General features: G+C 37.4%; 4 protein-coding genes, 1 long non-coding RNA gene and 1 pseudogene across 6 annotated transcripts; 4 read left to right on the top strand and 2 right to left on the bottom strand.

Annotated features, from left to right (window-relative positions):
- Positions 1-9,699: 9,699 nt before the first annotated feature.
- On the bottom strand, positions 9,700-12,297 carry LOC149407241 (uncharacterized). 2 transcript variants are annotated; one of them, XR_016296535.1, is made up of 4 exons: positions 12,011-12,297; positions 11,782-11,915; positions 10,852-10,964; positions 9,700-10,329 (listed from the first exon to the last, which is right to left on the bottom strand). It is a non-coding gene; the product is annotated as an uncharacterized LOC149407241 (long non-coding RNA). The 2 variants fall into 2 exon arrangements; XR_016296536.1 differs by having other exon boundaries at positions 10,884-10,964.
- A 3,610-nt stretch (positions 12,298-15,907) lies between these two features.
- LOC149407240 (WAT1-related protein At5g07050-like) lies at positions 15,908-20,314 on the top strand. The gene is made up of 8 exons (XM_089619467.1): positions 15,908-15,944; positions 16,014-16,131; positions 16,221-16,283; positions 16,386-16,502; positions 18,652-18,895; positions 19,293-19,451; positions 19,668-19,819; positions 19,932-20,314. Exons 1-8 carry the CDS (start codon positions 15,908-15,910, stop codon positions 20,071-20,073), a joined length of 1,032 nt encoding a protein of 343 aa, XP_089475593.1. The 3' UTR covers positions 20,074-20,314.
- An 8,446-nt stretch (positions 20,315-28,760) lies between these two features.
- On the bottom strand, positions 28,761-32,198 carry LOC149407239 (uncharacterized). The gene has a single exon (XM_089619447.1). It carries the CDS (start codon positions 32,196-32,198, stop codon positions 28,761-28,763), a length of 3,438 nt encoding a protein of 1,145 aa, XP_089475573.1.
- Positions 32,199-38,863: 6,665 nt separating this feature from the next.
- On the top strand, positions 38,864-46,752 carry LOC149407237 (WAT1-related protein At5g07050-like). Its single transcript, XM_089619436.1, has 7 exons — positions 38,864-38,955; positions 39,055-39,117; positions 39,216-39,332; positions 41,168-41,411; positions 45,118-45,276; positions 46,365-46,516; positions 46,606-46,752. Exons 1-7 carry the CDS (start codon positions 38,864-38,866, stop codon positions 46,745-46,747), a joined length of 969 nt encoding a protein of 322 aa, XP_089475562.1. The 3' UTR covers positions 46,748-46,752.
- On the top strand, positions 42,994-44,084 carry LOC149407238 (glutathione S-transferase U22 pseudogene; annotated as a pseudogene).
- A 5,049-nt stretch (positions 46,753-51,801) lies between the features above and the next one.
- Positions 51,802-57,168, top strand: LOC149407236 (WAT1-related protein At5g07050-like). Its single transcript, XM_089619426.1, has 7 exons — positions 51,802-52,025; positions 52,116-52,178; positions 52,283-52,399; positions 55,531-55,774; positions 55,864-56,022; positions 56,580-56,731; positions 56,970-57,168. Exons 1-7 carry the CDS (start codon positions 51,802-51,804, stop codon positions 57,136-57,138), a joined length of 1,128 nt encoding a protein of 375 aa, XP_089475552.1. The 3' UTR covers positions 57,139-57,168.
- Positions 57,169-72,089: the final 14,921 nt, after the last annotated feature.

Raw genomic sequence — 72,089 nt, 5'->3', positions numbered from 1 at the left:
CACGTATAGTACCAACATTATGATGCACGGTTAAAAGTGTTTCAGAAAAAAGGGTATCAAGCTTTAGTTTGTACAAACCATCACAAAGAATACTAGAACCCAAGAAAAGATTTTTTTTGAATAAACTGAAACATCCATTCCCAAAATTAAAAAAAGTACCCGGCTTTATCGAGTTTAGATATGGAAACCAAATTGCGAGAAACAGAAGGAACATAAAAGGTTTGGAAAAGGTCTAAATGATGCCCAGTGTCTAAGATTAAACGATAGGTTCCAATGGCTTCAACTTGAACTTTGGCTCTGTTTCCCATGAGAATGAATTTTTCATTTTAGATCGTAAGAAATCCCCTTTCTTTCGAACCATGCCTTACATTTCAGGCAATCTTTCTGCCAGTGTCCAGTCTTTTTACAGAACTGACACACAACATTGCTTTGTTCCTTCTTGTGGATTTGGGCAGATGACTCATTAAGCTTTGATAGTCCTTGCTTGCCATTTCCAGTCTTCCATGGTTTCTTTCTAACTCCTTTATGACCAACGAGATTGGCAGAATGATTTCCCGGTTTCTTAAGCCTCGCTTCCTCTTGAATGAGCATACATTCTAATTCATGCACATTCCATTTACCCTTCCGAGTGTTGTAATGCACGTAAAATGTGCCATACTCGGGAGGTAAGGAATTGAGGATGAACGTTACGAGAAAATTTTCATTCACTTACATTCTCATGGTCTTCAGTCTTGCTGCAATGTTCTTCATTTCGACAACATGCTCATGTATGGTACGAGAACCATCAAACTTCATGGTGGTTAACTTACCCATTAGTGCCCGAGCCCGTGACTTATTAGCCGAGTCGGACTGAGAGCTTTCTTCCACAAACTTCATAAATTCTGTAGCATTTTTCAGTTTTCTTAAATGTGGACTTGATGTTGTCTTCTATAGTCATTCGCATAAACATTAGGCTTAGTCTGTTAGATCTTTCCCAAGCTTTATGGAATGATCTTTAGTCAGCGCTGCTAGCATCAATTAGAGCAGCAGGTTTCTCACTTAAGAGTGCCGAATCAAGATCCAGAACACCGAGGTGAAACTGAACTTGTTCAGACCATTTAGAGAAATTAAGACCATTGAACTTAATAACAGACGTGGCTTGCAACTGAAGAGAAACAGGAAAAGAGGCTGCAAAAATAAATAATATATGCTCAAACATTAATGCTTTGAGTAATAAACCTAATCTATAATACAGATTCAAAACACATAAAATAAACATAAGGTACATATTGAAGTCACCTTTGGGCAGAACAACAATATATACAATAAGGTATACATAAATGATGCTAAAAAATAAAATTTTCACATAATAGGTTATTGACATACTTGAATTAGATATATTTGCAATCTTTGGATATACTAAACATACCTAACCAAGCATATCAATTGACCACGATAATATTCATAAATTATCAAACGAATAATCAACCTTTGGGCGATCCGAAAATATTTTATAACCATGAACTTCAATTTACTCATGACAAGAATCATAAAATACCATAATGTCATTTAACTTAAAAGCATCACATAAACATGAGTAATTGAATTTATTTTAATTTGATATCTAAACTTTATAATTCGGCCACTTTGGTGACTAACAAATTAATCATACTATAGATATCGAAATAAAATAGTTTCATAAAACATTATCCTATAACTATTATCCTACAAATTGGCAATACAAAACTTTATAAAACCATCGCTTTGGTGATCTGATTAAGTTAAATACAATTCTTAACTTCCAAAAAAAGGTTGTAGGCTTTATATGCATACACGATCAGAATTAGATTTTAAATTAAACAAATATTCTAATGATCATGAAGGAAATATTCTGGTTGCAATATCAAGAAGATACTGACATTAATAAACTTCAATTTACCAAATTTGTGCATTTGACATAATAAGTAAATCAACAGAATATTAATGTCGTCACTACAAGAAATATGACATTTAGCTACGAAACTATTAGCGACGATTTAATCGTCGCTAATATATCGTCGCTAATAATGCCTTTAGCGACGACTTTATCGTCGCTAATGAGTTGGTGCGAAAAATCTTAAACTTTGGCGGTAAAGATAATTAGCGACGATAATATCGTCGCTAATTCTTGAGTCTCGTCACTAAGTTCGCGGGAATGTATTTAGCGACGATTAAATTGTCGCTAAAGGATTTGGAATTTCTTTAGCGACGATTATATCGTCGCTAATAATTTCGAACAAATTTTAAATTTTAACGAATTTTAAAGAGGGAAAAGTCCCTCTAATTTATTTAAACCGAAATGATTTAGCGACGAAATGAAATCATTTAGCGACGAAGAAATCGTCGCTAAATGCCTGGTTAACCTAAGTTCATTTAGCGACGAAATGAAATCATTTAGCGACGAAAAAATCGTCGGTAAATGTCTTTAAATACCAGATCGCAACCCAGCTTCCCCATTTCTCTTTCTTTAACCTAAATCGATATTCTCTCTCTTTTTCTCTCTCCCGCCGTCGCCGTGCCCTCCTCAGCCGTGTGCCGCCGACGCCGACCTCGTCCTACCCGGTAAGTCTCTCTCTCTCCTCACTTCTCCCTCTCTCCTCACATCTCTCTCCTTACCTCTCTCTCTCCCGTTGCAGCTCCTCCGCCGTGCCGCCACTTCTCCGCCACTCCGCCGCCGACGCCGTAGCCGCTTCCCCGACGACGCCGTCTGCTTCCCCTCTTCCCCGCGAACCCGCGCGCTCCGTCACATACATCGGTAAGTTGTTTTTTTTATAACTTTTTATATATATATATATATATATATATATATATATATTAGTTATTTATAGAATTAATATATTAGTTATTTGTATATATATAACTTTATTTATATATTAGTTATAAATATAAATGAATTAATTAGTTAGAAATGTTAATGAATTAATTAGTTATATTTACATAATTTATATTTATAGAATTATATATTTGTTATAAATTTTATAAATTATAAATGAATTAATTAGTTATAAATTAATTATATATTTGTTATAAATTTTATAAATATTTAAATTAGTTTTGTTTACACAAATATTTAAATTAGTTATAAATTTTAATATTAGGTATAAATATTTAAATTAGTTATAAATATTTATATTAGGTAAAATTATGTAAAAACATGTAAAAACAATTAGTTAGTTTATGTAAATTATGTAAAAACATGTAAAAACAATTAGTTAGTTGATATAGATTATGAATTTTAATAATCGAACCACTGAGGTTGGATTTATTGTTAGTTTTAGGATGTTTCTATGCAGGTTTTAAAGTTAAAGGCTTGATGCCGGGTTGTTAAGTTTATAGGGGAGGTTCTGCCGAAATTTCGGTAGGATCGATCGTGAAATTATAAAATAAAATCCGAAAACTACTAAATTTTGAAATGTTCAATCTATAGGTAAAATGAGTTATCCAAATAGGAATTGGATAATCGAGGACCAACGTTTAAGCGTTGAGTTTGCGGCTGGCATGACAGAGTTCATGGCAATGGCCCGACAACACGTAAATGTCGAAGGACGAGTTAAGTGTCCATGCAAAAAATTCCTGATATAGATAATCATCTCTTTATCAGAGGATTTAAGAGAAATTACACGAGGTGGAACTTTCACGGGGAGGAAGAAGATGGCGTAATGCAGTATCAGACGGATTACAGAGGAGGAGGCGGGATGTTTGATGCTGTACACGATATCTTAGATCACAACGACGTAGACGGTGACGATGACAGTATTGACCCGAATGCAGAATACCAGAGTGGACAGTTCGATGACCTTTTCAGCGACCTGAACACAGAATTATGGCCGGGTTGTACGGAGTATTCGTCACTCTCATTTGTTGTCACGTTGATGCATTTGAAAGTGATGAACAAGTGGACGAATAAGTCGTTTGATCAGCTACTAAAAGTACTGAAAAAGTCTCATCCGATCGGCAACACGATTCCAGAGTCACACTATGAAGCAAAGGCGAAATTGCGTCGATTTGGTATGGGTTACGAGTCAATTCACGTCTGCAAACACGATTGCGCGTTGTTTTGGAAGGACAACGCCAATCTAGACGAGTGTCCAGTTTGTAATGAGAGCCGGTGGCTGAAGAAAGACGGTGGAAAAAAAGTAGCGCATAAAGTGTTGCACTACTTTCCACTGAAAGATCGACTTAAGCGACTGTACGCGAGTCCGCACACAGCTCTAGAGATGCAATGGCACGAGAATGAACGCATTAAGGAGGATGGTGTACTGCGACATCCTGCAGACGGAGCAACGTGGAAGGAGATCGACCGAAAATATCACATGTTTGCGGCAGAACCGAGGAACGTCCGGCTTGGACTTGCCGCCGATGGTTTCAACCCATTTGGTGACATGAGTTTATCGTACAGTATGTGGCCGGTAGTCTTGACTGCGTACAATTTACCGCCGTGGTTGTGCATGAAAACATCGTACTTGATGTTAACATTGCTTATACCAGGTCGTAGTGCACCGGGAAAAGACATGGATGTTTTCTTACAACCGCTGATTGGTGAGCTGAAGGAATTGTGGGAAACCGATGTTGTGTTGAGAGATGGTTCGACCGGTGAGCTATTCAGGTTGTTTTCCGTACTTCTATGGACGGTGAATGATTTTCCAGCGAGAAGCAGTTTGTCGGGATGGAGTGGTCAAGGGTACCTTGCTTGTCCGACGTGTAACAACGACACACCATCTTTCAAGGCTCGAAACAAGATTGTTTACTGCGATCATCGTCGATTCTTGCCGTTGTTACACCCGATGAGGAAGAGCAAACTGTACAAGGTACGAAATGAGAACCGACCACCACCAGTGAGAAAATCAGCGAGCAGCATACTTCGACAATTGCGATTAGTGGGAGATGCAACCCCGGGGAAGCACCCTGACTTCGGCGGGAAGAAATGAAAGCGCGATGCGAGTGAGCTGAATTGGACAAAGAAAAGTATTTTCTTCGAGTTGCCGTATTGGTCGAGTCTTACGCTGAAGCATAACCTCGATGTAATGCATATAGAAAAGAATGTATGCGCCAATCTTCTGGGTACCTTGCTGAACATCGAGGGGAAGACGAAAGACACAGATAAGGCGCGGTTGACTTTGGCGGACTGGAACATAAGACAAGAGCTTCATTTGTACCAAGAAGGAGATAGATGGATGAAATCGCCTTCGTCATACACTCTGACACCTTCAGAACGGAAGCGGTTTACTGAGTTCTTGAGATCTGTCAGATTTCCCGATGGTTTTGCGGGGAATTTGAAGAAGAATGTTACCGCGGATGGGAGGTTGACGGGTTTGAAGTCTCACGATTGTCACGTGATTATGCAGCGCCTATTGGCTCCTGCTATTCGTCCTTTTCTGGATCGAACAATTCGAGACGCCATAATAGAGCTCTGCAACTTCTTCAGACTTATTTGCTCTAGAACGCTGGTAATTTCAAACATTGAGAAGGCGCAAGAGGATGTGAAGCTTATATTGTGTAAGCTGGAACGAATTTTCCCGCCTGATTTCTTCACAATCATGGTTCATTTGGTAATGCATCTACCGGAGGAGGCAATTAACGGAGGTCCAGTTCATATGCGGTGGATGTATCCATTTGAGAGATACCTTGGAACGCTCAAGAACTTTGTGCGTAATCGAGCTAGACCAGAGGATTCAATTGCCGAAGCCTATGTTGTAGACGAAGCATTGACATTCTGCTCAAGGTATCTAGAAGGCGTTGAGAATCGTTTCAACATGCCCCAACGAACAGACGTCGCGTCTAACTTCGAAGGTGTCGAACGGGAGTTATCGGTGTTTCAGTCATCAAGTTGTCGGCCTTACGGGAAGATGACCACGATACGCTTAGATGAGAATATACGATTGCTCGATGAGTGATACATTTTACGAAATTGTCCCGAAATTGACGATTTCATGAGGTAAATGAGTGAAATAAATGAACTTGAATTATTTATACGAAGTGATGTATTAAATGAACATGAATTTTATTTCAGTGAACACATAGATCTCATGGAATTAGAAGGTCGGCCAGATGTTGAAGCGCATCGACTTGAGTTCCCAAAATGGTTTTGGGAAAAGGTATTTGACTAATTAACTCAAAGAATATGATTAAACTCGCTTCGACACTAACCGACTCGTTAATGTTTGTATGTAGGTATTTCGCATGAGCCAAGACGGATTATCCGTATCCTCCGAATTATATGCATTGGCATTGGGACCGCATTTCGCACCACAGACGTATCCGTGTTGTGTAGTGAACGGAGTTAAATTTATCTCCCGTCAACGTGATAGCAGAAGAACGACTCAGAATAGCGGGGTATGTGTACCAAGTGAAGGAGGTCACGACTTCTACGGTCAAGTAGAAAACGTCATTGTCTTGACGTATCAGAACAATAGTCGTGTCGTCTTATTTCAATGTCGTTGGTTCGGTGACCAAGATCCGAGGAAAAGGACACGCAACGACAATAATTTGACAAGCGTGTATGTGGCAAAAGAATGGTACAAAGACGAGCCAATAATTTTGGCAACTCAAGCGAAACAAGTTTTCTACTTGGAAGATTACTTGAATGGTCCTGTTTGGCGAATCGTCGAAGAGTGTAATCATCGAAATGTGTGGGATCTTCCTGATATTGACCTCATTCTTGGTCAATCTTCGTCTTCAGTTCAGTTGTCAGTAGAACCGTCAGATTTAGATTCACTGTCGACGCGTCATCAGTCTGCGATACCAGAGCTCGTGAGCAATGACGCAGTGAACTTGTTGGAAAATATTGAAGAAGAAGAGTTTATCGATGACGAAGAAACTGAGGACGAAGATTTGATGGAAGAAGATGATTTGTCAGACGACGACGATTGATAGTATATAACGTTTTTCATTTACTTACTAAATTAACTGATTTAAATCATTACGAATGCATAACTAAATAAATTTTGTTTTGAATTTCAGATGGCTGCGGCTACAGGAGCTGGAGGCAGCGGAGGCGGGGATGACTTCTTAGCCCGTCTCCCGAATTATTGTCAGTCGGCGCCCGTACGTGATGGCGTCGAAGAAGAAGACGAGGATATCGAACCGGCCGTGCGTGGGCCGACGGTCGAGCTTCGATCTGAGCGTGCACGGCGCCCCGGGGTGAAGGAAGTCGTTATTTATAACGAGGAGTTTCAGTCGTTCTTGCAGCCAGAGCGCGAGATGGATCCGGATCTCGCGACGTTCGCGAACACGCTCGAGTTGGTCGTCCGAGACAAGATCTCGCCTACGGTCCCAAGGTGGACGAATGCGAACGTGGGGCCGGCGAAGGAGGCCGAGATCCGAGCAGCGATTCGAGACAAGTACGACATCCGAGTCGATGGTGATGCAACCGGGAAGAAGAAGGCGATTGTCGATGCGGCAATCATTCGAGACGCGAAGACTCGTCTTCGCGATTGGAGGCATACCTTGCGGTCATGGTTCGACATCGACTGCAAGAGCAGCGTACAGGTGGCGCGGTCGCTGAAACCGAGGACCGTTAAGCTCGACACCGAATGGGAGACGCTGATACAATGATATACGAGTGATGAGTTTAAGGTAATCAAATCATTTACGTTAAATATGTGTTCACCCTTTTATTAAACGATTTGTTATTTACATGTACGTTTACTTATATTACAGGCCATATAAGCGAAGAACAAGGCGAATCGCGCGAAGAAGAAGACGAAGACTCGACAGGGGACGATTGGGTTCTCGACCCACCGCATGAAGAACGTAAGTTTTATGTTTATATGATACATCAAATCGTTAAAATTATCTAACACTTGAAGTTTTGTTTACATGCAGAAGAGCGCCGAGACAGGCGCTTTCGAGAGCTTGTTTGCGAACTACAAGCGCCAACATCAGTCCGACAAGTCCGAATGGCTGACTCCTGAAGCATCCGCACGCTATGTAAGTTTACATTTATTTTTCTTATTTTTCGATTAATATATACTAACTAGTTAATTATATCAGGATCGACTGGTCGATAGGTTCAACACGTTGCGAGCGGAGGCTGAGCAACAAGGAGCGGACGTTGATATTTCCGTCCTAGAGCAGCAGGCGATCCGCGATATTATGGGTTCGCGGACTGATCACTTGACCGGCGTCGGACGTTTGGTGCCACAGGGAGCACGGATGGCGGCTGAAGTCGCCGAAGTCTACGGTAGTTCGGAGGCTGGGACGTCGCATCCAGGATATATCTCCCAGGAGGTGTTCATGTCGACCATCGCCTCGTTCGCTGAGGCAATACAGAGTCAGGTGCCCGGCCTCAACCTGAGCTCGTTTATGCCTCAATTTCCGCAGAGTTCGCAACACGCTCCGTCATCCCACAGCCAGCAGACTCCGACGGCCGGCGTCCACACTCCGACGCCCGGTGTCCACACTCCGACGGGCGGCCAGCAGAGGACTCCCGACGCTAGCCAACAAACGACGCCCGGCGGACCAAGTCAGTCTACTCCGACGCCGCAGCCTGCAGAACTTCAGCGCCAGCAGAAGAGCGTTTCACGTCGAGGAGGGGGAAAACGAGCGGCGGGACGACAAAGCAAACGTCGCGACTAGTGTTTTATTAGATATTTTGTGTATAGTAGATTATTATTTACATATTTCTCGATAACCGAAAACGTACGTAATCGGATTTTATATATTTGTTGATTTGGATAATATAATTTACTTTTTATTTGATTTTTCATTTTAGAATTTCATAAACAAAAAACCATAAAAAATAAATAATTAACGACGAAAAAAATAATAAAAAAATAATAATAATAATTAGCGACGACAAAGTCGTCGCTAATTATTATTACACACAAGGTAAGTCGTCGCTAATTCACGCGGGAATTTTTCCCGCCCTAATTAGCGACGAAAAAGTCGTCGCTAATTATCTGTTTCAAAATGAAAAAAAAACTTCTCGTCACAACATTTAGGGACGACATTATCGTCGCTAATATCGTCGGTAAATATTTAGCGACGAATAAATCGTCGCTAAATATATTTAGGCACGGACATTTAGCGACGATTATCGGGTAATTACCGACGAAAAAAATCGTCGGTAATTGTTGAATATGTTGTAGTGCGTTAACGCGTATCAGATAGGGTATCAGAGACTAATTATTTAGTCTCCGATACCTGATAAACAGTCTCAGATGAGTATCTGAGACTGATTTTTAGTCTCCTAGGCTAGTCTCGGATACCTAGTATCAAGGACTGAAAGTAAGTCTCGGATACGCCGCAATATTCATGACAAAGAACTAGTCTCAGATACCACATTTTTCAGTCCTTAATAAGGTCGGCCGAGAACTCGTATTTAGTCACTAATAAGCCTTTTTAAGACTAATTGTTAATCCTGGATAATGTGATTGTTAGTCTCGAATAACGTTTGTTAGTCTCGAATAACGTGACTGATTATTAACCTTTTAAAACGGATTTTCGGTCTCGGATAAACTGATTTTCGGACTGAATTTTAGTCTCAGATAACGTAATTTAAGGACCGATGTTTAGTTACTGTTCCATTTCATTGGAGTGGCATCTGTGACTGTTTATTTAGTCTTGTCATGGTGCTTTGGAGACTAATTTTTAGCTCTAAATATAATGCTTCTAAGACAAGCATTTATGTATACAAGACTAATTTTCCAGTTTCTAAATAAATCAGAGTACATAAGAATCTAAAATAAGCTTCCTTAGAATAGCAATCGTAAATAAATTATATCCAAATATATCCAAATCTCTACTGCAAAAAATATTGAAAAACTAAGAATATTCATGCAAAACTAAGAATAAAACTAAGAATAAAATCATGCACAATCGTCAAAACAATATTCATGAAAAACTAAGAATAAAAAAACAAACCAAATATATCCAAATCTCTACTACAAAAAATATATAAGATAAATGAAATATTAAAGTTGAATCCGACATCCACGATTTACTAACGCTCTTGACCTGGTATGCCGTTGGAGTTCTCATTTCTTTGATCACCACTTCCTTCATTGCTCGTAGATGAAACCATGGTCGAGTCAAAATCATCAAACTTAGTAGCTAGATATTTCTTGTAGTCAAAATCATCAAACTTATAAATTACGTACATAGATGTGTATGTACATAGACGTGTATATTTCCAGTTCTATTTCACAATAAGATTATCAATCCTACACTAAAACAAATATTAAAACAGATAATTTTTTATTAAAAACAAAAAAAAAAACTTACAGACAACGAGTAGCTTTAGGAAGAGTAGAACAGAGGCGGCAACGGGCTCAGTAGCGGACGACGAGCTCGGCTACGAACCACGGACAGCTTTATGAACAAGCATTGTAAAAAAAATTAGAACGTTATCTAAGAAGCAAATTTACATATGTTATGTGTATATTTCCAGCTCTATTTCACAATAATGTCTACAAGATTGATCATTAAAACAGATTAATCCCTTAAATTTAAACGGTGTTTAGTTTCATATACGGAAGACTCTACGAGACTGCAAGATATTCACAGTACAAATGGCAATGTCAACTCAACATATCAAGTCTAAAGTAAAAAAAAATTAGAAGTTCATATGCAACATGCAGCAAGTTAGTCATGTTGCAAGTTAGTAATCGTTCCAGGTAGAGAAGCACATGAAACAAGGAGTAAATATTAGCATTAGGTTATCACTGAGAAAGCCACAAAACCTTATAATCATAAAATCGTGGATAGAAATCTTTGTCCAAAACCATAAACAATTCAGGTTTCTGAAACCTAATCCAAGAAATTCAAATCAAAACCCTTGACATTTGATTTTGAAATTCGAGCAAATTAATAATGGAATCAAGGATTCCTTGCCTTGATGTTAAATCCGGCGAGCTTCTCTTTACCTTTGGCCAGCCCTTCTTTATCTCTGCCGCTGAATCACGGCGGGCCGAATCCCTCGAATCCCGCGAGTCAGATTTTGAACCCTAAAAGAAAATCCCAATCCAAGTAATCAATCAATTTTGTTGAAACCACACATTCGAGTGAAACAAATTCCACACAAGCATCAATTCGAAACCACATGCTCAGTCCAAAAAGTGAACCCGAGAGGACAATTATAATCAATATGTTCAATCAACAAGGTCAACCAACAGTCAGCCTTCACTTTCATCAGAACAAATCCACATCAATCAATCTTCAACATCAATTCAAACACAATAGAGAGAATATGAGAGCATAATTTCATCAGAACTCAAATTTCAATTTTTAGACCTTGAACACGGCAAAAATCCCCAAATTCCAACATCACAAAATGCAACCAACCAATAAATATCACCCATCCATAATTCTAAGACTAAATCAATTGAGATGCTTAATTCAAGCACAATCTCTCATAATTATGCATAGAAATCCATCAGTCAATACCTTTGAACTTATCAATGTTATTATTGAACCAAGAAGGATGAGAGAAACGAAAGTCATCGTTTAACAGAGTCATCATCGAACAACGTCAAACTAACCATCACGGAAATCATTAATGAACTACCATCAGACTAAACAAAACAGCTTCAATTCATATTTAATTTCAAATTCAGAGTCACGCTCGGATAAAAACAACACGAGACAAAAGATCAATTCTAGATTTCAAATTGTAATAAAAGAAATTAATTCAATCCGAAAATCTATAATCTCAGCAACATATCATCAAGTAAAACAATAACAAATCCAACCTTCAGTTCAGAATATCCGAGTTAAAAAAATCAGGCTAAACCCAGTTTCTCTTTGGAAATTTTTTTACCGTACCTAAACAACCATCAATGATTTCCTTTTACTTCGATACATAGATGAAAACACGACCTCAATCTCTTCCCTTCTGCCTTGATTCACTGTCGGAATACTTCGAGAGCAGAAGCCACCGATTTCTTCAATTCCAAACCCTAAAAATCAAACCCTCATATTTTGATTTCAAATTCAAATCCTAATTTTTAATCCGAAATTAGAACCAAAGAGAATGATTTAAGATATCCATTACCTCGAGACGATTAAATAATTCCAGCGAGAATTTATTCCTCTTCCACGCTGAAATTATTCGTCTCTCCATGTCCCTCTCTCTTTCTTTTCTCTTTTCCGGCCTCTGATCTCCCGCTCACTCTCTCTCTCTCTCTCTCTCTCTCTGCTTTGCTCTCTTTTCTTTCTCTCTTTCTCAGTCTCTCTTTCTTCGTTCTTATCTCTGTGATTTTTTTCCTCTTTTGGTTTCGTTCTTTCTTTGTCTCACGCGTCCAAGAAGATAAAGCAAAGAGATGAGTCGGTTCTCTTATGGATGAGGCTGAGAACATTTTCATAAATTACCCTTAAATCCTTTTCAATTTTCCTTTCTTCCAATTTCTCCACAACCCAAGTTTTCTTTTCTTTTTATTTGTTGCAAATAAATCTTTTTCTTTTTATTCCTTTCCCGGAAAATAAGAAACATGACTAAAAAGTTAAGTAAATAATTTTCCTACTTAAAATAATTCACGATGAGTTTATTTAAGGTCGTTGAAATTTATTTTCACTTTTGTGGTCCTTCACAAATTCTCGAAAATATTTCAGAACCTCGTCGACCTTAAAAATCATTCATTTCCATTCACAGCGTTATTACCGTCTTTTTGATAAACTTAATATGCAATCTTTATCTTAAAATTTTTAGTCGTTACAATTTCTAAGATACAGTACATAATAAAAAAATAAGTAAAGAATAAATTTGTTTCTAAAGGCCTAATGTTTAGCCTTTGATATTATAAAACAAATTGTATCGGAGACTAATTTTTAGTCTTTGATACGTAAATATTTTCAAGACTGAATTTCAGTCTCCAATAAGACACTGCGCAAGAGCATAGAAGACTGATTGTTAGTCTCCGATTTTTCTCATTTTTCGAGAATAGATTTTAGTCTCTGATGCCTACAATCAGATACTAAAAATTAATCTCTACAAATTTGCGTCATTTTTACATTTTTGGAAGGAATATATCTGTGACTAATTATTAGTCTCGAATAGTATACGCAACCAAATCAGTCTCGAATACTATCAGAGACAACCAAATCAGTCCCGGATGCCAATTATCAGAGACTAAAAATTGGTCTCCTACGATTTGCGCCATTTTTCATTTTTGAGGGAATACATCCATGACCGAAAATTAGTCGCGAATACTATCAGTCCCGAATACTATTCGAGACAAACAAATCTGTCTCGAATGCCCGTAATCAGAGACCAAAAATTAGTCTCTACAAATTTGCGTCATTTTTACATTTTTGGAGGGAATATATCCGTGACTAATTATTAGTCTCGAATAGTATGCGCAACCAAATCACTCCCGAATACCAACAGATACAACCAAATCAGTCCCGGATGCCAGCTATCGGAGACTAAAAATTGGCCTCCTACGATTTGCGTCGTTTTTCATTTTGGAGGGAATACATCTGTGACCAAAAATTAGTCTCTCCTAAAATTATGACCGGAGAAATATATATTTGTGACTAAATATTAGTCTCGAATAGTATACGCATGAAAATTAGTCTCTGATAGTATTAGAGACAGCATGATCAGTCTTTGATGTCCACTATCAAAGACTAATAAATCAGTCTTGGATACTCTAGTCTCTGATACCCTGTTTTCTTGTAGTGGTTCACATAAACGATTACTAATAAACTCGATATTTGTAATTGACAATACATAAATCACAACGATCCACCATGATTATCAACAAAAGACATTAGCAGAGACGAGCATCAAAAGAAAAAGCAAAACTTGAATTAATAAGCTTACAAAAGCATGTGCGATTATAAATCTTTGTACTAAAGCAATTGAATTACAGTGACCATGAGATTACCTAATAACATTAATCGGTTAAAGCTTTGAATAATTATCAGCAGATCAATAGCAAGCAGAATCAAAATATCAAACTATCGATCGTTAATTGCTATATGTTAATCATCAATAAAAAAACAGAGACATCAGTCGATTCATAACAATTGAATAAATATATACGACTGAATCAAACACACCAACGATAATGAAAAATCACAAGTTCACAATCAAAGTTCTGATACCACATGTAAACATAAGATAGACAATCTTAATAGTCAAGATCTTAGAACTAGATGATTTTCACGGAACATTAGAGATTGAGAAAAAACTACCTCGATCCATGACGAAAGTGACGGTGACGACAGCGGATAATCACCGGAATTGGTTTCTCTCTCTTGATCAGATCTGATAAGTTTTATGTGATGGAGGCAAAAGATACGTGATGGGTTGAGAGAGCACCAATCCCTAAAGTTTCTCTTTATATAGACCCACCATCAGGGTACACTAGAAATTTACATTCTATTAATTAACGAATAAGAATTATCTTATTACTATTATTATTAAACCAATAAGTAAATACACTTGGGCCACAATTCTTTCACACTTACAAACCCATGAACTTTGAGAAATAATAGGTCCAACATTAATATGTATATTGAATTGAGCATAAACATATCTATCCACTAGTGGACTGAGTCAGTATGCAAGTAGAGAGATATTCTATATGCATCTATTCATTAATGGAGAGATAAAAAAAAATACATATGCAAGTGGAGTGACATTCAATTCGGATCGATTCATTAGTGAAGTGAGTCCGTATCCGATGCTTTTTTTTTTCCGTATCTGATGATTAAATATCGGCATTTAGAGAGATAAATAATAATATGTAATACAATGTAATTGCATATAGTTATTATTGGGTAACTCTACTCAACAGGAAATAATCTTAAAACTTGATTGGAAAGAGAAACCATTAAAGACATATTTACTAAAATGTCTGTTATTTTTCTTCATTCTGTGATTGATATACGTTTGTAAGATATTTGTCCAAAGAATACATCATATGATATCACATAGAAAAAATATTTCTTGAAAACTAAGCATATGTCAATTTGATTTATATCTTGACAGTAGTACATTGGCTTACTATACGGTCAAACTTGGGGTACACGAAAAAAAACACAAATCAAAGAAAAAAATTTGAATTTTTATTTTTGACTAGTCAATGTTGATGACTTCAGATGGCCATGTGGTGTTTGGTTTTGACGAGAGTACTCTTTTGTCTTTTTAATTCGATTTATTTTATTTTTCTTGGTTGCACGTCACCTATTAAGGAAAAAACCGAATATGCTCGAATTTGCACTGATAGACAAAGAGATAGGATGTGATTTTTCGATTTGCAGGTTTTAATATTTTGTTTTCTCTAATATTCATTTTAGCAAAAAGAAAAAAAAATGTGAGCAAATGAAAAAAAAAAATTAAAAGAAGAAAAGTGTTTTCTTTCTTCTTAAGAGAATTGTCAACAAATTTTATTGATAAAATTGGTGATCGAATTTGGAGTGTAAACATATTAAGTTTCCACGCACTTGTTTTCAAAAAATTCAACCGATATCATAAATTTGGAGACTCGAAAGTTGTTTGTTTCCACTCGAAGAGAAATTATTAATTAGTCCAATCTCTCTTTTATTCAAAACCTAGATAGAACTATTGGATTTATTCGGTTTCAAGTTGTTGCTTACTAGTATGTTATTGTGATATTAAATATTTAATTTATTTTGTTTTCCTGAACTCTTATTCCTGCGGCCCAACCCGATTCCAAGTGAAATGGAACTTGATTAAAAAAAAGGGACCGGTCCCACATGATCTTTTCAACACCCTTTAATCCCAAACCGACGTATTATGATTTAATATCAACACCCGTAAGATAACGGCAGAACAAATATTAAGAAATTATGGGACCCACTTCTTCTAAAAGCCATTTTCAAGTGGACATTACATAAGTTACGTTAGAGCACTATATTTCGCTCCCTACTAATATATAATACAGTTCTCCTAACCTTTCTTTCTTAGCGATAAGATACGAAAATGGAAGAGCAAAATGAGAGAGCTCAAAAGAGAGGAAGTATGAGAAGAATAGTAGAAGAGTCAATACCATATATATATTGTATACTTGCCGTTTCATGCCATGCAGGGTATACTGTAATTACCAAAGTGGCTCTGAACAAAGGCATGAGCTTCTTTGTACTCGTGGTCTATGGATACGCTTTCGCAACTCTAACTACAGCTCTCCTTGCTTTCATATTTGAAAGGTTTTTGCAATTAATATTTGATATATAATAATCTTGATTAAAAGGAAATAACGTTTCCAAGCTCTTAATATCGACCTTCTACACTGCAGAAATAATAAGAGCAAGATAACCATTCCAATCTTGAGAAATATTATCCTTTTGGGGTTTATACGGTGAGCAAATTAAATCTTTTTTAATGTTGTAAACTAGCTACGTTAAGTAATAATGTCTGTTTGATGAGGAATATTACCAAACTAATTTATTTGGATTTTCAGAGCGATATTTGCTACCACTTTGCATTACGTGGGACTGGATTACACTACTCCTGTTTTTACTTCTGCCCTGTCCAACACCGTTCCTTCAATTACGTTCATCTTAGCTGTTTTATTCAGGTAAATCTTTGCAAATATTGTACGGTTATTTGCAAGAGCTAGATGAAACGTACGTTTATTATATATACTCATGCTCTTATAGATGCACGGTCTTCGAATTTGAAAGTTTCGTAACCTGAAATCTTTACATAATCTCCCGAATATGTGATTCACATGACCGTATTTTTCAACGTAAAATGGTTGTACATGATTTTATAATCAAAATTCTCTCTTTTTTTTTATGCATTTCGTGGTAACCAATTAAACTTCACATACTTCTGTAAGGTCACATAAAATGAAAACCTAAAGGCATGTGAGTCGTACACTAGAGATAATTCCAAGCAAATTAGACAAAAATATCACAGGAGCAATGTTTTCAAAGCTCATATTGATCGTGCTGAAAGCGAAATAGAGAGAATATGAACACGTAAAGTGTAGGAACCACATAGTTTTTTAAACTTTATCATTACGTTTTTTTAATTTTAGTTTGTTTTTAGAAAATAACATTAAATAATGCCCAAAAAAGTTAATATGAAAAGTTTAGGAACCACATAGTTAAATTTTTTTAGCAAAGGACGCAATAATGCTCATTGTTTCTATATAATATAAAAAAAAATAACTTCTATTTTTGACTTAATAACGATATAAAAAAAATCATAAATAGTTGCCATTTAAATACTTTTATATTTTTCTCAAAAAAAAAAAACCTTTATATTAACCTTATAAATGCGTGTATATGTGTATATATTAATTATTCTAAGCATTATTGATTACACAAATAATTTTAAAATAGCAGAAATCATCATCATATTATTTTTCAACAAACCTCATGACTAAAATTTTGTTGGCAATTTTAAAATATAAATCCGAAAAATAAAAATAAAAATAAAAATTTTACAAATCTTAAAGATTCTATGGATACAATAGAGCACATAAACATTATTAACCTCATCAATTAAATTTTTTTTGGATATATTTAGATTATATGTTCTTAAGTTTATTAGGTTAATTTTAAATATATTCTTTAGTTTATAAATTTTGAATATTTACAAAATATTCGTTTAGAAAACAATAACACTCAAAAGTAAACACATGAATTACCATAAAAAAAAATAATAATAATAAAAAATCGCGTTTCTTTTTTTTTTTTTTTTGCCAACTATGGCCAGCGGAAAACCATTTTATTGTTCCCATGTTTGGCGAGTTGCTGATAATCTCAGACTTATTTTTTTTACTATTGCGAAAAAAAGCCTACTTCCGCTGTGACGACCGATTTTGTCAAAATACGATCCTGACAAATTCTCAGCTATGTTCTTCACATTACTTCAGCTCTAATTTTGTCAAATTTTGGTGATTTCGGCCCATGTGGCGTTTGTTTCCGGCACTGTTTCCCAGACCTAAAGAATAAGAGAAGAATTAGAGACAGGTAGAGACAGAGAAAAAAACGCGTGTGAAATTAAAGTCACTTGTTGAACAATTTAAACTACAATTAATTTAAGTAAATTTGCTCTCTACTGATAAGCTACAATTAATTTAAGTAAATTTGCTCTCTATAGTTAAAAAAAATAGTCAACCAAATTCGCAGTAAATTAATTAATTAAAGAATAAGTTTAATTTACTCTTTTTTGAACTTTAATTTATTTTTTAGTTTATTAATTTATTGAGCAGGTCTGGTAGACTATTATTTTAAGGGTACATTAGGAAAATAGCCAATTTAAACATTTGACATTGCTAAATATCCAACGTTAGGTAAATCTTAGTTAAATAGTCATTTTCATGTATTTACAGACGTAAATCTTAGATAAATAATCACCTCCATATATTATGTCACGTCAAACGGCTATTTACCTAAGACTTAGCAAACGTTGGCTATTTAGCAATATCAAACGTTTAAGTTGGTTATTTTCCTAATTTTTTGTTATTTTGATAAATAAAACTTGAAAAAAGAAATAACCAATTATTAGACTATGGTCTAATTACCTTTTTATGAAATGGTTGAATTGTCCACATCATATCATCAAAACTGACTATTTGCTTACATGAATGAAAATTTGGTATATACTTACAAATTTGTTTATTATGATGTGCTTTAACCGGCACATTCTAGCCTGATGAACAAAATGAAACATTGATTCGATGGAATGTATTTGGGTTGGTTAATTGATTATAGGATGGAAAAGTTTGAGATTTCGAAATGGATAACGCAAGCCAAAATTTGGGGTACGGTTGTTGCTTTTGGTGGTGCAACAATAATGACCTTTTATAAAGGCATAATTGTGCTGTCAATCCATGGAACTAAACACTCACAATCTGCTTCAAGTGCTTCCATAGTAGCCGCTGACAGTAAATGGATAAAGGGTGCACTATCACTCGTCGCTTCTAATATCGCATATGGATTATTCTTCATCTTACAGGTATGATCATATTTACCAATACCTTGGCAACATCGGGTCTACATATTTGAATTTAATCACAAAAGTTTGTGCTTATATTTTTCACGAAGATTTCTACTTATGTTAGCTAGAGGATTGGATTTGAAAAGCAGAAAATTTAAAGAAGAAAAAAAAACGTACACCAAAGCATAAAATTGAGTGTATTATAATGTGAACCTGTCAAAAATATTTTGTTTGTACGTGCGTTTTTATTTTTGGACAAAAATATCAAACAAAAGATTTATGCTTTATCATTCAGACGTGCTCTACCAAAAGTTCTTTTCAAAAGTTGCATATCTAACAAAAGATTTGACATTGTCGAAAAAAAAAAAACTAAACACTAACGCGGTGACTCTACTTTGTATATATGGTATCGAAGACCACCACAGTGAAAGTATATCCAGCACCGATGACTCTTACGTCACTTGCTTGCTTAGCTGGAACATTCCTCTCAGCAATCATGGCAGCCATTGTGGATCATAAAGCCTCCTCTTGGAAGTTGACATGGGATATAACGCTCCTTGCTCCTCTTTATAGTGTGAGAATTATGCTACCATTTACGCTTCTCTTAATTTATCGATCAATTAGCACTTGATCTACACTATATTATACCATTCACCCGTTACACTTTTAATTAACTTTAGATTTTCTAACTGCTTTAAAAAAATTCATTTATATTTTCAACGGTAACATATTTTAAAAAAAAATTAAAAAATTCAAGGCTATCTAATTCGTTGAATCATCTCATGTGCAGGGAGTTGTGATATTTGGCGTAATTACTTATCTCCAAACCTTAGTCCTAAAGAAGAAAGGTCCAGTTTTTGTTACTGCATTTGGACCTTTGTCCACTCTCATAGTTGCTATCATGTCACTGCTCATTCTTGCAGAAGCGCTACACTTGGGAAGGTAACATTGTATTTGCAAATTTGATGCCAATACAAATGCCAATATCTACTATAATAGCTATCCGATTGTGGTTTGTCATAGTCTCAATTTATTATTACTTTTGTATATACAGTATTCTCGGAGCTGTGTTGATAGTTATCGGAATGTATGCTCTGTTGTGGGGAAAAAAGAGAGAGAATGAGAAAATTCCCTCGGAACGGAGTGTGGTTATTACTGCGCCTCAAGACGTCGAGACCGAACTAGCAAAAACATAATTCTGTAGGCCCATTAATAATCTCTTTAAAAGGGAAATTTCTATTGTATTTTTCTAGAAAAAGTATATTAGGGTGTTTTATTTTTCTCGTCTATCAAAAGCGATTGGTTTAATGTAATACTGTGGCAACATCCTTGTGTTGAAAGTATACGTAGCCAGATTTTATTCAAATAAAAAATTTGTTTAAATTTCATAGTTTTGTTTTAATTAGTTTTGATTTATTGTAATTTATAAATTACGAATTGTAATTTGTCTAATAATTACATGAATAGGTTGTTTAGTTTAAAATTAGTCAATGAAATTAAAATTGTAATTGTAATATGTAGTAATTGTATTGATAATTTCACATGTTTAATAATTTAATTAGTTTAGGTTAAAATTAAGTTTTAATTGTGTTTTGTGACATGTTTTGATGTTTTGTGACATGTTTAGTATAAAATGAAGTTTAGATTAAAATTAAGTTCATGAATTTGTGATTAGTTTTGTTTGGTTGATTTAACATGAAATCTAATTGAACTTTAAATAAGAAAAATAGTTTGTGACATGTTTTGATAGTTTGTGATATTTTGTTAATTTCGGTTTTTCATTTATAAAATGTTGTGACCGAACCACGGAGGTTCGGTTTAGGGCTGAGCTAATTTGTAGGATAGTTCTGGATGGTTTGTATATGTTTTTAAATAATTTTGCAGGTTTTTGGTTTGTCAGTATAATAGGGGAAACTCTGCCGAAATTTCGGTAGAGTTTCGAATCAATTAGTCTATAAACTCCCAACTTATTCAATCCGACTTCAAAATAACATACAATTCATAATCTCTCTTTCATTTTGTTCTCCGTCCTTTATCAATAACTCTTCACAACTTTCATTTTTCGCTCTCATTCAAGGAAATGTCCAATCCAAGTAGAGATTGGATCACGGAGAATAATCGGGTGACATTGCAGTACAAAACCGGTGTTAACGAGTTTATTCGTGCGGCAAGAAGATTCCCTAACGAAAATGGAAAATATCGGTGTCCTTGCAAACCTTGCAACAACGTGAGATGGCACGACATCAGAGTTGTCATGAATCATTTGCTGAACAAGGGGTTTACCCCAGGCTACACAAAATGGTATCATCACGGCGAGCTCGAGCGTGTCGTCCTTCCTCATGAAGAAGATTCCATCGGAGGAACAGATCAGAGAGGAATAGGAGGATTGCACGGTGCTGTGGAGGATATCATGGATCACGAGGATTTCGACGATGCTACGGAGCCGAGTTGGAACCGGAATTGTACCCTGGATGCCAAGAGTTTTTTTCTTTGTCCTTCTTGGTTTCGTTGATGCACCTCAAAGTCACGAACCATTGGACGAACAAGTCGTTCACAGAACTCTTGCAGCTCTTGAAGAAGTCTCATCCAGCTGGTAATCGAATTCCGAAGAAGTGTTGCGAAATTCTCGCACACGCAAGTGCACGTAATCGCTCAAGTAGTAAAGTTCGTAAGTACGAGTCGATCCCACGAGGACTAGGCTAAATTAAAGATTCAAATTTCACTAGCACGAAGAAAACTTAGGAAACTTTAGTTGAATAGAACACAAAATTTATAAACAAATAAATAAATAAATAAACAGAAAAGCAACGGGTTTTACGAATAGCGAGAAGTAAAGACTATGGTTTCACGAGCTCATTCTACGGTTTGGATTCATGGAACTTACGCACTGCTATTATCATTCACACTTTGCTAATCTCACTCACGTTGATCGTGTCACTAAACCTCTCTCAAGCATCTAGCAACCTAAACCTATGCCAAAGTTTTATCTTTCGATCTCAACAAATAAAGCAAGGCAAGCAATGAACACAGAAGCGTACCACGATTCTATAACAACCTATCTATATCTAGCATAGGGATGTATTATAGTAATTCAAATCAAGACAAAATCAACCTAATCTCTTTCAAGCATAAAATTGAAATCGGAATCATGCACAAGGTAGCTACTCTTATACAGGCATTAAATTCGGACTTGAATTAAACAAAGCGGCAAGAACGATAACAATTCTACCATATATAATATGGAATCCATAACCGTTTCACAATCTCGCTACGCCATAGCCCTTAGGTGGTTTAGTTCATGATGATGAGAGGAAGAAAGATGGGAGAAGAAGATGAACAACTCAAAAACAAATAAATCAACGACATGATTTTCATTAAAAAAAACTGGAGTTCAAGAGATTAAAGGAAGGGAATTGGAACTGTGAAAAGAACGATGAACGAAATTGATGAAGACGGCACTTCAATCTCTGTCTCTCCAAAAAGCTCTCTGTAGCTAAAACAACCTAAGCAAAATCAAAACTAAACAAAAGATGTCTTTCTAGGTTACAAAAGTAGGATTTATAAGTTTCTAGCCTATTTTCGGAGTCATCTGGGCCACTTAATGAGATCCAATGGCCCAGATTTAATCAAAAACGCGTAATCAGTTTTCCAAATCGCACCCATCGCGCCGCCACGGTCATGTGTCGCGGTCTATCGCGGCGCTCTCAGTATTCATCGCGCCGCGCTCCTGAATGGGAACGACCGCCATCTGTGACGGGATTTTCTGGCACCGCGCTGCTATCTCATGGCGTCGCTCTGATTATCGCCGCGCCGCGATGGGTCAATATCCCGCGTTGACTTTCTTCATAAACCTCAATTTTGCTCCGTTTCGACTCTCGTCTGCTCCGAAAATGACTTCTTAAGCTTCTTTGCTCCTTTGTACCTGTAAATCATCAAAAACATACTAGAAACTATCAAAAACACTTGAGAACTCGCTCGTTTTAAGCCGAGGGATAGGAGTTTTACGCGTGATTAACGCACCTATCAAATCCCCCCAAACTTAAACCGTAACTTGTCCTCAAGTGACAAAAAGAAACAAAACACAACCTACTCCTAGGTGAAACTTTATGCTTACATAACTCGACTACTAAGACTTGCCTCAATTTCAAGTCTCTAGATTAACAATGACACGGAAACCCACGATTTCAAACTTCAAGCTAACTACCAAATGCGAAAGATCTCATACAAGTGAATGTTACCTTAAACCGTTTCAATGTTTCCCCATCTCAATAGCATTCGGACAATCAGGTTTCGCAGCCCTCGCAACCACCATCACAAGAACACAAAAATCGAACAATGAATAAGAGTTTATTTCGATTCGACACATCCATATGCCTCCTCATCTCCCTCGATCTCCACTAATGTGCGCATATCCTCTCTAGCTCGTCAATTAGGTCTTAAACGGCTTGTAATGTTCAGGCTTGGGTCAAAGGTATGGAATGGAACTTTTGAATGGCTTAAACACTAACCTTAGCGACTCAATTTCTCACCAAAATTCATAACCCTCAAACAAAGCTCACTCACTCACATTTTACTCTTCCCGTGTTAATCCCCCCCAAACTTCAATCACGCTCACACAAGTCTCTATCTTAACTCACAGAACACCATGCCAACACAAAATTAAACTAAACACATGCATTTTATTTATTTTTTTTTTTATTATTTTTTTATTTTTTATTTTTTTTTCACGATAATATTCACCTGGCATGATGTCTCTGGATCTAATGAACATGTAGAGACTAGTCAACGAACGTGTCACACAATCGTAGAAGATTTCACTCATTTTGACACTCAAGAGTCGCTAACGTTAGTGAGGTTCTTTGTGGGATTTCGCAATTGTTGGCTCGACTCTTTCTGACTAAGTATCGAGAAGGGTATGACGTTCGGCTTTTTGTGAATGGGTTCTAATTGATAAACATTTCCGGGTTGGCTTTTTGGCTCGACATGTTATACCTAATGCCTATATCATTCTCACTAGATCAATGCGCACTCAATTTCGCTTCAACTAGGGATCAGAGAAGGTTCTAATGTGTTCGGTGTTCTCATTTCAAATAATTGGTCGGGCTACTCATCTAGATTCCCTAAGCTTCGAGACATACATCATTCGGGTCTAACACAACAACACAACTCAACAAAGTTCTTTCACACCAGGTAGCTCATGCGTTAAATTCCACAGTAAAAAAAAACTTAAGACTTTCTAGATCATCGGCACGCCAAACATTAAAATTCACCTAAGATTTACCTAAACGCACAAACTGAACAAACTCTACCTAATATACAAAAATTTCCCCCCGCAAATCATTAAGAATTATATACTCCCCCCGCAAATCATTAAGAATTGTATACTCCCCCCCAAACTCGGAACTTACATTGCCCACAATGTAATCGAGAAAAGAAAAAAAGGAAAAGGGACTTACCTGTGCGGGGGTTGGGGACCGCCCCTAATCGTCTCCATCTCGCCGAGATGGCTCGGCATGGAATGGGTCGTTGAAGCCCGGCGGTGGTGTTTGGCTATAGCGATATCTCGGCGGCGTTTGGGAATATGACGGCTAGCCCGGCTGATATGGCGGAGTGTGATAATAGGACGGCGGAGGTTGGTGATAGTGAGGTGGAGGCTGATGGTATTGCTGTGGTGGCGGCTGATATTGTGGTGGTGGATATTGCACGGGTGGCGCTTGATATGGATCGTGGTGATAGGGCGGTGGGAACGGGGCCGTGAGCTCCGGTGGGTAGGTGGGGTAGAAAGGCATGTCCGGCTGAGATGGCGGGTCCTGACGTGTGGTCCATGTATCGTAAACGGACCGATGAAATTCGGCTTCAACAAAGTGTCGGTGCCCATAAGCCTCTTGAAACGCCATGATTGATGCTTGGCCTCGGCCGAGCTCATTGATGTTGTGTCGAACTTCGGCTTGAAATGCCTCGTATTCCCCGTGTCGTGAGCGCATCTCTGTTCTGAATGCCTCGCCTGCCACCCGCTCTGCTTGCATTTCGCCACGGAGGGATTGAAATTCTCCGGTCATCAGATTCACCAACTCGTCGTAGTTGGCTTGGCTTTGCGGCACGTAATCATCATCCTCGTCGTCTTCTTCTTCTGCTTCGGGCTCGTCCGGCTCTACCTCCGCAGGCTCCGCTTGTCGGATGTTGATGAAGCCCCGCCCGTTCGGTTTGGGGTCGCCTCCCTTCCAGTTCGGGAATTTCAAGAACTTTGCCGGATCAATTGGCCCCGTCAGTGCAATCAACTGCTCATTCGCGAAAAATTTGGCGCCGGCTGATTCGCACATTGCGGTGATCAGACTCCCATGACCGAGCGACCTAGTCTTGCCCCGATTTGCCGTTCGGATGATGTGATCATGAAGAATTCGCCCAAGATTGATGCCTCGACCCGTTGCAATGCAATATAGTAAGGCGAGTCTCTCAAATGTGATATGGTGCTCATGAGTGCTCGGCAATATGGAGGCGTTGATCCAATATATCCATGCTTTGGCGAAGCGATTCACTTTCTTGATCGAGAGATGCTTCGGAGACTCGCGATGCGTATAACGGCTCGGCTTGGAATCGTAGACCTCACCGGGCTTGCAAAGTGTGGTCAACATCTCCGGGAGTGAGGGGTTCAACACCATCGGTGTGTAAGAGTCGGCATGTGGGGGAGTGATCCCGAGGAATGCGTTGATGGCGCTCGTGGATATGTTGACAATTACCCCTCGGACCCGCACTTCACCAAGATCCGGATCCGTGACGGATTAGTTGGCGTAGAATTCTCGGACTAACCGAGGCGCGATCGGTGCGTCAATAGTTGCCAATTTTCCCCATTTGAGAGCGTCAAGTTGAGCGTTTACGTTCCCGCATATTGCTCGATCGTCGGACGGTAAGAATTTGCGCTCGTGGATTAGGTTGAACGATTGGAACTCGTCCCACTTCTTCTCCGCACCTTTGACGAGCGTGATTGGGCGACCTCCCTTTGCTTGGCTCGAGGTTCCCGCCGTTGTCTTGCGCTTCTTAGTCGATGTGTCTGCCGTCGATCGCCGGTCTCGTCCCATTCTATACACTAACAAGATAGGATTAGATACAAGAAACACACGTCGGGTTTAACCCCTTCGTGATAACGTTCATGATAATCAACACCGACACTATCTATATCAACAAATCACCACACGAAGACACACGGCACGGGAAATCTACGCAAGGGTCTAGACAAAGTCGTGCAAAAAATACTTCTCGACTCTCTCGGGCTTTTCATCAAACACGTGGTGAGCATCAATTTTATCAAAGGAATCCTACTCAAAACATGTTTCTTTAAACCCACAAACTATGAACAATCAACCTACATTCAATTTAACTCTTTCAAGCACAAACAAAATAAGCAAATCACATCTAAATTCGAAATCCAAATTCGTACCTTGTGATTTTCGGATTTTAGCAAGAACACCACATAAACACTCAAGAATAGAGAAGAGAGAGTGAATAAAGTCGCTAATCACACGAGTAGGAATTGATTTCGTGTTGAAACCGGGTGAAAATGAGGTTGTGAAGTGAAATTTAGAGGAAAAAGGGGTTAGGGTTCGTGCTCAAAGTGAGAGAGAAAGAGAGAAGTTAAAAAAATTTGAAAAACACACGAATTTGTCTTTTAAAACCGCCCAGATTTCAAAAATCTCGGGTCATCGCGGCGCGTAGATTTTTATCGCGCCGCGATGAGATTATGTCGCGCCGCCACATTGAACGCTTAGTAGCGCCATCTGTTTCTGGTGTTTATCGCGGCGCCATGATTTCCATAGCGCCGCGATGATGGCGCTTTTTTTTTCTTTTTTTTTTTTTTTATTTTGTAACCAGAAGAAAGAAAAGATAAAATAAATAAATAAAAAAATAAAAATGAAAAGAATAAATGCGATGAAAGAAAACGTGGGTTGCCTCCCACGGAGCGCTTTAGTTAACGTCAATAGCTTGACGGGGTACCGTGTTTTATTCGGTGCTGTTCAGGTACGCCACGACTTTCTCTTTTTCAAATATGCCACCATAGTACGGCTTCACTCGTTGTCCGTTCACCATGAATTTCCCGCCGTTGGTGCCTTCAAGCTCGAACATTCCTGATGAGAATGCTTGTGTGACTGTGAATGGCCCGGACCACCTTGATTTGAGCTTTCCGGGAAAGAGTCTCAACCGGGAGTTGTAAAGAAGGACTTGTTGTCCCGGGTTGATCTCTTTCGGTACGATGTGCTTGTCATGCCATGCTTTCGTCTTTTCCTTGTAAATCCTCGTGTTCTCGAATGCTTCTAAGCGGAACTCGTCTAGTTCGTTGAGTTGGAGTAGTCTCTGTTTCCCGGCTGCCTTGTGGTCGAAGTTGAGGAGTTTCATCGCCCACAACGCTCTGTGCTCAAGTTCTACTGGGAGTTGGCACGCCTTGCCATAGACGAGCTTGTATGGCGACATTCCCAACGGGGTTTTGAAGGCTGTCCGGTAAGCCCAAAGTGCGTCGTCGAGTTTGTGCGCCCAGTCCTTCAATGAGCTTCCCACCGTCTTCTCCAAAATTTTCTTTATCTCTCGGTTGGAGACTTCAGCTTGGCCGTTGGATTGCGGGTGGTAGGCCAGAGCTTTTCGGTGGTTAACACTGTACTTCGCGAGGAGCGCAGAGAATTGGCGGTTGCAGAAGTGAGAGCCTCCGTCGCTCACGATTGCGCGTGGTGTGCCGTGCCTTGTGAAGATGTTGTGCTTAAGGAAGTTTATCACCACCTTTCCGTCGTTTGTTGGAGACGCCTTTGCCTCGACCCACTTTGTCACATAGTCGACCGCGAGGAGGATATATTTATGTCCGTATGAGGATGGGAATGGTCCCATGAAGTCGATTCCCCACACATCGAACGGCTCTATTTCCAGAATATTCTTCAACGGCATCTCGTTCCTGTTGGAAATATTTCCTGTTCTTTGGCATCGATCACATGTCTCCACGAAACGCCGGCAATCTCTGAAAAGGGTTGGCCAGAAGAAGCCACTCTGAAGCACCTTTGCTGCCGTGCGGTTGTGCCCGAAATGCCCTCCGCACTCTAAAGAATGACAGTGTCTGAGAATAGAAGGAATCTCATCATCAGGGACGCACCTTCGGATTATTGAGTCAGCGCATTATCGATAGAGAATCGGCTCTTCCCAATAGTATCGGCGCGCGTCGGAGAGAAATCTTTTCTTTTGGTGGTGATTATAGTCTGGTGGCATCTCGTTGCTCACCAAGAAGTTGATGATGTCGGCATACCACGGCGTTGCGCTTGCTTCAACCGCCATTACTTTCTCGTCCCGAAAATTGTCGTCGATGGGCGTGCTTCGATCGGGTACGTGCGTGAAGTCTTCAAGACGCGAGAGATGGTCGGCTACGTTGTTCTCTGTTCCCTTTTTGTCTTTTATCTCCACATCGAACTCTTGAAGAAGGAGAATCCACCGAATGAGCCTTGGCTTTGCGTCTTTCTTCTCCATTAAGTACCGGATTGCCGCGTGGTCAGTGTAGACGATGATCTTATTGCCGATGACATATGGGCGGAATTTGTCAAAGGCAAAGACCACGGCGAGGAGCTCTTTTTCTGTGGTCGTGTAGTTGACCTGAGCCTCGTTGAGGGTGCGACTAGCGTAATATATCGTGTGGAACACCTTTCCTCGTCGTTGCCCAAGGACTGCTCCAACGGCGAAGTCGCTGGCATCGGTCATGATCTCAAATGGCTCACCCCACTCTGGTGCGATTATTACCGGGGCCGTGCTCAACTTCTCCTTGAGTGTGTTAAACGCCTCCATGCACTCGTTGGTGAAGATGAATTTTGCGTCTTTCTCGAGGAGGCCACAGAGAGGCTTTGTGATCTTCGAGAAGTCTTTAATGAATCTCCGATAAAATCCCGCATGCCCCAGAAAGCTTCGCACGCCTTTGACTGAGTTTGGGGGGGGGGGGTAACTTCTCAATCGTTGCAATCTTCGCTCGATCCACTTCCAGCCCTTGTGATGATACGCGGTGGCCGAGAACGATCCCCTCCTTCACCATAAAATGACACTTCTCCCAATTGAGGACGAGATTTGTCTCCACGCAGCGATCTAAAACCCTGGACAAGTTCTCGAGACACACATCGTAAGTAGAACCAAAGACAGAGAAGTCGTCCATAAATACCTCAATCGTGCGCTCGATCATGTCCGAGAAAATGGCCATCATGCATCTCTGAAATGTCGCCGGTGCATTACACAAGCCGAAGGGCATTCGCCGAAAAGCGAAAGTGCCATACGGACATGTGAATGTCGTCTTCTCGTGGTCCTCGGGCGCTATCGCGATCTGGTTGTATCCGGAGTAGCCATCAAGGAAGCAGTAATACTCGTGGCCGGTGAGCCGATCGAGCATTTGATCGATGAAGGGGAGAGGGAAGTGATCTTTCCGGGTGGCGGCATTGAGCTTCTGGTAATCCATGCAAATTCTGAAACCGGTGACGGTTCTCGTTGGGATAAGCTCGTTGTTGTTGTTTCGTATCACCGTCATTCCACCTTTCTTCGGGACACATTGGACCGGGCTGACCCAAGAACTGTCAGAGATGGGGTATATCACTCCGGCGTCAAGCCACTTCAGAATTTCTTTGCGCACCACTTCTTTCATTGCCGGATTGAGCCGTCCTTGATGCTCTACGGAGGGCCGGACATTGTCTTCCATGAGGATGCGATGCATGCAATAGGATGGACTTATTCCTTTGATGTCGGAAAGGGTCCATCCGATTGCATGCATATGGGCCCGCAACACTCGCAACAATTTGTCCTCTTGCTCGGCGTTGAGGTGATCGGAGATGATGACAGGTAGCGTTTTCTTCTCTCCGAGGAACGCGTAGCGAAGGTGGCTAGGCAGCTCCTTTAGCTCGAGCTCCGGGGGTTCCTCTATGGATGGCTTGACTGGTTTTGAACTTGCCCCCAATTCCTCGAAATATCTCCTCTTGTTGGCTTCGAACCCGTCCATGTACATTGCGTACTCTAATGCTGCACATGTAACAATATCATCAGCAAATTCACTAGAGTTCAGAATGCATACCTCAAGGGGTTCGTCAGGGCGGCATGAATGATCGTTAGTGATCGCATCGCAGACGTCTACTCGGAAAATGTCATCGCTCGCTCTTGGGTACTTCATGGTGTCGAAAACGTTGAAGACGACTTCTTCGTCTTGTACTCGTAGCTTGAGCTCTCCCTTCTGAACATCGATCAATGCGCCTCCTGTGGCTAAGAATGGTCTTCCCAGGATGATGGGAATGTTCCTATCTTCCTCCATGTCGAGTACCACAAAATCCGCGGGGAAGATGAACTTGTCCACCTTGACGAGAACATCTTCGATTATCCCTCGGGGGTGCTTGATGGACCTATCCGCCATTTGAAGCGTGACCCGTGTAGGCTGTACCTCGCCAATGCCAAGTTTTTGGAATATGGAGAACGGCATGAGGTTGATGCTGGCTCCCAGGTCGCATAGGGCTTTCTCGAAGTATAGATCTCCAATGGCACATGGCACCGTGAAACTCCCCGGATCTTTCAGCTTCGGAGGGAGCTTTCTCTGGATAATCGCACTACACTCTTCAGAAAGAGTGATGGTGCTACAATCGTCAATCCTACGCCTTTTGGAAAGGATGTCCTTCAAGAACTTTGCATAGCTAGGCATTTGCTCGATAGCGTCGGCAAATGGGATATTGATTCGGAGTTGCTTGAGCATCTCTAAGAATTTCCCAAATTGCTTGTCGAGCTTTGCATTCTTGAGTCGCTGAGGAAATGGCACTGGAATAGGTGCGGGCGGTGGATGTGGTGGTGCGATCTTTGGTGATGGAGTTGTTGATGATGCTACTTCACCTTCGGCTTTAGCTTTCCCTTTGTTGGTGTTGTCGACCACCAACCCGCTGCGAAGTGTGATCGCATTACACTGGTCCTTAGGATTGACATTGGTGTTGCTCGGAAGGGTGCCTTGCGGTCGCACGTTGAGAGCTTGTGCTATCTGCCCCATTTGCGTCTCAAGGTTTCGGATCTGCGCCGATTGATTCTGGATCTGCGTTTGAGACGTGGCAATGAATGATGTGAGCAACTCCTCCAGCTTATCTTTAGGGGCGGGCTGATTTTGTTGATGGCGCGGTTGGAACTCGTGCTGGTGATGCCCTTGTTGCTGATTCTGGAACGCAGGAGGAGGTCGGTTCTGAAGGAAACCTTGTTGTTGTTGAGGCGGTGCTCTCCATCCTTGGTTGTGATGATTGTTTCGGGCTCCATTGTTGTAGTTGTTGGCATTCTGGAATGGGGGCCGGTTGTTGTAATTTCCCACGTAATTGGCGTTCTCTGGCTGAACATCATTTGCATGAGGGCAATCGTCGGTGTAGTGCGGCCCGGTACACCAAAAACACGGCTCCGGTGTAGTTTGTGCGACGTTGGCAGTAGCTCTCATCTCTTGAAATTGCTTCTTCAGATCCGCCATTTGAGTCAGCACTTCTTTTAATACTCCTGCTTGGCTGTCAGTCGTAGCCGCTTGTGCTGTCGCGGGGCCAGCTTTCATGAGTCTCCTCTCCACTGGGCATTGCTCATTGGAACGTGCTAGTTCTTCAAGAAGGGCGTGGAACTCTGATGGAGTATTGGTTAGCACCGTGCCTCCTGCGGCGGTGTTAACCAATGTTTTCGTCGATGTGAGGAGTCCGTAATAGAATGTCTGGAGCTGGACCGGTAAAGTGATCCCATGGTGGGGACACTTCCTCAACATCACTTTGAATCTCGCCCAGGCTTCGGGAAGCGATTCTCCATCCCATTGCCCGAAACTGTGGATCTCGTTTCTCAGGCGAGCAGTCTTCTCAAAGGGGAAGAATTTTGCTAGGAAGGTGTTGCACAGATCTTCCCATGTGTTGATGGAATCGGCGGGCAGGGAATTCAGCCATGCTTTCGCTCGGTCGCGAAGCGAAAATGGGAATAAACGAAGACGGATAGCGTCGGCAGCAACGTTATGGATCTGGAATGTGCTACACAGTTCGTTGAAGTTCGCGATGTGTTCATTCGGGTCTTCGCTTGGGGCTCCTGAGAACTGATTCTGTTGAATCATATTAATCGTTCCCGTCTTGATCTCGAAACCCCGGTTCCCATCAATGGCTGGATTGACTATGGCTGAGCGATACCCATGAGTGGTGGGTAGAACGTAGTCAAGGAGCGGTTTCTTTTCTTCAGCCATGATCAATTCTTCGATGTATTGCTTCTTCTCTTTTCTGTTTTGCTTGCACGTTTTCTCTATCTCAAGATCGATTGGAAGAAGACTGGATTCACCGTCTTTTCGCATGTACCTTCACAAGTAAACACGGAAATAGATGAGAAACAAAATTAAAATAAAGTTCAAATTGAAACTAGTGAATCGAATCTCAATTGAAAACTTAGTCCCCGGCAACGGCGCCAAAAACTTGTTGCGAAATTCTCGCACACGCAAGTGCACGTAATCGCTCAAGTAGTAAAGTTCGTAAGTACGAGTCGATCCCACGAGGACTAGGCTAAATTAAAGATTCAAATTTCACTAGCACGAAGAGAACTTAGGAAACTTTAGTTGAATAGAACACAAAATTTATAAACAAATAAATAAATAAATAAACAGAAAAGCAACGGGTTTTACGAATAGCGAGAAGTAAAGACTATGGTTTCACGAGCTCATTCTACGGTTTGGATTCATGGAACTTACGCACTGCTATTATCATTCACACTTTGCTAATCTCACTCACGTTGATCGTGTCACTAAACCTCTCTCAAGCATCTAGCAACCTAAACCTATGCCAAAGTTTTATCTTTCGATCTCAACAAATAAAGCAAGGCAAGCAATGAACACAGAAGCGTACCACGATTCTATAACAACCTATCTATATCTAGCATAGGGATGTATTATAGTAATTCAAATCAAGACAAAATCAACCTAATCTCTTTCAAGCATAAAATTGAAATCGGAATCATGCACAAGGTAGCTACTCTTATACAGGCATTAAATTCGGACTTGAATTAAACAAAGCGGCAAGAACGATAACAATTCTACCATATATAATATGGAATCCATAACCGTTTCACAATCTCGCTACGCCATAGCCCTTAGGTGGTTTAGTTCATGATGATGAGAGGAAGAAAGATGGGAGAAGAAGATGAACAACTCAAAAACAAATAAATCAACGACATGATTTTCATTAAAAAAAACTGGAGTTCAAGAGATTAAAGGAAGGGAATTGGAACTGTGAAAAGAACGATGAACGAAATTGATGAAGACGGCACTTCAATCTCTGTCTCTCCAAAAAGCTCTCTGTAGCTAAAACAACCTAAGCAAAATCAAAACTAAACAAAAGATGTCTTTCTAGGTTACAAAAGTAGGATTTATAAGTTTCTAGCCTATTTTCGGAGTCATCTGGGCCACTTAATGAGATCCAATGGCCCAGATTTAATCAAAAACGCGTAATCAGTTTTCCAAATCGCACCCATCGCGCCGCCACGGTCATGTGTCGCGGTCTATCGCGGCGCTCTCAGTATTCATCGCGCCGCGCTCCTGAATGGGAACGACCGCCATCTGTGACGGGATTTTCTGGCGCCGCGCTGCTATCTCATGGCGCCGCTCTGATTATCGCCGCGCCGCGATGGGTCAATATCCCGCGTTGACTTTCTTCATAAACCTCAATTTTGCTCCGTTTCGACTCTCGTCTGCTCCGAAAATGACTTCTTAAGCTTCTCTGCTCCTTTGTACCTGTAAATCATCAAAAACATACTAGAAACTATCAAAAACACTTGAGAACTCGCTCGTTTTAAGCCGAGGGATAGGAGTTTTACGCGTGATTAACGCACCTATCAAGAAGCATTACGAGGCAAAGGCGAAGCTGAAGCGTTTTGGCATGGGATACGAGATGATCGATGCGTGTATTAACGACTGTGTCCTATTTCGAAAAGATCTCGCGGAAGCCGACGTGTGCCCAGTATGCAACGAGAGCAGATGGAAGCCAACTGGGAAAATGATACCGCAAAAGATTTTGCGATATTTTCCCCTGAAAGATCGATTGAAGCGGTTGTACGCGTCTCGACACACGTCGCTTTTGATGCAATGGCACGAAAGAGATCGCATCAGGGAAGTTGGTGTTCTACGACATCCTGCGGATGGTACGACATGGAAAAACCTGGACGAGAGATACCCAGGCTTTGCTGCAGAGCCTCGAAACGTGCGGCTTGGTCTAGCTACGGATGGATTCAATCCGTTCGGAGAAATGAGTCTATCGTACAGCATGTAGCCTGTGGTACTAACTGCGTACAACTTGCCGCCTTTTGTTGTGCATGAAGAAAGAGTACCTGATGCTGACGCTTTTGACCCCGGGTTCCCAAGGTCCTAAGAAAACAAGGGGACCAACAACCGGCTCTACTTCGGTAAAAGCAGCGCATGGGTACCCGATGCGAAAGTTGTTAGGTGGGACCCAATCAACCAAACCTTCTACCACGATGTAAGGAAAACAATAAAAAAAAAAGGTAGGAGTATTCAACAACCGTGTCAGCGCTTTGGTGAAAGTCCATATGCCGGTCACAGTTCGTGATTGGAACAAAGTGACGCCCCAGATGTTGGGCAATATACTGAGCGCACTTCATTCTGAGTACACTTTCGTGTACAAGGATGATGAGACCGAGGAGCTGCTTCCGGCGGATTGCTTTCGTCATCAGATTGACCAGACTATCATTTGCGATGCAAAGCTAACGAGGCGCAACCAAAAGTCTAGATTATCAGGGACTTTCTTAGGCAAATGTTGCGGGTAGATAAATGTCGCCAATAAAGAAATCCCAAAAGGATATCAAAAAGACGATTGGGAGAAAGTGATAGAGGAGTTCGCAACTGACGATTGGAAGGTAATGTATAATTCAAAAAAATTATGTTATCTTCTATGAAATCGAATTATAACGCAATTTAATATTTGCAGAAAAAGTCTAATCGCAACAGGGACAATTCAAAGAACAAGAAAACGAAGTCCATACAAGAGTCAATTTTTGTCTTGGCTCATCGACATTTGAACGTAAGTTTATTCTAATTTTGTAATGTTTATTTTGCAATAAATACATTACTCATATTTTGATAAAAACTGTAGAGTAGGGAAGATGGGACTTTGGCCTCGGCGTTAGACACGTGGGAGAAAAAACATCAAGATGATCAAGACAACTGGATGACAGATTGGGCGAAACAAGCATTTGTAAGTTACTTGTGTTAATTACTTAATAATCAATATTCGATAATCTTAATAATTTTTTTAACATATGTTTGAAGGCGCGAATCAGGACTCAAGTCGAGGATATTCAGCGACAAGCAGCGGAGTCAGTCCAAACGTTTGACATAGACCAGGCGGAGCAGTACGCGATGGATACTGTTCTCGGACAACGTCAAGATTGGTATGTCGGGATAGGTCCCTCGATCCCGAGATCCTCGTATCCCTTGGCTCAGGCTCAGGCTCAGGACGAGAGCTCGTCATCAGGTTCGTCATCGAGGCATGTTCCAATCGGGTCCCGGGGGGGGGGGGGGGGGGGGGCTCGACTGCAAAATCTCCACCTCTCGCTCCATCGTTATATAAGTCTCTCAGTGCGAGGCAACCTAGAGTGGACGAGATGGTGGACCCAAAGAAGAAGTCGTGGCTCGGAAGAGCTATTACCAAATTCATCGTTCACCAGCACGTGCCCGCGAGCAAGGTCAACAGTCATGAATTCAAAAACGTGATTGTGACGGCTCAAGATCTCGGTAATTCTCACACTTGTTGTACTTGTATTAAGATATTTATGTTTGAAATATGATGTTCATGTGTATTACAGGTCCTAAGATTCCTCTTCCATCGGCGTACGAAGTTTACAACAAGTACCTCAAGATGGAGGTCATAGATGCCGAGAACTTCGTAGACAGAAGAAGCGTTGGAAGATGTATGGATGCACGATACTGGCTGATGGTTGGACAAAGCCGATCAAATTGAGTATCATCAACATAATGGTCTATTGTGTTGGTGCGACTGTGTTCTTGAAGTCCACAGACGCATCGAAGAATGTCAAGAGTGCAGACTAAATCTACTCAATACTGAAGGATGTGCTGAAAGAGGTCGGGAGACATCCAGTCGTCCAAGTAGTCACCGACAACGGCGCCAACTACAAGAGTGCTGGGCAGAAATTGTCTCGGCGTCAGAATGTGTACTGGACACCTTGTGCCGCACAATACTTGGATATGATGTTTGAAGACATCGGAAAAGAGACTCGGTAAATGGGACAATCAAAGCTGCGAGAGACGCGATAAAGTTTATCTACAACCACGGCGCGATGTTGACCAAGCTACGAGAAATGGCCCCAGGTGAAATCATCCGTCCAGGGGCAACACGATTTGCTACGAACTACCTCGCCCAACGAAGTCTCCGAGAGAAAATAGCCGCATTGAGGTCTTTGTTCACTAGTCAGTGGTGGGACGATGACAGATTGAGCCCAACGCCTGCCGGGAAATCCATTACCGAGACCATTTTGAACCCGCGGTTTTGGCAATCCGTCGATGAGTTGTTGAGCCCATGTACACCACTCTTTGATTGGTTGATACCGAAGTGCATCCGACGATGGGTATACTGTACTACGTGTTCCACGAGATGAAAAAGAAGTTATCGGTACTCAACGGCAAGCAATGGGTTCTCGACATCGTAGAGCGTAGATGGACTAGTCAGATGTGTCATCCATTACATGTTGCAGGTGAATTAACCTTTTCCTTTTCCTTTTCCTTTTCCTTTTCTTTTTCCTTTTCATTAACCTTTTCCTTTTTATAACACGTGCTTCTATTGCAGCTTTCTTTCTCAATCCGAAGTTGCAATATAACCCGGAAGTAGTAATGGATAACACGCATATGGCGGCTGTCGCGAAGGTGTTTGATAAGCTGCATCCGGAGTTAGATGGTGCTTCACTGGGTAGAGATGTATAATCTTGAACCTATATTATTCAATGAGTTGTAGAACCTGTACTCACATCGACGTTACCTATTATAGTTGATCGCATTCTAAGAAGCTAGAGGGGACTTCGCACAAAGAAGTGCTATCTCGGCACGAGGGACGTTGTGTGCAAGTAAATGTTACGTATACTCTTATATGAAGATTGTGTCATGGAGTCTAATGAGATGAAGTTATATGACTTATTGTGACATGATTACAGTTGAATGATGGGAATGTTATGGGAACTAGACGTCGACGTTGCAAGCGTTGGCCATTCGAATTTTGTCTCATACGACATCATCATCTGCTTGCGAGAGAAATTGGAGCACTTTCGCCTTGATCCACACCAAACAGAGGAACTGTCTAGCATATAAGAGGCTAGAGAAGCTTGTCTTCTGGTCGTACAACATGAAGCCGCAAATCAGAGAATTGACCCGGATCCACGACAACTCGACAACCCCGATGGATCCTTTGGATATCATTGAAAGAGCTTTTGAGCGTTCGGATCATGATAATGAAGGAGACGATGAAATGCTTTGGTGGATTGACTCGGTTTCACTGGATGACGTCAACCAGAACCTGGATCCGACGGTAGCTCAAACGGCCCGAGAGCTTGGACTTGATCCAGAGCGCGTGTTAGAGTCAGAAGTTCTTCCTCAACGCGAATCTAGCCACAGTTCTAATTCGGATTACGGTGACGGTGGTGATGGTGGAGGGGGTGATGGAGGTGGAGGGGGTGGTGACGATCGAGGTACCTACGGTGGTGGTGGTGGTGACTACGGCTCTAGTGGTGCTGGTGGTAGTGGGGAGGGACGTGGAGGCCTACAGTGTCGGTGGTGGTGGAGGTGGATACGTACCAAGTGAGGAAGACAACCGTTTTCACCTGACTTTTTTGACACAGGTTATGGGGGCGGCCACGGTGGAGGAATGAATGATGCCATGTCATTTACGTCTAGCAATGACGTTGATGATTTATCAACCAACTACGGATCGGTGGCAATTACTCGTCAAGACACGGGGTACCAGTATTATGAAGGGTGTTCATCTTACCGCAACAATGACTATTCTCCGCCACCACAAATCATCATGACCCCAGTTCGACCGCAACAAGGTTATCCCGCATACTCTTTCTCTACATACGCTCATTTTTTGACTTGGTACGATTATTGCGTTAGTCGAGGGATATTACCGGAGTAGTCATTTTTAGCTTATGGTATGTAATAAAGATATTGTAAACTATTTTCGTTTTTAGCATATGGTATGTAATAACAATATTGTAAACTATTTTCTTTTTTAGCCTATGGTATGTAATATGTATGACATTATATAAATTTGTTGTTCACTAAATATCCCCTCGGTAAGTCCGGTATTTGCCGGTAAACCACATCGGTCACGGTAAGTTCACCGGCACGGTTTACCCTAGGTTTCACTGGATATCCCGGTAAGTCAATGGCTTCTCCCGGGAACCCATCAAAATCGGAGTCCCGGTACGGCATCAGTAACGGTATTCGATTCCTTGTTGGAGACGATAAAACAACAAAATTGTGAAATAAAATCATACAATAAATAATATTTGTTAAGCATGCAAATATTTTCATTTTTAAACAAGAAATATTGTCATTAGTTTTTTTATTTCCTGGCGAGAGAAGGTAAAAGCAAAGTGCATGAAGAGCAAGTGTAAGAAAGTGCATGAAAAGCTAGTGTAATGCGCTGACAGAATTAATTAGAGATGCAATGAGCAAAAATGGCATTAATTATAGATGTGATGTCACAACGAGAATTCACCAAGTCAACGTACGTGACGAAACATTTATCTATATAGACACACACATAAGAGCTGTTAGCATATTTGTACAGCTAGCATTATAATACGAAAATGAAAGAGCGAGATGAGAGAGTTCAAAGGAGCAGCAATAAGAGAAAAATAGTAACAGAAGAGTTTATGCCATATATATTGTGTATTCTAAGCGTTACATGTCATGCCGGGTATTATATAATCTCTAAGGTAGCCATGGACAAAGGCATGAGCTGCTATGTACTCGTGGTCTACGGATATGCTCTTGGAACTTTAACTATTGCTCTTCTTGCATTAATCTTCGAAAGGTTTCGTAAATCAATTATTTGATATATATATATATATATATATTATTTTTTAGATTAATTAAGTATTATTAAGATTTTGACTGACTTTATATACTGCAGAAATAATGAGAGCAAGATGACCATTCATATCTGGGGAAATATTATCATTTTGGGTTTTCTGCGGTGAGCAAATTGATATTATCTACCTAATATGAAGTAGCTATACTAAGTAATATAATGACCGTTTGGTGAGTTATCAAATTCATTTATCTGATTTTCAGAGGGATACTAGCAACGACTTTGAATTATCTTGGACTGCAATACACTTCTACAGTTTTTACTTCTGCCCTGGCCAACACCATTCCGTCCATGACCTTTATCTTAGCAGTTTTATTTAGGTAAATCTTTGCAATATATAGGCAAAATAAGCTTCTTATTTTTTTTAATTAGGGTTTTTAGTGCAAATAGTCCCTGAACTTTTATGATTGGGCTACTTTGGACCCTAACCTTTTCTTTGAGCATTATGGTCTCTAACCTAGTGATTTAATAGATCTTTTGGTCTTAATTTCAAGAACAAATTAATTTTTTAAAATATAATAAAACACCAAAATAATATAATTTTTTAAACAGCTTAAACACATATATAAATTAAATAACATGTTTATAATTAAATTAGATAAAATACTGCTCTAAAAATCTTAAATTGTCTAATTTTTATTTTGTTTTTATGTGTTTCAAAACATAATTTGTTAGTTTGTTTATAACATTGACAAGATACTTTAATTCGTAAATATGTTAGTTTGGATGTCAAATTTTATAAAATATAATAAAAAAATAAATATTTGAACGCTCAACATAGCTTCTAACTCAATAGGTTATGTACTAACATGCTTCAGAAGAAAAAAAAAAGTTGAGGACTAAAAAGTTCAAGGAGTATATGTGCCAAAAAATGAACCTTGTTTTTTAACATGTCGTCCTAACCATTATAAATTGTGCCATCGTCTCTTATTTGTTTCCCGTAAGTCCTGGAAATAAAAAGACATTGCACTCCTGTCCATCGGCATAGCCGAAATATGGTTGGGCTTGAGCGCGCTTATTAATGCTTGTTTAGACTAACTTCTTATTACTTTTTATTGTATTTTTTATTTGGGTCCATTGTAAAAATAATCAATTTAAACGTTTGACATTGTTAAATAATTAGCATTTGATAAATCTAAGATAAATAGTCGCTTTCAAACGTAAATCTTAGATAAATGACCACTTTCATATACCAAACGTTGGTTATTTATCTAAGATTTATGTCTGAAAGTGGTTATTTACTTCAGATTTGTCTAATGTTGGCTATTTATCAACGTCAAACATTTAAATTAGCTATTTTACTAATTTTCTGTTTTTGTTTTCTATTATTATTTTGCGGAAATCTAAAGTTCTCAGTGAATCACACGAGTTTAATTATTCGAATAAAATTGTAAATTCATATGGTCTTATAATATTCAAAAACCAATTTTTTTTCCTCTTGTACCAGCAGTTATTTATCTATATATGTTTCAACTAAATAACGGATGTCCACGTACTCTTATAGCACTACGTTAAATGATATTTTTATCTTGAAACTTCAGATAACAATGTCAAGTTTATAAATTATTGAAAAGTAATTTAAGCAACAATAAGTCTAATTCTTTTATCAAAATTATAAGCTAATAGTATGTGAAACTTGATAATAAAAATTAAGATTTTTGCCTTGCGAAAGGTCAAACTTACACTTTGTTTTCAAACAACTGATTCTTAACGCCAAACACCATCCACGCTCGTACTTAGGTTTTGGCCTTGAGGTTTTTTCCAATACAGGTAATTTCGTAGGTTAGTTAAAAGTTCATTTTTTTTTTTAATTTAAGTATGTTTCGAAGTATATGGATTTACATTTCGAAGTTTTACAATATATATTCTTAGTTCAGAAATTTTGAAGTTTTAGTATATTTTTTGAAGTTTAGAACTTAGAGCTTGAAGTTATAGTTTATATACCCGCTAAGTCGCCGGTCACTATGTATGGAAATAAGAGAAAAACAAAATTTGAATTAATGGATGTTATTACGTATTGTGATGCTCATATTATTGATGTATAATGGACATTTATAGCAAATTGTGCTGTATGCTATGTATTTATTACACGGTTTACACCAAATCAGCCTTGACTTGATTGTTGAAGTAATTTTGGTTGATCATTCAATTATAGGATGGAAAAGTTTGAGATGTCGAAATGGATTACACAAGCCAAAATTTGGGGTACTATCGTTGCTCTTGGTGGTGCAACGATAATGACATTATATAAGGGCATATCTGTGTTGTCAATCCATGGAAGCAAATATTCACATTCTGCTTCAAGTGCTTCCGTACTAACAGTGGACACTAAATGGATAAAGGGTTCACTCTTACTCCTCGTTTCTTACATCTCATTCGCAGCATTCTTCATCTTACAGGTATGTGTGTGTGTATATATATATATATATTACCATATATATTTACTTGCACTTTGGCAATACTGGATCCAAATATTTGAATTATATACACACAACATATTTATATATATATATATATATATATATATATATATATATATATATACACACACACACACCGATGGAGCTTTAGTCTAATATATATAATGTTAGAAGTTCAAAGGGGCTAATGTGTAAGTACCACTGAATAATATGTAAAAAAAAAAACACAATTATATAAAACAAAATTTTTAATTAAGTACTACTGCTAGGGAATAATATGTAAAAATAAATAAATAAATAAAATGGCCGGCTAAACAACTAGCCAAAACAACACCCCTACTTTAAAATTATAGTCCAACTATTAACATATTTAGGAAAATAGCCAATTTATCATAGCAACATTCTAATATTTCAATAATACCCTTAGATTAATATTATTAACTATCATAGTAAATAATATCATCCATAAAAAAAATTAGTAAAATCTAATTAACAATAACAAAAACCACAGTAAATCTTATTTATCGTAACAAGAATAACAGTAAATATTATTTACCGTAACAAGAAAACAACAAATCTTATTTACCGTAACAAGAATAACAGTAAATCTTATTTACCGTAACAAGAACAATAGTAAATATTATTTACCGTAACAAGAAAACAACAAATCTTATTTACCGTAACAAAAACAATAGTAAATCTTATTTACCGTAACAAGAACAATAGTAAATATTATTTACCGTAACAAGAAAACAACAAATCTTATTTACCGTAACAAAAATAACAATATATCTTATTTACCGTAACAAGAACAACAGTAAATCTTATTTACCGTAACAAGAACAATAGTAAATCTTATTTACCGTAACAAGAACAAAAGTAAATCTTATTTACCGTAACAAGAACAATAATAAATCGTATTTACCGTAACAAGAACAATAGTAAATATTATTTACCGTAACAAGAAAAACAATAAATTATATTTACGGTAACAAGAACAACAGTAAATCTTATTTACCGTAATAAGAACAAAGTAAATCTTATTTACCGTAATAAGAACAATAGTAAATCTTATTTACCGTACCAAAAACAATAGTAAATCTTATTTATCGTAACAAGAACAATCGTAAATCTTATTTATCGTAACAAGTACAATAGTAAATCTTATTTACCATAACAAGAACAATAGTAAATACGATTAACCATAACATTTTCTAGTTAATCTAATAGGAAAAGTATCCTATTGAGGACTAGTTAATCTAACAGTAAATACGATTTACTAATTATTTCCGTTGATAATTGGACAGTAAATCCTAATTACAGATTATTATTATGTATATTTAAATTAGTTGATTTTGTTTAATACAAATCATATATTTTTTTAAAATTTTCTTTCGGATCTAAGCATAGTTAGTCTCCATACTTGTCAGCACGTACATCATCGTATAATTAATGAGACAAACAAAACATATACCGATATACGTGTCCAAGTAAATCATATAATAATAAAAAAAAGTTTGTATAAATCACAAACAGAAAAGTTAAAAAAAAAAAAGATGGGAAAGAGGTAAACCTTGGGCAGGTACGAAAGATTCTCTATTTGATAATATAAAGCACAAAAGCAAATAGGCAAAGTAAACACTCAGAAGAAGATATAAAAAAAGCAGAGAGAGAAATGGCAACCGGAAATAGTGAGAATGAAGTGATATTGCTTGATTTATGGGCGACCATGTTCGGAATCAGAGCTCGGATTGCTCTGGCTTTGAAGGGCGTGGATTACGAGTACCGCGAAGAAGACATTCCCAACAAGAAAACCCCTCTCCTCCAGATGAACCCGGTCCACAAGAAAATCCCGGTCCTGATCCACAAGAACCGGCCGATCTGCGAGTCGCTTAACATCGTCACTTACATCGACGAGGTTTGGGCCGACAGCGACGGCCTTCTTCCCAAAGAACCGTACCTTCGGTCCCAAGCCCGGTTCTGGGCTGATTACGTTGCCGCCGGCGGAGGAAACCGCCTCCGGGGATGGCACACTCGTCGAGGATAATTAGGTTTCGCGAGCCTCCGGCGGGAATCCTAATAACAGTAAAACTTCCCGATCTGATTTTGATTTGATTCGCGCTCGTATTGGATTCCCGAAACACTAGCTCTTATGTCGTCGAGGAAAAAGCAATCGGAGGGAATCGCTCTTCTCTCGATGTACAACGACGAAGAGGAGGACGAAGAGATCTTCTCTCGCGCAGGACGGGGAGGTGGACGACCATGTCGCAGGCGGCGGCGAGGGGGTTTCCGGCGACGGAGGTGAGGGCGACGAGGAGGACGCCGCGGGATCGGGCGGAGGGGAAGAAGATCGGAGGGGATCTGCTGGCCATCGACAGAGGCTTCACTTTCGAGTTGGACGAGCTTCGGAGTACGTGCTTGGGAAGAGCGGGCTGGGAATCAGGTACAAGGTCGTGCTCGGGAACGAGATTCCGATGGCGATCCGGCGACTCGGCGAGGGCGGTGATCAGCGCTACAAGGAACCCGAGGGATGACGACATTAAATTCTGCTGTGTGGTTTGGGTCTGCGAGGGATAGAAGAGGAAAATGGGTAATTTTGGAATATAAAATAAAATTGGGCTATTCTCTTAAATAACTGATAGTTAGGCTAATATTTTAACGTTATATTGTTAGAAATCTCTATACTTACTCCAGGGACTATACATCAGTTACTTTCTGTGGTTTCCATCCCTTTGTATTTTTGTCATGACCAGCCTTTTATTTTATTATAAAAAATATTTATGCAAAAAAATAATAATTAATTAAATAAAAAGACAACCCCTTTGGAGTTAAACCTGCTGGACAATTGGATGGCTCTCAAAAATCTGTTTCAATTTGATCAGAAATCTAGGTCAACTTCTAATATCATCTCATCCAGAAAAAAAAAAATAGAATCTTTAAATAATGACTTATGACCAAAAAAAAAAAAAGCAGAAATGAAACAATTCAAATAAAAATATATATTTTATATTACTGATTTTGGAATGGAAATTTGTGTTTTGAAAAAAACTAGATATATGGAAAAGTTGTTTTCGTTCAGGTTCGGATGCCCTACTTTATCCGGAGTGGGCCTTAGGCATCAAAGGGTTTTGTCTAGAGGTGTGCAAAAAAAAAAAAAAAAAAAAAAAAAAAAATTCAGAAAACTATAAACTGGACCAGACTACCAATTTTTAAACCATTCTCCTGGTTTGAAACAGTTTTGTCTAGTGTTGTTCGATTTTTTAAATAAGTCTTATTAAAATGATGTCGTCCCGGTACAACATATAAAACCATGGTCTAGACCGGAGTCCTATTTTAGTTCTTTTTTATAATTCTAAGATATTAAAATCTACTAATTTGAATTTAACATCTTAATTGATAGAAGATAGTGTGAACTTTATTTTTTATATATAAAACTATCTATTTAGCTAACTTCTATTAAACTTGTAAAAATAAATTATTCAAAATGGTTTGATCCGGTTTGGTTTTTCTTAAATGTTATCTTACATTCTCAATGTTTGTAAACTCTTTAAAATAGTCCGATCAAATATAACGACTGATATTAGATAAGATATAACTGGCCCGTGCAAACCCTAACTCCTTCATGGCTCTGTGCATACAAGCACTGTGTTTACCGAGACTTCATATATAAGGTAAATTATTGCAGACTGCAACAGTGAAAGCATATCCAGCACCGATGACTCTGACGTCACTTGTCTGCTTAGTGGGAACATCCTTCGCAGCAATCATGGCAGCCATTGTAGATCATAAAGCCTCCTCTTGGAAGCTGACATGGAATATCACACTCCTTGCTCCTCTATACAATGTGAGAATTACATCACCATTCAGTTTTTTTTTTTTTTTTTTCTGAGAAATTACCATTCCTGCTTTAAGTGACTGCCAGCTGAGCGACCTTGAATTTTTCGGGCATTATATTCTGTACACTGTTTTAGAATATATCTCCTACTCCTTTTTTTTCCTTTTTTTTTTCTTTTTTTTTTTTTTTTGCCTTTCTAGCGTTCAGTTACATATTTTCAACGCATAATTCATTTATATTTTAATTTAAAGAATTTATTTCAATGAATATGTGATTGAAAATAAAAAAAAATACCAGCAATAATCAATGAATCTTTTACTTAATTATTTACTTGTGTGATATAATTAAATATATTGTTAAAATACACATAAAAAATAGTAAAGAGCTTTCAGTAAGTTTTCGTTGAAAATATCAACCAAAAATAAATAAAGTATTAAAAGTGCCCTAAATAAAAAATAATTACTGAAGATTATAAGGTTCAAGAGGTAAAATGCAACTACGCACTAACAGTTAAAATATCACTTGCGTAGTCGTAAAATTAAATTCAAAATTATTTCTACATTTTTAAATTTTAATTAATTAACAGCATCCAATCTTTCATGATAAAGAGAAATTTCAGTTTCTTTGTGGAAAATTGCATAAAATACAATAAAGATGTGCTCAAAGATAAGATAAAATTTAAAAACTATGTATATTTTTTTACACAAGACACCTTTATTACTTCCTCTGGTGGGCTAAGGTCACCTGTTACGAACTATTGTGGCCTGTGGGATGACGAGACAAAAAAGTATTTACGTAAAAATATACATATTTTTCATGTTTTCAACATGTGTTAAAATTTTGTGCAATTTCATACATAAAAAACTGTAAATTTTCTAAAGTAAACAAATGCGAGGTCACTAATTATACGTTCTTATCACATGTGCACGCACGGATGGAAGCACATTGTGTCCAGGGGAAGCTGAAGCCCCTCCTAAAAAAATAAATATATATTTTTTTATTTTACCTTAAAAAATTTACAGGATAGTTTTTCTTATTTTATTTTTTACATATTAGCTCATACTAATTTACATGTCCGGCTACGTCCCTCTGTGCAGGGACTTGTGATATTTGGTGTTACAATCTATCTCCAAACCTTAGTGCTAAGGAAAAAAGGTCCAGTTTTTGTCACTGCATTTAGACCCTTAACCACTCTTATAGTTGCTATTATGTCGTTGCTCATTCTTGGAGAAGCGTTACACTTGGGAAGGTAAAATTACATACACAATGCCTATTTATTAACTATAATTATCTGATTGTGTCAAAATCTCAAGCAAGTTGTTTCCTTTCTATACGCAGTGTACTCGGAGCTGTGCTGATAATTATTGGAATGTATGCTATACTGTGTGGAAAGAAGAAAGAAAATGGAAAAACTGCCTCGCAACAAAGTGTAATGGTAATTACAACAAAAGACGTTGAGATCGAACTACCAGAAAAGTGATTATACAGGGCAATTTTCTTTCAAAAATGATATTGTATCATGTTTTCTTTGATTTATTAAATATACAAATGTAAGGTAGACATGGAATTTGAAACTTGAATACATACACAGTAACAATATTCAGTGAAATACATACACTACTTGGCAATCGGATTAAAAATGTAAATATAAAGCATATTTCAAGCTAATACAACACAGAACCACGTGCATATTAAACAAATTCCATATCACAAATTAACAATTCGGTAAATGAGGCTAGAAACAAAAATCTAACTATAACATAATCTAAAAATTCATCTGATTCTAAATAACTAATAAGAATGTTTCTTGTAATTTATGGACTAATCCGAACCATCGGACTATGCTAAAAAAAAATAGTAGATCAAAAGCTTATGTCGATATCTCTTGATCTTGACTTGTTAAGAATTTATTGAACAAAACTATTGGTGTGGTGGGATTTCTCTCAAACACTCAATACGCAAATACACGTATTATCAAGTAGTAAAGTGTGCAAAAGGACGAGTATCAATCCACGAAGACTAGTGAGTTTCGAATACAAGATTTTGCTTATTCTCCTACTTACTTTAGCTCCCGACGTCGTTTCTTATGCCCTTATACTCCAATTTTGCTCGTTTTCGCATCATTACCCTCGTCTATTCTCTTGGACCTGAGAAACATTAAAAACTACAAAAACTGTCAAATAACCTAAGGACTAGCTTTGATTTTCGTATAAAAGAGTAGGATTTCGTGTGAATGAATCACACTCATCAGCTATGTTCTATACTAAGAATGTACAAAAGACGATTTTTTTTAACAAAACAAAATTTTAAATTCTTTTAATCATCACGGCCATGATATGGTGATCCAAATTTATGAAAATCATGTGGCGAATACATGACGTCACATGTTTTTTTCTACTCTTTCATCCGTCCAATTGCGTGAATTCTAGTTAAGTGCGTACACACTACTGCAAACTATGTTTTAAAAAGTAGAATGCATATTAATAAGCGTCAACTTACTAAGAAGCGATTTTTAAACTCATCAACGAAATTTTGGAAAAATCTATTTTTCAAAATTAGATTTTTTTTTTTTAATTTTAAGTGCCACTTGATTCTTCTAATTTTTTGCGGCACTTTTAAAAGTGACAACTTGCATATTATTTTTCAAAATTTAGCGGTTCAATTTTTTCCCTTTTTAATTTTAAGTGACATTAGATGGATACAACTAGTTGCTTCTAAAAGTTATATGAAAATCGATTTAAAGTCTTCTTCTTTATATCTTCTCTTTGCGACCTGAAAAGAAGAAAAAACACTGTCTTTTTCTCCTCGCGACCTCAAACCACTTCAGGGATCACGGTCTTCCTCCACAACCGCGACCAAAGGTTCTCTCTCTCCTCTGGACCGAACTACTCTCTCTCAAAAAGAAATTCAGGATCTTGCCCTCTGTCTCTCTCTCTCCATCTCGGTTTGCTGCTCCGACCATTGCTCGTCCGCTCCCTCTCTCTCTCTCTCTCTCTCTCTCTCTCTCTCTCTCTCTCTCTCTCTCTCTCTCTCCCTCCAGCCGCCCCATCCCTCCGCTAGCCCTCCTCCGCTAGAACCCTTACAGAACCACCGCCACCACCGATACCCCCTTCCCGAACACCAATCTCAAAACATATCGCACACACATTCAAAAGTCACAACACACCGAATTTGCTAAATTTATAATGTCTAAAGCCAAGTATCTTATTTGTAACACATAAGATGTCGGTTACTATCTTAAGTAGCCTAAGTAACCCAGCCAAACTCAACTAGAAATTTTAACAAATTAATAATAGCTAGCTAAAAACCTAATAACATGAAGTTAGAAACCGAAATCATAAAAGTTTAATATTTGGTAAGTAATAAAAACCATAAACACTTCTCGCCTGATTTCTTTCCGAATTATCCCTTATTATCGTGTCTAGATATCTTCCCCAACTAGTGGTGGGACTTTTTTCATCGCGAGCTCTCGCGTCTATTTTTTCCTGCCAAATTCCAGAGCGCATTCAAACACTATAGTCTATTAATACATATTTTTTTTCAAATGATCCTGATATATATATATCGTAAAGTCGACATGGTATGTATAACTAATGAAACATGATAATCCATATACTACAAACTAATATAAAAGTTAAGAGAAAAACGTTGTTTGCTACCTCAAAAAAATGAAGGATCCCCAAGTGTTTGGTGAAAAAAGTGGCGTCAAGCTGATTAGCAATACACGAGACAAGTATGGATCACTGTCGATAATGAATAATGTACATTTTTTAAATAATGTATGTAATTTTATTTTTGGAATTATATATGGGGATTATTCCTAAAATATGATATCCACACTAGTTTATGACCAAAATCCAATATGTTTAATTTAATCCAAAACTATGATCACATTATTTTTAGAGCAATTATGTTTTTACTCTTTATCATTTTTCTTTGCTTTTCTCTTATTTCTCTTCAAAAAAAGATAACATATGTTATCAGAAATCCTAAGATTACCTAACCCTACGCGAAAAAGAGACAACTCACCAGGAAGAGTTTGTTTTTTTTTTTTTTTTAATTCTGGAAAATCTGAGAAAAAGAAAAATCTTCGAATTCGTTTAAAGATTTATTGATATTTTTGTATTTTATTGACATCGATGTAAATAAATCTTCAAATGATTTATATTAAACTATCATACTCTCCTTCAAACTCTCTCTCTCTCTCTCTCTCTCTCTCTCTCTCTCATACTCTTCTTCAAACCATCATATTAAAAATAATTGAAATTGCGTATCCTATTAATGTATTTATAAAAGTTTATAGTGGTTACTTTTGGTACATAACGAATATTGCACTAATAGACAAACCGATCACAATGGTGACTTCATAAATAATGAATGAACACAAATTCCAAACAGATTATGTGTATTATATTAACACATACAAACAACCGAAAAACCTGATTCAACCAATGACAATGAACAATTCTAATTTTCTCATAAAGTAGAAAATTCAAAAAGAGATAAAAAAAAAAAATATAAACGTTTATATTGAGGAAATTAACGTTGAATTTTTTTTTTAAAAATTTGAATACTTTAATGGTTGTAGAATCTTTATTCAATTGTACAGTTAGTTCTTATAACCATAAAAGAAAACAATTTATATAGAAATTAGAACGTAGTATTCAACTTTTGTATCAAATAATAAATCGAGATTAAAAAAACGAGTATTTATTAACGATAAAGTCGGAATAGAAAAACAAATTGAATGTCACATCATAATTTATGCTAATTTGTTAAACATTTAATTAGAAATGTTGGCTAGTTCGGAATTCTAACATGTCAAGACGGTTGGCTTGTGTGATTTTCTCAAAACAAATACTCGTTGATATTATTTGAGAGTCGCTTAATCATTTTAAATTTATGTAAAATCTATTAAAAACTAATAATGTTCTATTTGATACAAAAGCTTTAAGTTAAATATATGTGAACTATAATACATTATAATAGTGCTATTAAATTTATTAAAATAATAATATATAAAAATGAGGAAAATATTTTGCGTGTTCAATAGAGTATGTTACTCATATAATTTGCACAGTCCAAGGAAGAGCTCGGATGCACCGAGAACGGAATGAATCCAGCACCGAGCCCGAGTAAATAGGCCCGAGAGCTCATTCAGTTCAAGGAACGACCCGTTCATAAGGTAATGACGAACCCTATTGAGCAGGTTTGAAGAGAAGAGAAACTGATAGGTCAAAGACTAATAAAAAATATAAACACGTGTAACAAAGATAAACTTAAGTAAAACGCTCATCTCAATGATTATACCAAGCACTCGAAAAAATAACCACCGACTATGTGCATTCTATGAACGATTTCTCAATAACATCCAGGGACATAGGACGTATTCACCCCCAGAGCCTATAAATACAAGAGGAAAACGATAAAACAAAGACAATTCACATTTTCGCACACATAAGCACATGCCATAAGTTTCATCTATCACTCGGCACCCTCTATTACTTGCTCTCTTTTAATAGATTCGTTTATATTTAGAGATAACTTTGTCTAAACACTAGGAGTTCTCGGAACCGCCTACTCGGAACTAAGTTCTCTTCGTGATATAATTGTTGTACTAATTTTATCTGTCAATAGAGTACTTGGTTGATTTGATAGCAACCACATTTAAGAGTTTTAGGTGTATTTTGTAGTTTATTGTTAGGAATGATCTAATAGAAAATTGTTATTCAACAAAGGATATATAAACGTATAATTTAACATGAAAAAATAGAAGAAAAAATTTTGAAAATTAAATTAAATCAATAGAGGGTTAAAAATTAAAATAGGCGTGTCTATATTCTATAGTGTGATTGACTTAAAAAGTAAAAAATTAAAAAAAAAAATAATAATAATAATAATCGCGTTAGTATTAGGATAAAATAGAAAGATGATATCTGATTGAATTGAAGTGAGCTTCAAAAATCCCCTGGGCTCTACAATGGAATATGCTCAATTATGATATACTAAAACTGAACATGACCTTTAGATTAAACGAGAAAACATAAACGAAACTTCGTATTGTATACTTGCATTGCGTAACACGGTATACATAAATGAATCAGCAACAAAAACAAAAGGGAACCCATTTCAAACCCAGCATTTGTAAATTATATTTTGAAAGTCTACTAATTTTGGATGTTATTCGTGGAAAATTTCGCTGTAGTTTAGTCAATTTGATAAATTATACATTAGACCTTCGCTATTGGAACAATGAGTGGACAAAATGAAATACAATAGCAGGAATGAATTTGTATGATTTGTTCGGGGAAGATCTGAATCGATTTTGTATAGCATGTATCAAACGAACGTGCTCTTCACTCTCTCTTGCCTTTGCTTTCGCAGCTGTCACATAAGCGACCCAGGAAGATTTGATTAGATTTTGCTCGACAACGCGCTGTTAATAAGAAAAAGGAAAAGACCAATTCACTTTCTTTTAAGATATATAGATACATTTTTTTTTCTTTTTTTTTTTGTAGAATTAAACAGACGAGAATGGAAGAGCAGGATGAGAGAGCTCGAAGGAGAAGCAATAGGAGAAGAGTAGTAGAAGAGTCCATACACTACATATTTTGTATACTTAGCGTTACATGCCATGCAGGGTATAATATAATCTCTAAGATAGCCCTAGACAAAGGAATGAGCTACTATGTACTCGTGGTCTATGGATATGTTTTTGCGACTTTGACTACTGCTCTTCTTGCTTTCATCTTTGAAAGGTTTTGAAAATATATCAGCTGTTCGTTCGATTTATAATTTTGTTTTATATAGCGTTTTCAAGCTTTTGATATCGACCTTGTGTACTGTAGAAATAATGAGAGCAAGATGACCATTCCAATCTTGAGAAACGTTATTATTTTGGGTTTTCTACGGTGAGCAAATTATAACTTCCGCGTACTATAAGTTAGCTATATTCAGTAATAATAATTGACTTTTTCATGAGAATTACCAAAAACAATTATTACTGGATTTTCAGAGGTATATTGGCAACGACTTTGCATTACGTGGGTTTGGATTACACTTCTCCAACTTTTACTTCTGCGCTGTCCAACACAATTCCGTCAATCACCTTTATCTTAGCAGTTTTATTCAGGTAAGTCTTTGCAAAGCTAGTTAAGTTATACAACCATTATCCGCAAATGATCCCTATCTTTTTCCTTTTCACCCACAGTTCTTTAATTTTACTAACTTGACACTATACTCTGTTCTGTATTAACTTTTTTCAATATTGTTGACGAAATCTAAAGAAATACTTCCTAGCCAATGACCTCATTTTTTCAATGTAATAAGATTTTAAACTCAAACACCACATTTTTCTTCTTCTGTGTATTCATATCGTCCATTGATCTTTGTACTTCCGCGGTAATTAACCAATAATAATTTAACCAATAATAAATGTTCAAATAGTTCGATAAATCCCTTATATTTCAAATTTTATCTTAAATATAAAGCCACGTTGCTAGACACAATGTTTAGAATACTGTATCATGTCATTATAGAGTTGAGTATAAATTAATAATTAAGTAAAATGATTATATGACTTATTTTGATTGGAGGGACATCATATGTAATACTAAAAAGAAACAGAGGATCCGGGTTTTTGAAATCCATCTTCAAAGAATTTTAGCAACCATATATATATTTTTTTTTTCAATTAATAACCGTGAATCATAATTACTTTTTTAATTTCATACAATTTATCTTACTGAAAATATAATTTAATATTTCTAATTCAAGCTTGTTTAAAGTCAAGAATCAATATTGATGGCAACTATGTATCACTGAATATCAATAAATAATTTTCTTAATTATATTGTTCTCCATAATACCTGTTGGTATACATATCCAATCCATAACTAGTATCAAAGAAATTGTGATTGCTAAAATCAATATCTATATTTCAAATAACTATGTAATATACTTGACAATAGCTTAGTACAGTAAAATTAGAATATCGATGGCGGTATGGGCATTTTTTAATGGGCTTTATAGTTAATTGGTCAATAACAAATTTAAGATTTGTTAAATAGTCAATATTTTGTTAATTTTGTAAAATAATCATTAACAGAAATGAACGAGAATCAAATATCTAAAATATATTACATTAATTATTTCACAATTAAAAATAAAAAAATGAGTTATTATATAAGTTAACCACAACCATGTTTAATATTACTATTCATTCCTTAATTATATCTCCCTTACTTTTTTCATTAAAGATGAGTTTGTCTCTCTGCTCTGATTTTTACAATTCACTATCGCACTCGAAGGTTGCGTCATAGACTCTCAGTTTTATTCATGCATCGTTTCTCGTTTCTGTAACAAATTTACTGGCATTAACATAAAATAATTACAAATATACCAAAATTAACACAAATATACATACATATATACTGACATTTAACACAAATAAATACAAAAAGATTTTAAGCTTCATAGAAGAATATAACGTAGGAAACGCCGATTTATATCATACATTAACACTAAACACAAATTAATACAAATATATGGATCGGAAAAGGATCCTAATTTTGTTTCTTCACCTATATTAATTAATTTAAAGTCCATTTTAGCACTTGCAAAAATGCAGATCAAGAGATTTATATAGCAAAAATAAAATAAAATAAAGAATAATTATTATAAAATTTGCAAAACACGACCATTGTGCTTGGAAGGTAGACAATAGATAGTCCTAGTCCTATAGCATCTCTCTCTCTCTCTCTCTCTCTCTCTCTCTCTCTCTCTCTCTCTCTCTCTCTCTCTCTCTTACCATACCCTTTCACTCGTGCCTTCTAAACTCAGCAAAACCCAAACCATGTAGATCGTTCCGAGAACCTCTCTCTTACCATATCCTTTCACTCGCGCCTTCTAAACTCAGCAAAACCCAAACCATGTAGATCGCTCCGTCATAAAGGTGTGGGGTTCTATCTAAAACCAAGCTTGGTAATTAGAGGAGTAACCCACAAGCCTTATAAAGAGCCCAGGATCGTAATACTCAGTCGATGTGGGACTATCCTTGATACACCCCCTCACGCGCACAGGCACAGGCACACATTGGCACAGGCACTGGAAGCGTGAAGTATAGGCCCGATCAGGTAGCCCACAACCGAGAATGGGCCTCGCTCTGATATCATCTTAAAGGTGTGGGGTTCCATCTAAAACCAAGCTTGGTAATTAGAGGAGTAACCCACAAGCCTTATAAAGAGCCCAGGATCGTAATACACAGTCGATGTGGGACTATCCTTGATACTTTGAGAACCAACAACGCCGATGGCCGACTAGCTCTCTAGCTCTTTGATCATCTCCTCCTCGACTTTCCCTCCACGTTTTCTAGCGCCTTCCCGTCGAGGAGCTCACACGTTGATTGGAGCGAGACTTCAGGAGCCCACTTCCCGATGACTAATTTCTCTCCGGTGAGGATGTGCTCGTCGAGCTCACAGACGACAACTGCGCGCTCCAACGATTGGAGGATGAAAGTGAAGGCGGAGGTAAATAGAGTAAGCATAAAAGGATTATGTTGTGATTGAGGCATATTTGCAACGACGTTGTGGAGCGTCGGTGATGAGAGAGAATGAATGAGGAACAATTAGGGTTAATTAGAAAATGAAGTGATTAAAGATCATTAAATACACGTTTGAATGCTGAAATTAAGTAATAATTGTCTACATTTATTTAATTCTTTTTAAAATCAGAAAATACATTATTGGTAAAGCAAAAATAATAAACTTCATTAAAGAAGAAAATTTGGGTATTTTTTAAAAGATTATACAACGTTGGTCAAATAACATTTTTAACATTTGAGATGACTTAATTCGTCTAATTTTTCTTTTAATATTTTGTCGCACCTTTAAAAATGGGAGAGCTATGGATATGACTCATTTGGACCTCATATACTAAATTTTTTAGTGCAATTATCAATTAGTTATGAAAAATTCTGAATTTGAGTTAATTTAGTTTACTATGATAGTTAATTTAGTTTAGCGGTTGATTAAATCATCAAAATTAGAATCAGTTGTACTATCATTTAAATTGAGAGTAGTTTTATAAGATAACATCAAATATCTTTCAGTTGCTATTTAAGAATCCGTCTAAAACGGATGACTAAAAAAAAAAAAAACCGTCACATGTACTATAATAAACTCTGCTACATACGACATTCTAGTTTATTGGACCAAATGAAACATGATTTGATGGAATATATTTGGGGTGGCTAATTAATAACAGGATGGAAAAGTTCGAGATATCGAAATTGATTACACAAGCCAAAGTTTGGGGTACCGTAATAGCATTTGGTGGTGCAACAATCATGACATTTTATAAAGGCGTAATTGTGCTGCCAATCCATGGCACTAACCATTCACATTCCGCTTCAAGTGCTTCCGTATTAACGGTTGACAGTAAATGGATAAAGGGTGCACTATCACTCCTTATTTCAAATATCTCATTATCAGCATTTTTCATCTTACAGGTAGGTGTGATCAATGATCATATTTAGTTTACACATACAATTAACGCGTTGACTGAGACTTTCTATCTGTGTTAATTAAATTATTGCAGACTGCCACAGTGAAAGCATATCCAGCACCGATGACTCTGACGTCACTTGCATGCTTAGCTGGAACATTCCTCTCAGCAATCATGGCAGCCATTGTGGATCATAAAGCCTCCTCTTGGAAGCTGACATGGAATATAACACTCCTTGCTCCTCTTTATAGTGTGAGAATTACGTTTTCATTTATGCTTCTCTTGGTTTATCGGTCAATTGATTAGATAGTTAGACGTTGGTCCGTACACTTTATTTTAGTATATGCACTCTCCTTTTTTTGGACATTTTTATCCCCTAAAACAAACTATTAATATTTTCAAGAAAAAATGTACTAAAAAGACCCATTGAAACGTTTGAATTGTTATTTAGCCAACATTTGTTTAAACAATAGCCAATAATTTTAATTGGCAATTTTTTTATCGATAAAAATTTACAATAATATATTTATTAGTGACAAACACGCTTCAACTTCCAACTTTTGGAATTTTTTTTTTTAATACTTCTATATAACCAGCGTTTTAGGGAAATTTCCTAAAACATCTAGGGTCGCCCATACTAAACAAATTCTCATTATCTAAAGCTTCAATTAATATATATATATATATATATATATATATATATATATATATATATATCATATCTCAATACTTGATAAAAGTATAAAAAAAAAATATAAAAAAAAAATTAGGCTACCATTAATACTTTCTTTGTATCATAACATGTGCAGGGCGTTGTAATATTTGGTGTAATTACTTATCTTCAAACCCTAGTCCTAAGGAAGAAAGGTCCTGTTTTTGTTACTGCATTCGGACCCTTGTCCACTCTCATAGTTGCTATCATGTCACTGCTCATTCTTGCAGAAGCGCTACACTTTGGAAGGTAATATTGTATAAGCAAATTTTCCCACATCTACTATTATAGCTTATCCAATATGTGGTCTGTCAGAATCTCAATTTAAATAGGAAAATATTGTTCACCAGCCTGATGCGGTGACGATATTATAAAATTGGGTCCCACCTGATATGATGTCAGGTAATTAGACTCACTTGTATAAGTGTCGTTGACGCATCAGCGCCTGATGAACATCATTACTCATTTATATATTTTTCTTGTACAGTGTTCTCGGAGCTGTGTTGATAGTCATGGGAATGTATGCTCTGTTGTGGGGAAAGAAGAAAGAGAGTGAGAAAATTCCCTTAGAAGTGATTACTATTCTTCGAGATATTGAGATCAAAATATTAGAAGGGGAAGTTAGTCATGTAGCCCACTTAAACTCCTTACGTTAAAATTATATCCAAATTATCCAAAAATTAAGAAAGTAGTCCAAATTAGTCAAGACTCATGCGTCATATTATGAAGAAGTATGCATGAATTGGACTATTTCTTTAATATTTGAATAATTAAGCTTTAATTTTAATAAATCATTTGACTAGTTACAACAATTTATTCTATTAGAAAAGTGATTATATGTTGATTAGTAATTTCCTTGAAATTGTATTGTGCTCTAGAGTTTTATAGCACAATATTTTGTATGTAATTAACATTTTTATCATTGGTTGATGTAAAAATGAAGTAGAATCTCAAAATACATTAATTGGTACAACTAATTTGTGAACTAAAAATCTATTTAACTGAAAAGATTCAAACACAGAAGAGAGAGAGAGAAGAGAAGAGACGCTGAAATCTGTTTGGCTAATTCAAAATGAATTTGATTCCCTCGCAAAGTTTCATTCGTACAATTGAAGCTTATATACTGAGCTTCTTATTCGTCCACGTCAGCACAACTAATACACGTAATACAATTCAACACTACTCTATTTAACACACCCCCTCAAGCTTAACTTCGGTCTTGAACAAAGAGCAACGTTGAGCTTGAACACGCTTGAACACACAGGCTCGAATCCACTGATCTTCATACTTCAGTGAGCTTGTTGCAGAGCTCTTGGAATCGAGGAATTGGCAACACTTTGGTTAAGATGTCAGCTGTGTTATGTGCAGATGGAACATAGCGAATCTCCACTTCCTTGGAAGCAACTTTTTCTCGCACAAAGTGAACATCAACCTCCACGTGCTTGGTCCTGGCATGGAATACGGGGTTCGCTGCAAGTGACGTTGCTCCAACATTGTCACACCACAGCACTGTTGATCCTTTACTTGTGACACTAAGTTCACTCAGCAAACTTTTGAGCCACACCAATTCTGAAGTGGCTTCAGCAACTGCCCTGTACTCAGCTTCACAACTTGAGCGTGACACGACCTTTTGTTTCTTGGAACACCAGTTTATCAAGCAGCTGCTCAGAAACACACAGTAGCATGTAGTTGATCTTCTATCATCACACGACCCTGCATAATCTGCATCTGAGAAGCACTCCAGGTTCAGCACTGGATTTTGCTTGAACACCAAGCCTCTATCTAGTGTCCCCTTGAGATATCTCAGTATTCGCTTGCACGCACTCCAGTGCTCAGTTGTTGGTGCTTAGAGAAACTGACTGAGCTTGTTAACAGGAAACGCAATGTCTGGCCGTGTCAGCGTCAAGTACTGCAGTGCTCCAATTGTGCTGCGATACAACTGAGGCTCTTCAAGCAGCGTGCCACTCTCAAGTGACAACTTCTTGCTCGGACACATTGGTGATGGACTTGGCTTGGCTGTGCTCATGTTTGTCTTCACTAGAAGATCAGCAGTGTATTTCCTTTGAGTAAGGTGAAATCATGTTCCTCTTTTGGTTGCTTCAAACCCAAGAAACAGATTGACTTGTCCTAGGTCTTTGAGAGCAAAGCAGCTGTTCAAGGTGGTGACGATATTCGTGATCTTAGCCCTGTCACCCCCTGAGATCAGGATATCGTCAACATATACCAGAATAAGAATGAGCTCTTTCCCGGCATCAGCAAAAAACAAGGACTTGTCAGAGCTCGAACACTTGAACCTAAAACTGAGAAGTGCAGAGCTGAGCTTCGCAAACCAGGCCCTGGGCGCTTGCTTAAGGCCAAAGATAGCCTTCTTGAGGTGACAAACATGATCAGGAAATCGAGAGTCAACAAAGCCCTGTGGCTGAGACATGTAGACAGTCTCATCAAGCGTGCCGTTGAGGAATGCATTGTTGACATCGACTTGATGAATAGGCCAACCATACTGCATAGCAAGAGTGAACAGGACACGAATCGTCGAGTGCTTGGCCACTGGACTGAACGTGTCAAAGTAATCGATGCCAGCAGTCTCACTACAAGAAATACCACATTTAGCGACGAAACTATTAGCGACGACTTAATCGTCGCTAATAAATCGTCGCTAATCACCCTTTTAGCGACGATTTTATCGTCGCTAATTTTTTGGTGCGAAAAATGTTAAAGTTTGGCGGCAAAGATAATTAGCGACGAATTTATCGTCGCTAATTCTTTTTTGTCGTCGCTAAGTTCCCGGGAAAATAATTAGCGACGATAATATCGTCGCTAAATGTTTTTTTGTCGTCGCTATACAATTAGCGACGATAATATCGTCGCTAAATGTTTTTGAATTTTGACGAATTTTAAAGAGGGAAAAATCCCTCACATTAAATTACAACGAAATGATTTAGCGACGAATTGTAATCATTTAGCGACGATTTAATCGTTGCTAAATGTTTTTGAATTTTGACGAATTTTAAAGAGGGAAAAATCCCTCACATTTAATTACAACGAAATGATTTAGCGACGAATTTTAATCATTTAGCGACGATTTAATCGTTGCTAAATGTTTTTGAATTTTGACGAATTTTAAAGAGGGAAAAATCTCTCACATTTAATTACAACGAAATGATTTAGCGACGAATATTAATCATTTAGCGACGAGTTAATCGTCGCTAAATGTCTTTAAATACCAGATCGCGAATCAGTTTCCCCATTTCGTTTTTCCTTGACCTAAATCGAGTTTTCTCTCAGTTTCGCCTCTCCCGCCGTTCGTCCGCCGTGCGCCCTCCTCCGCCGTGTGCCGCCGACGCCGTCGACGCCGAAGTCTTCCTCTCCGGTATGTCTCTCTCTCTCCTCATTTCTCTCTCTCTCTCCTCACAGCTCTCTCCTTACCTCTCTCTCTCCGATTGCAGCTCCTCCGCCGCGCTCCGCCACTACTCCGCCGCTCCGCCGCCGACGCCGTAGCCGCTTCCCCGCCGATGCCGTCCTTGGCCGCTTCCCCTTCTCTCTGGCAGCGCGCTCTCCCTCTGACCGTGGATCGGTAAGTTTTTTTTTTTTTTTTAAAACTTTATATATATATATATATATATATATATATATATTAGTTAGTTATAGAATTAATATAGTAGTTATATATATATTAGTTATTTATATATATAACTTTAGTTATATATTAGTTATAAATTTATTTTTAGGTTTTGTTTGGAATGCTATTTAAAATCTGTTGATTATGAGGCTGTGATGATTGTTGTGAATTTCGAATTATTGAGACTTGTTTGTTGTCTTGGCCGAGTGCTCGTTTTTGCCATGTGTTATCTTGGCCGAGGATTTGAGTTAGCCGTGTTGTTATTTTTGGCCGAGGACTTGTCTTGACCGATTGCGTTTTGTGATTCTGAGCCTCGGGTTATTTATTTTGGTGATTTTGATGAGGATTCGCTTGTTTGTGATTTTGATGAGATTGATGAAATGTGATTATTCCGTTTCGCGTTCGATTTTTGAAGTTGTGATTGGATTAGGAATTAATTTGAAAATGGATTTGACAGTTGAGTTTTGAAATCAATGAATAATGATTTGAGATTGATTTTTTTTTTGTTCGGGCTCGGCTTTTTGCTAGTTAATCTTGAAGTTGAAATTTAAATTTTATGACGAGTTAGAAAATTTTAATGACAAGTCTAGAAATTTTTATGACAAGTCTAAGGATTTTGTGACAAGTTATAGTTTGATTCGTGTTTGGTTGTGTGACTTGTCTTGACAAGGATTTTGTGCCGTACCATGCAGAGTTTCAGCGCCAGCAGAAGAGCGTTTCACGTCGAGGCGGGGGAAAACGAGTGGCGGGACGACGAAGCAAAGGTCGCGACTAGTGTTTTATTACATATTTTGTATATAGTAGATTTTTATTTGCATATTTGTCGATAATCGAAATCGTAACCGTATTTTATATATAAGTTCATTTCGATAATATAATTTGATTTTTATTTGATTTTTAATGTTAGAATTTCATAAACGAAAAACAAAATAAAAAATAAATAATTAACGACGATAAAAATTAATAATTTTAGAAATCGAAAAAAAAGTTTGTAATTAGCGACGACAAAGTCGTCGCTAATTATTAAAAAATTAACGTATTAGCGACGACTTAATCGTCGCTAATTCGCGCGCGAAATTCACCCGCGGGAATTAGCGACGATTAAGTCGTCGCTAAAGAATTAAAAAAAATCTCGTTTAAACATTTAGGGACGACAAAATCGTCGCTAATATCGTCGGTAAATGTTTAGCGACGATTAATTCGTCGCTAAATATATTTAGGCACGGACATTTAGCGACGATAAAAATCGTCGCTAAAGAGATTTAGCGACGATTATGGGGTTATTAGCGACGAAAAAAATCGTCGGTAATGGTGAGATTTGTTGTAGTGTCTGTTGAAAGCCACGCGCCACCAGCCGAGCTTTATGCTTGTCCAATGAGCCATCACTGCAAAACTTGTTACGAAACACCCACTTGGTACTGATAATATTCATATCAGGGGAAAATGGCACTAGTTCCCACGTCTCATTCCTCAACAATGCCTCAAATTCGCGATTCATTGCATTGAGCCACTCAGGTTTGGAGAGGGCTTCAGTGGCTGTTTGTGGTTCTAGGGGGACATCTGGAGTGAAAAAATCGGCAAGAAAAACACGTGGTTTGAACACCCCTAGTTTGGATCTAGTGACCATGTGATGGGTGTTTTGTGGTTCACTGGCTTGACATGTAGGCAACACAGGGAATTCAGCATGGGAGTTCAAGTCTAGCTGTGAAACTGGGAGTGGAGTGGCAGGGACACATGGAACAATAGCCTGAGAAACCGTTGGACCAGGGACTGACTGAGAAACAGCTGGACCAGGGACTGAAGATTGACGACTTTGTGTATGGACTGAAGGACTTGGGGACTCAGAGCAGCATGGACTAGAACTGGAAAAAGATGGAACTGGTTCAGGAATTAACCACGAGGTTGTTGGCTGGACTGTCAGAGAAGAAGAGTTTTTGTTAAAGAGAGTTGGTGTGAAACCCCGAAACTTAGCCATTTCAGAATTTAAAATTTGGTGTATGTGAATTTTATTTATGAGTTGTTTATTATGTGCTACTGCTATATATGCTTTAGCTTGTTCCGCTGTTGATTGATATGAGCTATTTTTTTAGGTCGGGAAATATAAAAAAAACAATTATTGAATTTTTAAGGTGTATATATATACATCTGTATATATATATATAATATAAGTTATATATATATATATATATATATGAAAGATCGTTATGGGTATATATGTATATAGTTATATATTAAATATGTATGATGATATTATATAGGTCTTCATACACGTTTGGCTGTTTTATATTACCATTAGAACATACTTTCTAAGTATATATATATATATATATATATATATATATATATATATATAAGCGGTAAAGAAAAAAAATTAGCTAAGAGATAATATATATGTGTATATATATATATATATATATATATATATATATATATACATTTAAGTTTCTTTTTTTTAAATGTGGGATACTTTGCAATTACTGTAACCGACGAAAAGAAGGAGGAAATATATACATTTATGTCTTAATTTTTTTTATATACATGGGTATATTTGTGTAGACTTACCACTTTAATATTTGTGTGTATATGAAATGTATATATATGCATATAGGTATTACGGATAGAGAATGCTCCTAGCAGCAAAAGTTGACTTTTATGTTTTTTTTTTTTTTTTTACAATTAAAGCTAATAGATTCTATGTATTAAGGAAGCAATTAGTATTCCTTTTCTACCGATTTTATTTAGGCCTTTGCTACAACCTTTTCAAAAAAAAAAAAAATGAATCAAAAGTAGTTTCTTTTTCTTTCAAAAATCCTCTCCCTCCCTCTCTCGTAGAATCTCTCTATCTCCCCTATATACATTTCCCTATCAGTAAAGACAAACCCTAATAACCCAAACACTTAATATCGCCTAATTTGTGGTTCTAAGAAGAATTAAGAGCAGTCTTTCACGTTTTCCTCAAGGTATTGTCAGATTTTTGCTGGTCTCTCTTATGGTGTTCATATTTTTGTTATGTATGATATATTTATGAAGAAAAAAAATATATATATATAGTCTTAACCGTGTTGTATTTGTCAAATTTTAGGCAGTAAGAAAACATATGAATCATTATTAGCTACGCATATTATTTTAGTCTGATTTTTTTTATACCGAAATAATCAAGATGTTTATAATATGTATATTAAATTTCATAATTTTTGGACAAACCATTTTGTTTCTAAAATTCAATTATGATCAGCGCGCATAATTTTTGTTTTCTGTTTCAAACAACAAGGTTTTGATTTAAAATAAAATAACTAACAAAGGAATGGTGATTTGGAATTTTTATACCAGAATATTCCACAAGTTTTTAGTATGTCCTAAAAATCTTGTAATTTTTGGATTAACGACTTAATTTCTAAAAATAAATTAAAATTATTGCACGAAGCTTTATTCCTGTTTCAAACAGCGAGGTTTTATATTTTTTAAAAAATACTTGCATACCGTATTTTGGCATGAAATTTTTATACGAGACACATATGTTTGTTATTGTTGTATATAAAAATCATTAGGAGTTTTTTGTAACCGGAAGTATTTTTGTTAGTATTTATTTTAACAGCGCTCAGATCTGTCCTGTTTTCTCTAAAACCCAATTTTTAGACAATATATGTTTAAATTAGTTTTCGTCATGTTGGAGTCAGATTTTGGTACTGCCACTGAAAAATAAAATGTTTAAACTTTTATTTCCTATTCTCTGGAAGTTTTCCAGAATTTTTCTCTAAAATGTTTGTTTTGCCGAAACCCTAGGGCAAAGGGTATTTTTGTCTTTTTACTTTCGAGTCCCGTCTCTGTGATTTTCCAGAAACTTTAGTACGTCCAAAAGTGATTATTAAAACCTATTTTCCTATCCGTTCGAATAGGTTTCGAGCCGCATAGCTTTTCCAATCGTTCGAGAGTCTAAGATCTTTTCCCCGACTCAATAAGGTGAGAATAATCTCACTACAATACGGATTAGTTGAAAATTAATTACGATGAGTGTGTGATCTGAATTGGTTGATATGTGTTATATGTTTGATTGTGTGATAATTCTTATGTGCGTGTATATGTTATTGAGCGAATTGTGATTATTATGTTATGTCTTGTTATGATGAGTTTATGTATGAGTTTAGTACAATTTTGGCATAACATGTTCTATTTATTAGCACGTTTCATTATGTTTATGTCATATGTCATCTTTGTATGTAACGCAAATAATCAAGTGATAAGATAAGTAAGAGAGTCGTACCGCCTCGAGCTACGGAGGTATTAAGAGAATTCTCTCGAGCCGACCTACGGGCTCATAAAGAGAGTTTTCTCATATGATATGTTTATTAGATGGTGCGAACTATGGGAGGTCGCAACCCCGTAGTTCGTTTCCAAAGTGTACACTGAAATTGGTACGACTACTCTAGGGGCACCCCGAATAAAATATGATAAGACTTATGATACGAAAGACCATGACACTTTTAGAGTTTAAAACACTAATAACCGGATCATGCATCGCATTACTCATCTTTTTGTGAGTCATAGTTATTCTCGCTGAGCGTTAGCTCATATTATGTATATTCGTCCGTATTGTAGGTAAGCAACAGATGAACAAGTGAGGAGGGTGGATCAGCGGCGTTCGATGGCTAAGGGGTTGGGTTGTGGTTCCGCTCGCTTATTTAAAAGACTTCCGCTATGCAATTTTCTAAAAATTCGGTTTGAGATTTTTTATGCTTAAGATACTTTCCAAGTTTAATTAGTTTTGCAAAACTGAAATTAAATTTTTATGGTTTTATTTCCGTTGAATTTTCCAACCATCTACTTTAGTTTGGAATTCCGAATTAAGTAATTTTCTTATCTTCATTAAATATTTTGTAAGATTTCAAGTGTTGGTTATATTCAAAGTTGTTTTATTTCAAAGTCTAAATTTTTATAAGTAAACGAAATGAAATTTAAAAAAAAAAATTATCCACTTTTTTTTTTAAGTAAAAGAATTAAGCTTAGTATGACGGTCCGAAAAGTCGGGTCGTCACAGTTGGTATCAGAGCAACGAACCTACGACCCCCCTTCGCTATTCGATCGCACGGCTATCCCCCCTACTCAAGTAAGTTTAATATGTTTTAGTTACAAATTTGTTTTATTATTGAATTGAAATTAGTAGTCAAGTTTACGGAAGATCTAGAGGTCAAGATGTTTTCGTTATTTTATTGACAACTAAAGACTTGTCCATTTTATGGATGATTGGATCGTGGTCCTTACCAAACAAAACTCCACTCTTTTTTTTCCTTATGTATAAGATGTTATTACGTTCTTTCCGATTGTATTTATACTTTTTTTTTACGAATTTTTTCAATGGCTTACAAGATGCCATCTTACGTTATTGATTATGTCTTATTTCATGTTCAAATGAAATCTTCTACGGCAATATGTGAAGAATATATATATATATATTTAGTGTAAATAGAAATACCAATAGTGTGAGCTCAGTTGAGCTAGTACTTCTAAAGGATTACTAAGAGCACTATCTTAGTTTCATGCCTTGATAGCTTGACCAAAGCTAGTGGTTCCAAACACCACTTCACTCAATCGGTTCAAAGCTCAAGAAACTAAGATATAGGAATCGGGGAACAAAATACACCAAGGGAAGAAGATGCAAAAGGATGAGGGTGTTTTGAGCTGATTCGGATAAATCCTTTGTTAAAGGGAAGTAACCCATCTTCCACCATCTTATATTTTATCAAACCCTATGAGTACCGAATACCACATGATCCAAGTAAAGGATGAAGGAAACTCAGTTTTACAAGGCTCGAAAAGAGGAGAAAAGTCAAAACAAGGGTCCCAACACCAATAAAATGCCAAATCGACCAAGTAACCACAAACCTAACTGCAACAATCACGACTTCAGGGCGCAACCCCATGGATATGAGAATGGAAAGAAAAGAGGCCATCTCAAAAATGAGAGTAACACCGACATCAAGGTCAAGATGGAGGGAAAGATTTTTGTTTTTCTTGTATGCAGATATTATGGAAAGATGCATCATGGAGAGTGCCAGAAGGGAACCATGACCTGCTTCTAGTATGGTCAACCTGGAGACTTCCTCAGAGATTGTCCGAAACCAATTTTTTTTTCTCTCTCATAATGGATAGTATCAGTAGCACAATTAGAATTGACGACTCAACTACATATATACCAGTTGCACCGAAGAGCCACAAATCTCATTGGGTCGTTTGGAAGCATCTCTAACCACCCAAATGCCACCACCACAACAAGCTCACATCTACGCTTATAGCAACGCCGATGCTCTAGCCATCACTTCAAATGTCGTAGCAGGTCAGCTTCCTATAGCTCATTTTGACGCTTTAGAATTGTTTAACTATGGTGCTACGCATTGCTTTATTTCGTTAGAACTGGCTAGGAGTTTAGGCGATAGTGTAGTGAAAACTAAGAAGGTTTTTAGGATGGCATTATCGTCTGGCGATATGTTATTATCGGAATATTGTCTCAAAGAGGTATCAATAATTATAAGTGGACAAGAGCTAAAGAGTGACTTCATTGTCTTAGAAATGTAAGACTTTGATGCCATCTTGAGTATGGACTTCTTGGTGGAGAATAATGCAGTAATCGATTGTCGGCGAAAAAGAGTAACCTTCAAACCGGTGACGGGGAAGAGGTTCACCTTTGTAGGAAGACCACTCAAGAAACCAAATATGATGGTGTCAGCATTGCAAGCTAAGAGATTGATGAGTAAAGGGTGTCATGGATACCTAGCGTCGGTGGTAGACAAGACGATGAAGGTCGAAACAAAACCACAAGATGTGCTAGTGGTGAGGGAATATGTTGACGTTTTTCCTGAAGATCTCCCTGGTTTAGCGCCCGAACGTGAGATTTCTTTCACAATCGAGTTGCTACCTGGAACAGGTCCAATTTCCAAAGCACCATATCGTATGGCCCCTGCCGAGCTCAAAGAGTTACAATCTCAACTTCAAGAATTGTTAGATAAGGGTTTTATTCGTCCTAGTTATTCACCTTGGGGAGCACCCGTTCTATTTGTCAAAAAGAAGGATGGGTCTTTCCGCATGTGTATTGACTACCGAGAGTTAAATAAGGTAACAGTCAAGAACAAGTATCATCTTCCAAGGATTGATGACTTGTTTGACCAACTCAAGGGGGCGAAGGTATTCTCGAAGATAGACTTGCGATATGGCTACCATCAATTACGGGTCAAGGATGACGATATTCCGAAGACAGCTTTTCGCACCCGCTATGGTCATTTCGAATTCACTGTCATGCATTTTGGACTCACTAACGCTCTAGAAGCATTCATGGATATGATGAATAGGATCTTTAGCGACGTCTTGGATAAGTTTGTTATCGTCTTCATCGATGACATACTGATTTACTCCAAGAGCGTCGAAGACCATGAGGGTCACTTACGAGTCGCACTCCAGACGCTGAGACAACATCAGCTGTATGCCAAATTCTCGAAGTGTGAATTTTGGTTGGATAAAGTGCATTTTCTCGGACACGTGGTTTCTAAAGATGAAATCTCCGTCGATCCTGCTAAGATAGAATCCGTGAATGATTGGAAGCAACCTCGAAGTGTGACAGAGATAAGGAGTTTTCTCGGTCTAGCAGGGTACTATAGAAGATTTGTGGAAGGATTTTCTACGTTAGCTGTTCCACTCACCGCCTTCACCAAGAAAGATAAGAAGTACGAGTGGACCGAGAAGTGTGAAGAAAGTTTCCGCGAGTTGAAGAGAAGACTCACCACCGCGCCAATCCTCATAGTCCCTGAAAGTGGAGAACCTTTGTCTATCTACAGTGATGCATCAAAAACAGGTCTTGGTGCAGTGTTAATGCAAAATGGCAGAGTAGTGGCTTATACGTCACGACAACTCAAGAATCACGAGAGGAATTATCCTACTCATGATTTGGAATTAGCGGCAGTGGTTTTTGCTCTCAAGATCTGGAGACACTACTTGTATGGAGTTCGATGCGAGATATTCACCGATCATAAGAGTTTAAAGTACATTTTTACTCAGAAAGAGTTGAACATGAGACAAAGAAGGTGGCTAGAATTGGTTAAGGATTACGATTGTGGTATCCATTACCATCCCGGAAAGGCGAACGTGGTAGCTGATGCGTTAAGTAGGAAAGATGAGGCTCGACTATCGATGATGCATGCATTATCTCCTCAACTCATTGACGAAATCAACAACTTGGAGGTTGAAATTGTCACCCGGGGATTAGCCAACATGACCTTACAATCAGATCTTTTTGAGAGAATCAAAGAAGCGCAAGGACGTGATCCTGAGATATCAAGGCTGAAGGACAATGCACTGCAAGGTCAGGAGTCAAAATTTTCTCTCGCAGAGAATGATGTACTCTTTTTCGATGGAAGGATCTGTGTACCCAACGAAAATGAGTTACGAAGACAGATTTTGACCAAAGCACATGAGACTCCATTTCAGTTCACCCAGGCTCCACGAAGATGTATCAAGGCCTCCGAGATCACTTCTGGTGGAACGGAATGAAGGGCGACGTTGCAAAGTTCGTCAGTAAATGTCTTACCTGCCAAAAAGTGAAGGCCGAACATAAACGACCAGCTGGAGAATAACAACCAATCGAGGTTCCTGAATGGAAATGGGAACAAATCACAATGGATTTTGTGGTTTGTTTACCTAAGACAATTGAGGGCTATGATGCTATATGGGTATTGGTGGATCATCTGACCAAATCCGCCAGATTCATGCCGATAAAAGTCACGTACTCCGTGGAGAAGTTGGCTGAACTATACGTTAATAACGTAGTGAGACTGCATGGCGTTCCTTTATCCATCATCTCAGATCGTGACGGTCGTTTCACTTCTAACTTCTGAAGGTGTGTGCAAAAGTCGATGGGGTCGCAATTGAAGTTCAGTACCGCTTTTCACCCAGACGGATGGTCAATCCGAAAGGACTATTCAGACCTTAGAGGATATGCTATGAGCATGTGTCATGGATTTTAGTGGGAGTTGGAATAAGAGGCTGCCACTTATTGAATTCTCATACAACAATAGCTACCAAGCTTCAATCGGCGTTGCCCCATATGAAGCTCTTTATGGTAGAAAGTGTCGATCTCCGATTCACTGGTTCGAATCCGGAGAAAATAGCCTCGAGAAGACATATTTTTATTCGAGACACCACTGAAGCCATCAAGAAGATACGAGATCGAATGAGAACTGCACAAAGCCGACAGAAGAGCTACGCTGACAAGAGGAGGCGACCACTGGAATTTCAAGTAGGAGACTTCGTGTTCTTGAAGGTAGCACCTCTCAAGGGGGTGATGAGTTTCAGCAAGAAGGGAAAATTGAGCTCGAGGTACATTGGACCTTTCGAAATCATAGAAAGAATTGGAAATGTAGCCTACCGTCTAGCTTTGAAACCCGAGTTAGCATCGGTGCACAATGTGTTTCACTTCTCGATGCTTAAAAAGTACATGTCCCATCCAAATCATGAGCTAATCCAAGAGCCTATCGAAGTACACGAAGACTTGACGTATGAAGAGAAGCAAGTAAAAATTCTTGATCATGAAGAAAAGATCCTAAGGAACAAGGTGATTCCGTTAGTCAAGGTACTTTGGTGGAATCATAAAATCGAAGACGCCACTTGGGAGCGCGAGGATGATATGAGATTGCGTTATCCCGACCTTTTCTTAGAAGTATAATATGTTCAAGTAAAATTTTTTCACGTTTTCTTCTTGTTAATTTTCGGGACGAAAATTCTAATAAGTAGGGGAGATTGTGAAACCCCGAAACTTAGCCATTTCAGAATTTAAAATTTGGTGTATGTGAATTTTATTTATGAGTTGTTTATTATGTGCTACTGCTATATATGCTTTAGCTTGTTCCGCTGTTGATTGATATGAGCTATTTTTTTAGGTCGGGAAATATAAAAAAAACAATTATTGAATTTTTAAGGTGTATATATATACATCTGTATATATATATATATGAAAGATCGTTATGGGTATATATGTATATAGTTATATATTAAATATGTATGATGATATTATATAGGTCTTCATACACGTTTGGCTGTTTTATATTACCATTAGAACATACTTTCTAAGTATATATATATATATATATATAAGCGGTAAAGAAAAAAAATTAGCTAAGAGATAATATATATGTGTATATATATATATATATATATATATATATATATATATATATTTAAGTTTCTTTTTTTTAAATGTGGGATACTTTGCAATTACTGTAACCGACGAAAAGAAGGAGGAAATATATACATTTATGTCTTAATTTTTTTTATATACATGGGTATATTTGTGTAGACTTACCACTTTAATATTTGTGTGTATATGAAATGTATATATATGCATATAGGTATTACGGATAGAGAATGCTCCTAGCAGCAAAAGTTGACTTTTATGTTTTTTTTTTTTTTTTTTACAATTAAAGCTAATAGATTCTATGTATTAAGGAAGCAATTAGTATTCCTTTTCTACCGATTTTATTTAGGCCTTTGCTACAACCTTTTCAAAAAAAAAAAAAATGAATCAAAAGTAGTTTCTTTTTCTTTCAAAAATCCTCTCCCTCCCTCTCTCGTAGAATCTCTCTATCTCCCCTATATACATTTCCCTATCAGTAAAGACAAACCCTAATAACCCAAACACTTAATATCGCCTAATTTGTGGTTCTAAGAAGAATTAAGAGCAGTCTTTCACGTTTTCCTCAAGGTATTGTCAGATTTTTGCTGGTCTCTCTTATGGTGTTCATATTTTTGTTATGTATGATATATTTATGAAGAAAAAAAATATATATATATAGTCTTAACCGTGTTGTATTTGTCAAATTTTAGGCAGTAAGAAAACATATGAATCATTATTAGCTACGCATATTATTTTAGTCTGATTTTTTTTATACCGAAATAATCAAGATGTTTATAATATGTATATTAAATTTCATAATTTTTGGACAAACCATTTTGTTTCTAAAATTCAATTATGATCAGCGCGCATAATTTTTGTTTTCTGTTTCAAACAACAAGGTTTTGATTTAAAATAAAATAACTAACAAAGGAATGGTGATTTGGAATTTTTATACCAGAATATTCCACAAGTTTTTAGTATGTCCTAAAAATCTTGTAATTTTTGGATTAACGACTTAATTTCTAAAAATAAATTAAAATTATTGCACGAAGCTTTATTCCTGTTTCAAACAGCGAGGTTTTATATTTTTTAAAAAATACTTGCATACCGTATTTTGGCATGAAATTTTTATACGAGACACATATGTTTGTTATTGTTGTATATAAAAATCATTAGGAGTTTTTTGTAACCGGAAGTATTTTTGTTAGTATTTATTTTAACAGCGCTCAGATCTGTCCTGTTTTCTCTAAAACCCAATTTTTAGACAATATATGTTTAAATTAGTTTTCGTCATGTTGGAGTCAGATTTTGGTACTGCCACTGAAAAATAAAATGTTTAAACTTTTATTTCCTATTCTCTGGAAGTTTTCCAGAATTTTTCTCTAAAATGTTTGTTTTGCCGAAACCCTAGGGCAAAGGGTATTTTTGTCTTTTTACTTTCGAGTCCCGTCTCTGTGATTTTCCAGAAACTTTAGTACGTCCAAAAGTGATTATTAAAACCTATTTTCCTATCCGTTCGAATAGGTTTCGAGCCGCATAGCTTTTCCAATCGTTCGAGAGTCTAAGATCTTTTCCCCGACTCAATAAGGTGAGAATAATCTCACTACAATACGGATTAGTTGAAAATTAATTACGATGAGTGTGTGATCTGAATTGGTTGATATGTGTTATATGTTTGATTGTGTGATAATTCTTATGTGCGTGTATATGTTATTGAGCGAATTGTGATTATTATGTTATGTCTTGTTATGATGAGTTTATGTATGAGTTTAGTACAATTTTGGCATAACATGTTCTATTTATTAGCACGTTTCATTATGTTTATGTCATATGTC

Source organism: Urtica dioica, chromosome 1, assembly GCF_054948205.1.
Source record: "Urtica dioica subsp. dioica isolate 48M chromosome 1, U.dioica_male_clone48M_v1_H2, whole genome shotgun sequence".
NCBI classification, from domain to species: Eukaryota; Viridiplantae; Streptophyta; class Magnoliopsida; order Rosales; family Urticaceae; genus Urtica; species Urtica dioica.
Note: the sequence above shows the minus strand (reverse complement) of the source record. Positions and strands in the feature narration are given on the sequence as shown.

Excerpts from the sequence above, each read along its gene's own strand:
- LOC149407240 (XM_089619467.1), top strand. The coding sequence starts at position 15,908 with ATGGAAGAGCAAAATGAGAGAGCTCAAAAGAGAGGAA. Across the intron at positions 16,132-16,220 it reads CTTGCTTTCATATTTGAAAG|AAATAATAAGAGCAAGATAA; the intron begins GTTTTTGCAATT and ends TCTACACTGCAG. Across the intron at positions 16,284-16,385 it reads ATCCTTTTGGGGTTTATACG|AGCGATATTTGCTACCACTT; the intron begins GTGAGCAAATTA and ends TTGGATTTTCAG.
- LOC149407239 (XM_089619447.1), bottom strand. The coding sequence starts at position 32,198 with ATGCGAAAAGACGGTGAATCCAGTCTTCTTCCAATCGATCTTGAGATA.
- LOC149407237 (XM_089619436.1), top strand. The coding sequence starts at position 38,864 with ATGGACAAAGGCATGAGCTGCTATGTACTCGTGGTCTACGGATATGCT. Across the intron at positions 38,956-39,054 it reads CTTGCATTAATCTTCGAAAG|AAATAATGAGAGCAAGATGA; the intron begins GTTTCGTAAATC and ends TATATACTGCAG. Across the intron at positions 39,333-41,167 it reads ATCTTAGCAGTTTTATTTAG|GATGGAAAAGTTTGAGATGT; the intron begins GTAAATCTTTGC and ends ATTCAATTATAG.
- LOC149407236 (XM_089619426.1), top strand. The coding sequence starts at position 51,802 with ATGGAAGAGCAGGATGAGAGAGCTCGAAGGAGAAGCAATAGGAGAAGA. Across the intron at positions 56,023-56,579 it reads TCCTTGCTCCTCTTTATAGT|GGCGTTGTAATATTTGGTGT; the intron begins GTGAGAATTACG and ends TAACATGTGCAG. Across the intron at positions 56,732-56,969 it reads GAAGCGCTACACTTTGGAAG|TGTTCTCGGAGCTGTGTTGA; the intron begins GTAATATTGTAT and ends TTTCTTGTACAG.